Here is a 72,089-nt window from a genome sequence, read left to right on the forward strand (position 1 = left end):
AACATAAATCTTCAATAATTTTCCAACCGGAGAATTCCTTTGTCTGGAGAATTGCAATGGAACTCAAGCTAACTCTTACGTGAACGCGCGTGGTCAGCTCATGCCTCTCTGGCAGACCTCTGACTCATTCCCCTCTCATTCGCCCCCACTTCACAGTAGAAGCATCAAACAAGGTTCTAAAGACTGGTGACATCTAGTGGAAGCCATGGGAAGTGCAATTTGACCCCATAGACACTGTGTATTCGATAGGCAAAGAGTTGAACATCTACAAACCTCAGATTTCCCACTTCCTGGTTGGATTTTTTCTCAGGTTTTTGCCTGCCAAATGAGTTCTGTTATACTCACAGACATCATTCAAACAGTTTTAGAAACGTCAGTGTGTTTTCTATCCAAATCGACTAATAATATGCATATATTAGCAACTGGGAATGAGCAGCAGACAGTTTACTCTGGGCACCTTATTCATCCAAGCTACTCAATATTGCCCCCAGCCATTACAAGTTAGTAGCAACCACCTAGCAGACCGGGTATGATAACTGCTGGTGGTGTAGGAGACCAGACTACAGAGAATAAGAGGGAGTTTACCCAAAAAGGCTTTGTATATGAACACATAAAAATGTATCTTTCTGCACATATAAAGTGAGGTCCAACCTACCATTTAGTACAATGTGCAATGGTGAGTGAGTGACTTGTCATTTGTAATAAAGCGCAAGGATGCATAATAAACAAAGTCCAGTCTCTGTAAGACGAAGGAGGTTGCATGCATATACACCAAGTCACCATAATCAATTACAGAGAGAAAAGTGGCCTGAACAAGCTTATTTCTAGCCATAAGCTGGAAGAAAGCCTTATTACAAAAATAAACACCACATTTCAATTTAAGCTTTGTCACAAAATAATCCACATGAACTTTAAAGGACAACTTGTCATCCAACCAAATACCTAGGTATTTGTAGGATGACACTTTTTCAATGGATAAGCCACCAGATGTGACAATGCTAACGTTCTCTGGCAGAGTTCTAGCTCTGGTAAAGATCATGAATTAATTTTTTTGTATATTAAAGACTAGTTTGAGACCATAAAGGGAGGCCTTTATGAATGTAAATTGTCCGGTGGCGATTTTTTTATGAATTGTTCAGCAGTCTAATGGCTTGGGGGTAGAAGCTGTAGAGGAGCCTTTTGGTCCTAGACTTGGCGCTCCGGTACCGCTTGCCGTGTGGTAGCAGAGAAAACAGTCTATAACTTGGGTGACTGGAGTCTCTGACAATGTTGCTTTTTATCAAGTCCATTAATGATGTAGTTTGCCACTGCCATAGCTGCAGTTGTGGTGCTGTGCCCTGATCTAAAGCCAGACTGAACCCCGCTCAATATGTTATTTTCGATTAAGAAGTTGTTTAACTGCGAGTTCACTAGGGATTCATAGACTTTCGCCAGGATAGGGAGTTTAAAGATAGGATAATAGTTATTAGCATCTGAGGGATCTCCACCCTTTAGCAGTGGAAGGACATAAGCTGATTTCCAAATGCTTGGTACTGAATTGGTCAAGAGATTCATGTTGAAAATGTGAGCCACAGGTTCAGTAATAATACCAGCTGCTATCTTTAAGAGGTAGGGATCCAGGTTGTCTGGACCTGTAGACTTTTTGGTGTCTATTGCCTTTAGTGCTTTATAGACCTCAGTATAAGAAACAGGCTCAAGGTTAAAATGGTTCACATGAGGGCCTGTATCATAGTTGACTGTAACAGAGCTTACATTAGAGGCCTGGGCCCCACCATTATCAAAAAATGAACCAGCAGATATGAAGTGCTTGTTAAAAAACCCTACAATATGGGCTTTATCCTTCACTTCATTAGAATCAATTACATGTTCAGGAAGGCCAGAGGATACATTAGAACCTGACTTGATTGGCTTCCAGAACTTGGTTGGGTTGTTTAGGTTCTCTGTGACTGCATTTAAATAGTAATCTGATTTGGACTTTCTGATCAATCCTGTGCATTTGTTTCTTAGTCCTCTGAAGGAGGCCCAGTCGACAGCAGCATTTGTATGTCTCGCTTGAGCCCAAGAGATATTTCTCTTTCTAATTAATTCTGCCAAGTTATCTGAACACCAGGGATTGCCCCTTCCACTGATTCAACATTTCTTCATAGGGGCATTCATATCCCAAATCGACACAAATTCCATATGAAAATAGTCCCAGGCAGTGTCAACATTGGGAATAAGACATACTCTGTCAATATTATGGTACAGATCATGTAAAAACGCTTGCGCATCAAACTGTCTAAAATCTCTTTTAAAAATATAACGGGGTTTGGCTTTGGTCACTTTTGTATTTCTAACACAAGCAATTGCACAGTGATCACTGACATCATTACAGAATATCTAGGTCGATGTGTATTTGTGAGGGGTATTCGTTAGAATAATGTCCAGTAGCGTTGATTTGTTAGGTGCTGTGGGATTTGGTCTTGTAGGCGCATTAATTAATTGAGCGAGATTCAGAGAGTCACACAGTTCTTTAAAAGAGTCCGATTCAGATGTAAGCATGTCCCAGTTCAAATCTCCTAAAATAATGAATTCGGGGTCATTTAGCTTGTGCAGGATATCAGAAAGAGAGTTAAGTGCGTCTCCGAAGCCGAGGGCTGAAGTCTTAGCTGACTACAGTGATGTGAGAGTCCTTATACATGTTCAACAAGCCACACCTGTTAATTGAAAGGGACTACCTCATGAAGCTGGTTGAGAAAATGCCAAGAGTGTGCAAAGCTGTCATCAAGGCAAATACTTATAGAGTTAGTGTTAAACAAATACATTTTCATTTGTTCAACACTTTTTTGGTTAGTACATGAGTCCATGTGTGTTTTGATGAATGTGTCCAAACTTTTGACTGGTACTGTAGCTCTTGACTATAGTCATCAGAGGGGAGTAAATGATGAATGGAAAGTGTCTGAGGTAGTCAGTTTCCAACAGAAGGAGTTTCAGAGCAGGGAGAGAGCACTACAAATGACAAGATCATGCAACCAACAGAAAAAGAGCAAACCATGGAACAGATCATGCTCCTCCAATGAAATGAAAACAAATATACCCAACATGCCATCTGCTGCGGCACTGCACACAGCCAGCCAGAAGGAACAAAACGGTCTATTCTGTGATAGTGCAGACCACAAATCAGAAAGCTGCCCTGACCAAAATATTGCTACACGCAAAGAGAAACTAATGAAAATGGGAAGATGCTTTGTTTGTTTAGGACAGAAACGCATAGCAAAAATCTGTAAAGTTTGTAGATAGAGGAAGTCAGAGAAGCTTCATACATGAAAACCTTATGAAGGGCCTGAAACTACCAGTAATCAGACAAGAGGGACTCACTCTTCACACGTTTGGTTCCTTTTCTCCAGTAACATCACAACACAGTGAAAGTAATCTTGGAGAATGTCTGGGACAAACAGCAGAGAATTTAATTAGAGGCAATTGAAACACCACAATGGGGCACAGCTATGACAGAGACGCCGGTTGCTTTAGAGAGCACCCTTTGGATGGTCGGTGCAGGGATCAGTGTACATGTCAAGTGTCGCCGAGTCAATATGCATGTTCTTCCCACTTGATGAAGACACACTAGTCTCCAAACAACTGCATGCATTATGGGAGTCTCTGGGTATCATAAGCGAGAAAACACTGAACCCAGAGGAAGACGAGGCTCTACAGAGGTTAGAGAGAACAACAACCTTCAAAGGTGGACGATACCATGTGGAGTTGCCATGGAAACAAGAAATGTCAGAACTATAGAATCGGACAACTATAGAATCGCCAAGAGACGGTTTGAAGGTCTGAAGAACAGACTGAAGAAGGATGTGACATTGTACAGCAGATACAATGAAGTAATAGAGGACTAATTACAACAGGATATGGCAGAGGATGTGTCCAAGGACAAAGCATCATGCGCAGACGACGTGAAATACTACTTACCTAACTATGCAGTACTCCGAGAGGTCAAGGTGACGACAAAACTGAAGTGGTGTATGATGAAGATGACTGTTCAACGCTCAATGACTGTCTACTCACAGGACCCAACCTGAATCGGCATCTTGTCAGCGTTCTGATAAAGTTCAGACTACATGAGATCACATTCATGGTAGACATCAAGAAGGCTTTCCTGCAGTTATCCCTAGCAGAGAGACAGAGACATGACACTATGAGATTCTTGTGGCTCACAGGCCCTCGAAGGGGAGAAAATGAAGAGGAGCTGCTCGTGCTGAGGATGAACAGAGTGGTATTTGGAGCTTCCCCAAGTCTAGTCTTGCATCGCAGCTACAATCAGGAAGCACCTGAAACAATATGAAAGGGAACAACCAGAAGTTGTAGAGACAGTGAGAGAGTCACTCTATGTAGATAACTTCATTGCAAGTTCACGCAATGTTGAAGAAGCTTACCCTGTGACAAACAACTGCAAAGTGAATGGTGTCTACTGCAGCCATGGACCTCTGCAAGTGGATGACCAACTCTCCTGAACTGAAAACAAAATGGGAGGAGAGTACGACAACTAACCACCCATTGGCGCTAGAAACACAAGGTGTCGTGCGGAAAGTTTTAAGTTTAGTGTGGAGACCGGGAACAGATGACTTTGTGTTTGACCTCAGGCCGCTACTGAGCATTCTAAGGCAAAAGGAAAACACAAAGAGAAGTGTTCTGCAGTTATCTGCACGCATCTTCGACCCTCTGGGCTTCCTGACTCCTTCACCATCAGGATCATGTGCATGTTCCAGGACATGTGGGAGAGGGGACTCAGCTGGGACGAAGAGTTGCCACCTGATCTGACTCGAGAATGGCAACAGTGGTAACCCAGTTACACCAGCTCGCCATACCAAGGTGGTACAGAACAGACATGCAGCCACAGAACAGCCACAAACTGAAACTACACATGTTCTGTGACGCAAGTGAAAGGGTTTATGATGCAGTAGCTTACCTGCAAGGTGAATCACAAGGTGGGTAAACAACAACAAGTCTAGTCGCATCCAAGTCCAGTGCAGCCCCACTCAAGAAAATGACGCTGCCACGCCTGGAGCTCATGGGAGCTGTGATTGGAACTACACTAGCAAACAGCCTACTGACCACACTGAAAATGGAACAAAAACAGATCAAAATGTGAACAGACGTATGCAGCTCAGCTCAGAAATTGAAACAGTTTGTCGCAAACAGATTGACAGAGATCCAATCCCTGACCAATCCAGAGTCATGGTCACATAATGAAGGGAAAACAAATCTAGCCAACCGCCCTACAAGAGTACAAACTGTTCGAAACTTGACACAGAGCCATCTACGGTGGAACGGACCCAGCATTCTGACATCACCCAATCAGTCGGAGGAGACTGATGACAACAAGGTTCCAGAAGAGGTGAATAGAGAACTCAAGAACTACTCAGTGTGGAAGGAAGACTGCAACAGTCCAACTTCACATTCAGAGAGCAGCACCCATGGGTTCTGCTCCGCAAGCACAGATACTCAGAAATGCTGATACAGTATCATCATGAGAAGATTATGTATTCTGGAGTAAGAGACACTGGCTCCTGGATCTTGCATGCTAGGCAGCTTGTCAAGAGCACAGCGGCAAGATCTACAGTCTGCAAGAGATTCAAGGCAAGAGCCAGAAAGCAGATCACTGCACCTTTACTAAAAGACAGAATAACTGAATCCCCACCGTTCAAAGTCAAAGGTGGGGATTTTGCAGGACTGCTCTACGTGAAAGAAAATAGTTCTGTGAAGGAGTCATACGTTGCGCAATTCACTTGTGCTGTAACCAGAGCAGTGCATTTGGAACTGGTCTCAGAACAGTCAACCGAGGCATTCCTGTTAGCTCTGAAAATATTAACCTCAAGGAGAGGATTATGCATGGTAATCTATTTGGACAATGTAAAAACGTTCAAATAGAGCTGATCAGGACTTTGAAGAGCTGTGGAAGGCAATCAAATAGCCCCAACCTGGAGGTTCATCGCTGAGCGAGCAGCCTGGTGGGGTGGATTCTGGTAAAGACTCATCAGGTCAGTTAAAACATGCCTGAGAAAGGTTTTTGGGAAAGATTTGCTCAACTTTGAAGAGATGTGCACAGTCCTGACAGAAGTTGAAGCTATCCTAAATTCTAGGCTTCTGACCTTCTTGCGCAATGAAGTGGATGAACCACAACCCCTGACAGCAGCACACTTCCTGGTGGGTAAAAGACTAAGCTCACTCAGCACCCAACGCTCAACAAGGAGGAAATGACACGAAGATGGAAATACAGGCAGAGACTTGTGACCAGCTTCTGGAACAGCTTGCAAAGAGACTACTTTCTGGATCTATTGTCAGCACACCGCTGTGACACAACACAGCCCACCCCACTGAATGTGGGTGATGTTGCACTCATTGGAGAAGATAGCACACCCAGACCAGCCTGGAAACTAGGGAAGATTGAGGAACTGTTTCCAGGCCGAGATGGCCTAGTTAGGTCATGTTCAGTTTGTACTACCTCAAGGACTTTGTTGAGAAGACCTATTCTGCTGATTTACTGCTTGGAGATTTAGATGAACATGGTTGGAGGATGTTGTAACTTTAATGGGTAACAGAGTTAATGTTTACAGTTCATTCATTGAGCTGTATCTAAAGATATTTAATTTTACAGTTATTTACATATGTAAGAGTAATTGTATTAGAATTCATGTGAGGGAGATTGAGAGAACTACGTGCATATTTCTATTGTAATGGTTAGTATTGGATTATGCTATTGACTGCAAGAACACGAATGCCTTGCGACAGGAAGTAAGCAAAACGAGAACGCGCCAGTTATGTACAAGGGACAAGTGATTATCCTGGCTTTCGCTAGCAACTTTCTTTTATTGTTTAATAGAATCTAATGTGGTCAAATGTAATGTGAACAAATATCATTACTAAAAAGAAGCTTTCATCCTACAACCGACATCCCGAGTCATTACATTGAAGATAGTTCTAATTCTATACTTTTGCCTGTTTGATTGCCTTACGGAGTGCATAACTGCACTGTTTGTATTCAACCATCTTCCCAGTCATCTTTTCGTGGTTAAATGTAGTGGTTTGCGCTTTCAGTTTTTCATCCGCTCATCAACTCACCTATCAGTCAGTTCATACCCAAGCTAGGGATGTACTCCCTCCGAACCATCTTGACACCTTCCTTACGCCCTAAAGTTTTTCATCCGCTCATCAACTCACCTATTAGTCAGTTCATACCCAAGCTAGGGATGTACTCCCTCCGAACCATCTTGACACCTTCCTTACGCCCTAAAGTTTTTCATCCGCTCATCAACTCACCTATTAGTCAGTTCATACCCAAGCTAGGGATGTACTCCCTCCGAACCATCTTGACACCTTCCTTACGCCCTAAAGTGTTTTAGGGGGAACCACTAATGGAGCCCCTTGGATGTTTTGATGCAGTTACACCTTGAATACCTCCAATCCGCTATGCGGATGTCAGCCAATGCGGGTTAACTCTTGATCTGATTGAATCCAGGCCTAAATTGTGGTTTGGTAATTAACACCAATGACCAATAGTTCTCATGCAAGTTGAACCCAGTTAAAAGAGAATGTTCTAGATTTAAAGTATCATGTTCTCTTGCTTAACTATTTTAACATGGTACTGTACTTTACAACCAACGATGTTTTGGCATGCAATAGCAACCAGTAGGGTACAAACTATTGCCAAGCCTCACAAAGATGCAGGAAAGTCTTCTGATATTTTCCCAGGGAGGACACTCCTATGATATGTAAATAATAGCTGATCAATCTGTTTAGAAATCGTGTTGGTCACTTCAACAAGACAGTTACTGTACCTGATATTCATTTTATTTATAGGGAGAAGTCTGAGAGAAAGAATCGTCCTTTCGACATGGTTGGATTTTAGATAATCAAATCTATGGAGGAGCTTGACTAATTCTTATACTGTACAGTCGAGCTAGTCTCTTATCACTTCTGAGACACCAACAAAGACATGCTATCAATGGGGCAATTTTAAGAATCCTGTCAATATTTGTTTAGGAACGTCTCTGTGTATTGACATACAGGACAGGGATCTGAGAATGTATCATAGTGACTAGATGAGACAATCACCTAACACCTCATCTGTCTGTCTTATCTCTCCTCTGCTTATACTTATGGTGTGGTGCTATCTGTTTGACACACTGTAAATACACTGAGTATACCAAATATTTAAGAATATCTTCCTAATATTGAGTTGCACCCCCACTTTGCCCTCAGAACAGCCTCAATTCGTTGGGGCATGGATTCTACAAGATGTCAAAAGGGTTCCACAGGGATGCTGGCCCATGTTGACTCTGATGCTTCCCACAGTTGTGTCAAGTTGACTGGAAGTCTTTTGGGTGGTGGACCATTATTAATACACACGGGTAAACTTTTGAGTGTGAATACCCAGCAGCATTGCAGTTCTTGACACAAACCAGAGCTCCTGGCAGCTACTACCATACCCTGTTCAAAAGCACTTAAATGTGTTGTCTTGCCCATTCACCCTCTGAATGGCACACATACACAATCCATGTCTCAATTTTTTCAAGGCTTAAAAGTACCTCTTTAACCAGTCTACTCCCCTTTTATCTACACTGATTGAAGTGTATTTAAGGGGACATCAATAAGGGATCATAGCTTTCCCCTGGATTCCCCTGGTCAGTCTATGTCATTGAAATGTTTTGTATACTCAGCGGTATGCTTTAGCAGGCACGGCATCGGAGCCTGGTTGAAGCTAGAAAGTATCAGGCCAGAATTTACACAATCCTGCTTGTAAACGTCTCAAGAGGACATTATAGATTGCACTTGCCTTCTGCCGTAAGGTTTTGGGTGCCAGCAGTGTTCCATTGGAATGAGCCATCTGAAGAGGCTGTCATTGTTGACACATGGAGTAGACTTAAAGACGTTATGGTTCAGCATGATGGAGTGTTTGTACAGGTTATTTTCAAAGGGAGAATAAAAAAAATGATTAAAAATTACACTAAGTAGGCTTTTGTAGTATGACAGGTGCAAACACTTGGTAAGACTGTTCATTGTGCATTGAATATTCATATGGACCTACATGTGAGCAAAATATATAAATATATCTAGAAATGTAATGAGACATAATGTGACCATAATGTTACATTGTTTACTGTAATTTTGTCCACATAAAATTCATGATTTCCAACAGTAACCTGCTTTTATTGCTTTCAACTTTTCAACCTGACCTGTTTCTGCTGTGGGCATATCGTCAACAGGGTTTTATTGATAATCCATTATTACATGTATATGGGAACGTATTATCAATCAGATACTAGTGCCATTATGGATTTCATATGACATATTTCTATAATTACAATTTCTATAATTGTTTATAACTGTTGGATCGTTGTAAGGTTATTCTGCTTCCCTTACGTTTGTAACAGGTACATTGTAATCTGTCTAATAGCAGGTCGGCATGATTTTAAAGGGCAGTGCCACCCTCTTTAAATAGATAAGAATACATAAATCAATAGATTAGTGTGGCATCATTGCTCACACACCATTCAGTGTGTGCGAAATAATATTTGCTTACATGCACTAATGTGATGAGGAGCATTTTAGTGCATGCCATGAACGCTCTCACATAATATTATCCCTCCTTGAGGTTACTTTACTTACTCTTACTTGACTTTACTTTGGTGAATGCACAAGGGTCATTCTTGAAATGCAGTGTAATTTAATCAGAAAACATGCAGAAGTCTTACACAGCAACACATCTAGTCGTATACATTGTAGAAGCTACTTGGGGCGAGCAAATTGGCTTGTCCCACTGTAGTGTTTAGAGGTGTAGTGACATGTTTTGGGGATTCAGAGATATCTATCAATTATTTTGATACTTGTTTTAAGCTTGACAGTGAGCAAAAGTATTTCATATATTGTATAGTCCAATATTAAAGATTTACTAATATAATGTGTGTACCTCAGTATTATGTGATTGGTGTTACCACCTAGAAAATTAATGATTACAAAGATATACAACGACCTTGAGCATTCTGTCCGGTGGCAAACTGTTATCTGGGAAGGGTTCTACATTAAAGAAGATTATTAGCTAGTATGTCATAAATTTGAGGATTTCATTGGTGTGTCTAAATCCACAGTGTCACTTGGTGTTAGTCAGTTTAAATAAAGGGAAATGGCAGTGTGGGCAAAATGATTCATCAAATCACTTTAGTAAAACATTTTTAAAGGATTGACCTTATATTTGAGCATTTGGGGCCTCCATTTCATAAAATCTTAATTGACCTGAAACGTGTCATTGGTGTTACTACTGCTACTGGTGGTACAATGCTATCATAATGGTCAAAATGATTTAAAGTCATTAAAATAGCAGTAGCCCCTGGATTACAGATTATCCAATTTAACGCCATCAGTCATAATAGTGACTTTTCCATATACACAAAATGGTTATTTCTCTCAACTTTTGTGCACAAATTGGTTTACATCTCTGTTAGTAAGCATTTGTCCTTTGCCAAGATAATCCATCCACCTGACAGGTGTGGCATATCAAAAAGATGATTAAACAGCATGATCATTACACAGGTGCACCTTGTGCTGGGGACAATAATTTGGCAGTTCGTCCAAACAGCCACAAAACTGCAAACCACGTGTAACCACGACAGGCCAGGACCTCCACATCGGGCTTCTTCACCTGCGGGATTGTCTGAGACCATCCACCGGACAGCTGATGAAACTGTGTGTTTGCACAACCAAAGAATTTCTGCTGCCAGAAACTGTCTCAGGGAAGCCCATCTCCGTTCTTGTTGTCCTACCCAGGATCTTGACTTGACTGCACTTCGCCATCGTAACCAACTTCTGTGAGCCAATGCTCACATTCGATGGCCACTGGCACGCTGTAGAAGTGTGCTCTACACGGGTGAATCCCAGTTTCAACTGTACCGGGCAGATGGCAGATGGCGTGTATGGAGTTGTGTGTGTGTGAGTGGTCTGCTGATGTCAACGTCGTGAACAAAGTGCCCCATGGTGGCGGTGAGGTTATGGCATGGGCAGGTATAAGCTACGGACAACGAACACAATTGCCTATTAATCGATGGCAATTTGAATGCCAGGAGATACCGCGAAGAGATCCTGAGGCCCATTGTTGTGCCATTCATCCGGAGCCATCACCTCATGTTTCAGCATGATAATGCATGGCCCCATGTCGCAAAGATCTGTACACAATTCCTGGAAGCTGAAAATATCCATGTTCTTCCATGGCCTACATACTCACCAGACATGTCATCCACAGCCGTATCAACTCTATGCGAAGGAGATGTGTTGCACTGCATGAGGCAAATGGTGGTCACACCAGATACTGACTGGTTTTCTGATCCAGTCCCCTACCTTTTTTAAGGTGTCTGTGACCAGTGAAATAGATTAGGGCCTAATGAATGTAGGTATGTACCTTCATTTTCAATACATTAACTCCATGATGCTGGTGGTAGTAACCATTGAGTAAATAACTATTAATTTCTATGACCGATGTGCTACGAAAGGTGGTTCTATGTTCTGCATGATATTCTTTTGCAATTATTGATTTAAATTACCCAGAAACCAGATTAATATTGATTGTAGAGGAAAAGGGAAAGTTCTCATTTCAAACAAAACTACCAAACTTGCTTGTCATTGAAAGTCAAAACACAGAATAGGTTTCTCAAAAATGTATCTGACTATTTTACTCTCTCTCTCTCTCTCTCTCTCTCTCTTTCTCTCTCTCTATCTCTCAGGGACCTGCACTGTCCACAGCGACTACCACAACAGCACCTTTGTCTGGGCAAACTTTCCCTGTACCTACATCCTGGCCCGGATGTGCTCGCCCTCTGAGACCCCCTGTCCTACTTCAGTGTGGATGTGAAGAACAAGCTGCGAGGGAACTCCTCCATGTCTGCTGTTCTGCAGGCCAACGTGGAGGTGGAGAACATCAGGGTCTCCCTACACAAGCGACAGAACCACCAGGTAATAGTGAGAACCACCGGGTCATAGTGAGTACAATATAGCTTGTTATTATAAAGTTTATTCACCATACAATGGGTTATAATAGTTTATAATAATCACCTTCACATATGATTTAGGCCTTTTACATTCCAACTGATCACATTGATGTTAGGTAATGTATCTAAACCCAGGCGGCAGGTAGCTTAGCGTTTAAGAGCATTGGGCCGGTAACCGAAAAGTTGCTTGTTTGAATCCCAAGTCTACTAGGTGAAAGTCTATCGCCTTGAGCAAGGCTCTTCATCCTAATTTCTCCTGTTTATCACTCTGGATGAGAGCGTCTGCTAAAGACTAAAAAGTAAAGCTCAATTTTACTGCCGGAAATTCACTCCCAGATCCTGGATTCACCCGATTTCTACCCTGTGTTGTCACTGAATAACAGAATAACTTTTTAACCAAGGAGGAAGTGTTATGCAGTGATACCAAGTTCAATAGAGTACATGCATTGTCTGTTCCTTTGCCTTATGATTCTTAGATGGGTCTAGCTAGCTCCTAAGAAGTGAAAAACAGTCTGGTTTCCTCATAATAAAACTGCTTTGTTTGATTATCAGCTATCTTTAATTAAAACACTAATCTTGTTACTGGGTTCTGACACCCTTTACAGTAACTATGTCTTAATCAATGTTGTCAACTCAATGTCTTTTTGACACCATACACTTGACCCCTCCCTTTCCTGTTTGCCCCTCCCCCTTTCCCTGCCCACTGCTCTGGGCCACCAGGACCCTTATAAAAGTCTGCACTCTTTCCCCTCCCTAGTCAGAATCAGAGTGACTCCAGTACTCCCCACTCTCTCTATATAGTGAGTGTAAAGAGTATTTTATCTTAGCCTCCATAAGGGAACACAACTAGAAGAACACCCATGCTAGGAGGCACCTACATTGGGTTGCTGGCTACAGCAGCCCTCCTCTCTCTGCTACAGGACGGGACTTACGGAAGGTGAGTCTCACTGTCATACTGTTGGTCTATTGATTAGCATCTAACGTACTCTTAGTTACTCTCTCTCTCTATGGCTGTGTCTTACTCTTTCAATTAAATGATTTACTGTCTTAACTATTATCATGTCAACATTAGTATAAATACTAAAAATGCTGAACTTTAGTTTGCAACTTGTTGTCGGATGCACCATGACATAGAGATTACAATGTCGATATGTCGATGTGTAGCCTAACAATAAAGTGTTTTACTTTGATATCAATTTCTCTCCCACTGTTTTGATTTGATCCGAATGTCTTCTTTCAGTGTTGAGGGTGACAGATCATCAGTTACAATGAGAGATGCAGGTATGAAACAGTATCAAATACAAATAATGCTAAGCATTGTTATGGGTTTTTTAAATTCTCAAACAACACAATGATTGCTGAAGGAGAAGTGGGATTTGTCAGAAGAACTAGCAACCTATTCATCAGTCTGACTTATAGGCTACACCTTTGTCTGGTTTTTATTAAGTGCAGTGTCATCACACCCCCAATTGCTACATTAACTTTGAACAAAAACTCACCTTTATTAAAGACCTAAACACAGAATAGTTTTTTTTTTAAACGACTACTTTAATTGACTATTCTCTCTCTTGTTCTCACTCTCGCTCTCTCGCAGGGACCTGCACTGTCCACAGCAACTTCCACTACAGCACCTTTGACTGGGCCAACTTCCGCTTCGTTGTCCCCTGTACCTACGTCCTGGCCCGGCTGTGCTCGTCCTCTGAGACCCCCCTGTCCCACTTCAGTGTGGAGGTGAAGAACGAGCAACGAGGGAACTCCTCTGTATCTCCTGTTCTGCAGGTCAATGTGGAGGTGGAGAACCTCAGGGTCTCCCTGCACAAGAGACAGAACCACCGGGTCATGGTGAGTACAACAGGTTATTATTATAAAGTTTATTCACTATAGCAAATCAAGTCAAATCAAATGTATTTATATAGCCTTTCGTACATCAGCTGATATCTCAAAGTGCTGTACAGAAACCCAGCCTAAAACCCCAAACAGCAAGCAATGCAGGTGTAGAAGCACGGTGGCTAGGAAAAACTCCCTAGAAAGGCCAAAACCTAGGAAGAAACCTAGAGAGGAACCAGGTTATGTGGGGTGTCCAGTCCTCTTCTGGCTGTGCCGGGTGGAGATTATAACAGAACATGGCCAAGATGTTCAAATGTTCATAAATGACCAGCATGGTCAAATAATAATAATCACAGGCAGAACAGTTGAAACTGGAGCAGCAGCACAGCCAGGTGGACTGGGGACAGCAAGGAGTCATCATGTCAGGTAGTCCTGAGGCATGGTCCTAGGGCTCAGGTCCTCCGAGAGAGAGAAAGAAAGAGAGAGAGAGAATTAGAGAGAGCATACTTAAATTCACACAGGACACCGGATAGGACAGGAGAAGTACTCCAGATATAACAAACTGACCCTAGCCCCCCGACACATAAACTACTGCAGCATAAATCCTGGAGGCTGAGACAGGGCCAAACAGGAAATATATAACCCCACCCACTTTGCCAAAGCACAGCCCCCACACCACTAGAGGGATATCTTCAACCACCGACTTAACATCCTGAGACAAGGCCGAGTATAGCCCACAAAGATCTCTGCCACGGCACAACCCAAGGGGGGGCGCCAACCCAGACAGGAAGATCACATCAGTGACTCAACCCACTTAAGTGAAGCATCCCTCCTAGGGACGGTATGAAAGAGCCCTAGTAAGCCAGTGACTCAGCCCCTGTAATAGGGTTAGAGGCAGAGAATCCCGGTGGAAAGAGGGGAACCGGCCAGGCAGAGACAACAAGGGCGGTTCGTTGCTCCAGAGCCTTTCCGTTCACCTTCACACTCTTGGGCCAGACTACACTCAATCATATGACCCACTGAAGAGATGCGTCTTCAGTAAAGACTTAAAGGTTGAGACCGAGTTTGTGTCTCTCACATGGGTAGGCAGACCATTCCATAAAAATGGAGCTCTATAGGAGAAAGCCCTGCCTCTAGCTGTTTGCTTAGAAATTCTAGGGACAATTAGGAGGCCTGCGTCTTGTGACCGTAGCGTACGTGTAGGTATGTACGGCAGGACCAAATCAGAGAGATAGGTAGGACCAAGCCCATGTAATGCTTTGTAGGTTAGCAGTAAAACCTTGAAATCAGCCCTTGCCTTGACAGGAAGCCAATAAAGGGAGGCTAGCACTGGAAAATATGATCACATTTTTTGGTTTGAGTCAGGATTCTAGCAGCCGTATTTAGCACTAACTGAAGTTTATTTAGTGCTTATCCGGGTAGCCGGGAAGGTAGAGCATTGCAGTAGTCTAACCTAGAAGTGACAAAAGCATGGATACATTTTTTTGCATCATTTTTGGACAGAAAGTTTCTGATTTTTGCAATGTTACGGAGATGGAAAAAAGCTGTCCTTGAGACAGTCTTGATATGTTCTTCAAAAGAGAGATCAGGGTCCAGAGTAACGCCGAGGTCCTTCACAGTTTTATTTGAGACGACTGTACAACCATTAAGATTAACTGTCAGCTTCAACAGAAGATCTCTTTGTTTCTTGGGACCAAGAACAAGCATCTCTGTTTTGTCCGAGTTTAAAAGTAGAAAGTTTGCAGCCATCCACTTCCTTATGTCTGAAACACATGCTTCTAGCGAGGGCAATTTTGGGGCTTCACCATGTTTCATTGAAATGTACAGCTGTGTGTCATCCGCATAGCAGTGAAAGTTAACATTATGTTTTCGAATGACATCCCCAAGAGGTAAAATATATAGTGAAAACAATAGTGGTCCTAAAACGGAACCTTGAGAAACACCGAAATTTACAGTTGATTTGTCAGAGGACAAACCATTCACAGAGACAAACTGATATCTTTCCGACAGATAAGATCAAAACCAGGCCAGAAGTTGTCCGTGTAGACCAATTTGGGTTTCCAATCTCTCCAAAAGAATGTGGTGATCGATGGTATCAAAAGCAGCACTAAGGTCTAGGAGCACGAAGACAGATGCAGAGCCTCGGTCGGATGCCATTAAAAGGTCATTTACCACCTTCACAAGTGCAGTCTTAGGGCTATGATGGGGTCTAAAACCAGACTGAAGCATTTCGTATACATTGATTGTATACGGAAGGCAGTGAGTTGCTGCGCAACAGCCTTTTCTAAATTTTTTGAGAGGAATGGAAGATTCGATATAGGCCGATAGTTTTTTATATTTTCTGGGTCAAGGGTTGGCTTTTTCAAGAGAGGCTTTATTACTGCCACTTTTAGTGAGTTTGGTACACATCCGGTGGATAGAGAGCCATTTATTATGTTCAATATAGGAGGGCCAAGCACAGGAAGCAGCTCTTTCAGTAGTTTAGTTGGAATAGGGTCCAGTGTGCAGCTTGAAGGTTTAGAGGCCATGATTATTTTCAGCATTGTGTCAAGAGATATAGTACTAAAACACATGAGTGTCTCTCTTGATCCTAGGTCCTGGTAGAGTTATGCTGACTCAGGACAACTGAGCTTTGAAGGAATACGCAGATTTAAAGAGGAGTCTGTAATTTGCTTTCTAATAATCATGATCTTTTCCTCAAAGAAGTTCATGAATGTATTACTGCTGAAGTGAAAGCCATGCTGCTTTTTAGTTAGCTTTGCGACAGTATCAAAAAGGAATTTCGGATTGTTCTTATTTTCCTCAATTAAGTTGGAAAAATAGGATGATCGAGCAGCAGTAAGGGCTCTTCGGTACTGCATGGTACTGTCTTTCCAAGCTAGTCGGAAGCCTTCCAGTTTGGTGTGGCGCCATTTCCGTTCCAATTTTCTGGAAGCTTGCTTCAGAGCTCGGGTATTTTCTGTATACCAGGGAGCTAGTTTCTTATGAGAAATGTTTTTAGTTTTTAGGGGTGCAACTGCATTTAGGGTATTGCGCAAGGTTAAATTGAGTTCAGTTAGGTGGTTAACTGATTTTTGTCCTCTGGCGTCCTTGGGTAGACAGAGGGAGTCTGGAAGGACATCAAGGAATCTTTGTGTTGTCTGTGAATTTATAGCACGACTTTTGATGTTCCTTGGTTGAGGTCTGAGCAGATTATTTGTTGCAATTGCAAACGTAATAAAATGGTGGTCCGATAGTCCAGGATTATGAGGAAAAACATTAAGATCCACAACATTTATACCATGGGACAAAACTAGGTCCAGAGTATGACTGTGACAGTGATTAGGTCCAGAGACATGTTGGACAAAACCCACTGAGTCGAAGATGGCTCCGAAAGCCTTTTGGAGTGGGTCTGTGGACTTTTCCATGTGAATATTAAAGTCACCAAAGATTAGAATATTTTCTGCTATGACTACAAGGTCCGATAGGAATTCAGGGAACTCAATGAGGAACGCTGTATATGGCCCAGGAGGCATGTATACAGTAGCTATAAAAAAGTGATTGAGTAGGCTGCATAGATTTCATGACTAGAAGCACAAAAGACGAAAACGTAATTTTTTTTTGTAAATTGAAATTAGCTATCGTATATGTTAGCAACACCTCCACCTTTGGTCACTAGTGTAGCCAGGAGGTGAGGCCTCCTTTAACACAGTAAATTCATCAGGCTTAAGCCATGTTTCAGTCAGGCCAATCACATCAAGATTATGATCAGTTCATTGACTATAATTGCCTTTGAAGTAAGGGATCTAACATTAAGTAGCCCTATTTCGAGATGTGAGGTATCATGATCTCTTTCAATAATGACAGGAATGGAGGAGGTCTTTATCCTAGTGAGATTGCTAAGGCGAACACTGCCATGTTTAGTTTTGCCCAACCTAGGTTGAGGCACAGACACGATCTCAATGGGGATAGCTGAGCTGACTACACTGACTGTGCTCCTGGGTTATAATGGTTTATTGGTTCTACTCACTTTCACATATGATTTAGGCCTTTCACATTCCAACTGACCACATTGATGTTAGGTAATGTATCTAGACCCAGGAAAATGTGCTATTTGTAATTGAGTCATTGTAAATTCACTGCATAATAGTGCTGAACTTAGTTACTCACTGGGTCTAAAAGTTCATATACTGTATCTGCCATGAACTGATAAACTGAAAAAGTATTTACTACAGTACAACAAAGTTCAGAGTTGGTTATACAATGATGTACAAGAATATGAAACCTTATCAGATTTTTGAAAGTTATATGGGACATAAGAGGGTTAGTATTTTGTCCCCTATTCCAAAGTATCGAACACATTGATCCAGCAAATGTTTACTGCATGCTACAGTAAGAACGGCAAAGAAAGACCAGTCTTTCAAGTAAATCAATCTTTATCCTGTTTTCAGGTCAACGGCATTTGGAAGAAACTCCCCCTGAGCCTCAACGGTGGCACCATCAACATCCGAGGCAATGCGGCTTCCGTCGTTCTGGAGACTAACTTCAACCTTTTTGTATCCTATGATGACTCCTGTGCCGTCCATATCACCATCCCCGCCTCGTATTCCGGTAAAGTCTGCGGCATGTGCGGGAACTTCAACCACCTGAGAGACGATGATTACCACACGGCTGACGGTTCTGAGGCTTCAACCGCTGCCACGTTCGGCCAGAGCTGGCAGAGCCAGAAGGCCTGTCAGTCAACCGTTGTCCCCAATGAGTGTCCCCCTATGGAGGAGGCAGAGTACGCTAGCGAGCCCTACTGTGGGTCCCTGGTCTCCAGGCACGGGCCCTTCGCAGAATGCCAGTCTGTCCTGGGAGCCGAGAGCTACTTCCGGAGCTGTGTGGCGGGGATGTGTGGAGCAGGTGGTGGCCTCGAGGTGCTGTGTGAGGCCCTGCAGTCCTATGCTGATATGTGCCTCAAGGCCGGGGGGCCTGTACCTGCCTGGAGGAACTCGACTATGTGTCGTAAGTTGTTTTATGGTTTCCTATTTTGATTACTAACCTTCCTGCTGTAATTAACTATTGAAGTTGGAAACAACTTGATGATGGTGATAGCCTTCCAGACATTTGACTAAATTCTCTGTCCTTTCTTTCCCGCCCAAGCCCTGGAGTGTGGAGCGAACAGCCATTACAACGCCTGTGCCGAGGGCTGCCCTGAGGCCTGCTCCGTCATGGACACCCAAGGGGCGTGTGGAAGCTGTGAGGAAAGGTGTGAGTGCAACCCCGGCTTCAAGCTCAGTGGGGGGAGGTGTGTCTCTGCAGAGGACTGTGGCTGCTGGATGAATGGAGTGCACTATGAGGTAAGGAATAGATTTAGGTTGATAGCAAAATATCAACACAGACAGACATTAAGAAAAACACATACACATCTCTTTTCTTCACCCTTTTCCAGAAAGGAGCGACGTTCATGGACGGTGAATGTGATCGCGTGTGCCAGTGTATGGGCGGGGGCGGACTCCAGTGTTCTGCTTCCTCCTGCGCGGACGACGAGGTGTGCAAGGTCAAAGAGGGGGTCAAGGGTTGCTTCCCCTCCAGCCCGGCCATCTGCCGCATCTACGGAGACCCCCACTACATCACCTTTGATGGCAAGGCATACACCTTCCAGGGGGGCTGCAGCTACACCCTGGCCAAGACGTGCGGCGGACACACACCCATCCAGTTCTCAGTGACGGGCCAGAACTGGAACCCGGGGAGCGAGAGCAGTGCTAAGCTGGCCGCTGTGGTTCTGGAGACCAAGGGTCTGCATTTGAAGATAGATAACTACAGCGTTACTGTAAGAATGAAAACTACGACATTTTGAAATAATCTTTCTTTACTTGTGCAGAGACTTTTTCCTACTTTGCCAGTTTTGCCTTTTGCCTTCAGAACCTTCAATAATCAGCTCTGGGTGTGCGGTAGATCCTACCTATTATTTACTTGTGACATTAGCATGCATTGCTGACCCACTTGACCTTGCACTCCTATAAACCCCCTCCCCACTTCCCTGTATTGCTTTGGTACAACAGTTCAAAGGAACTATGTAGAGAATTAGAGAATCTAACTATGTCTATCCCTTATATGTTTCGATTTGTATTTGCAACTGTTCAGTGTACTTTAGTTTCTACAATTTGTCCAATGAGACAGTGGAGACATACTCTATTCCACACAAAAATTATATTTAATTTAGTTCAGTTCTACTTTCATCTATTTTACTTGGCTCCACTCTACCTTACTCTGCCCTACCCTTCCCTACTCTCCACTGCAGGTGAACCATGTTTGGCAGAGTCTTCCTATTGCAGTAAACGGCTCATACGGCGAGGTGAAGCTGTACAAGAAGAAGCAGTACACTGTCATGGAGACGACCTTTGGCCTCCAGATGCTGCTGGACGATCATCACAGGCTCTTCCTGCAGCTGGACGAGCGCTACAAGGGTGAGATGTGCGGCCTCTGTGGTACCTACTCCAACGACCAGGGGGATGACTTCCTGACCCCAAACGGCACCAAACCCGAGACCAATGAGGTCACGTTCGCCAACAGCTGGAGAGTGAAGAGTCCGGAGGACGATCGGTGAGTGGGTTGGATGTTTTGAACCATAACGGTAACATACTGTACGGTACATTATGTTACTGTTATGTTTGTAGTGGATGAGTGTATCCAGCCATTAACTGAAAAATGCAGAACTGTCATTGTATCCTCAACCCTAATCTTTGAATATATCAATAAATCCAATACATAACACCATTGATCTCCTCTCCGTTCCCCTCTTCTCTAGATGTGTTGCTTCCCCACCTGCCCCCCAACCATGTGACTCCCATTTGGACAACCAGGGCTACCAGGAGTGTTCCAAGCTGCTGCGTGACACTTTCAAGCCCTGCCACCCATTTGTCCACCCCACATCCTACATAGACAGCTGTATGTCTGACCACTGTGCTTCCGGCGGGGACATGCATGTGACATGCTACTCCCTGAAGTCCTACGTGACCGCCTGTCAGGTGGCCAGTGTTTCCTTGCCCCCCTGGTTTAATGACACCGCCTGTGGTGAGTGTGATATGGTATGGTTGTTCTCGTAATGATGATGATGCTGCTGCTGAACACAGTACTATGATTGTAGGGTGGTTGGCTCACCCCATCCATCATCAAACACTTTGGTTGTTTCTGTAGTCTTCAACTTGGATCCTTCATTCCTTCCTCCATTCATCTTTTCCTTCCACTCTTGCATCCCTTATTCCTGCCCTCTTTTTCCTCCCCTCCTCCCTCCTTCTCTTACTTTCCCCTTCCTACCATCCACCTGAGGCTTGTCTAATGTGTTCCTGTGAAAAACCCTGCTGTCTGTCTTATAATTGCAGATAGCCTACCTGGCCCTCCCACAAAACCACCAGTTACTACACCTGACAAAATATGTAAGAACGTTGACCACATGCTTTTCCAATGGCAGCATTTCCATTTCTTTGATACCAGCTGATTCATTTGGTGACTGAGTTTTCTATGGCATCCTACAGTTTGTCCTCTAGACTGCAACTTTGACAACAGCGAGTGTGGGTGGGAGCAAATTGTTCAGGACAGTTTTGATTGGAGAAGACAGAGAGGCCCAACCCCGTCTGACCTCACAGGGCCAACCCAGGACCATACCACAGGAGGTGAGAGGTTACGAGGTCACATGGTTGTGCCCCCCCCCAAAAAAATCTGAAATTACCAAATGCGCGTCATCCACTGTTTCTGAGATTTCAATGAACGAGACAATACATGGTTGTAGCCCATTGTCTTGTACAGACAGTGATATATAAATTACCTATCTACATAGTGGACACCATAGACATCATAGAGGCTAGCCATTTCAGAGCTAATGTGCTGGGAGTCGTGACGTTAAAGAGTGTATGTGTATGTTTGTTGATCAGGTGGCTCCTACATGTACATTGAGGGCAATGGTGTGTACTACGGAGACTCTGCCCGTATGATAAGCCCTAAGTGCCAAAAAGGGCCGACAAAATACTGCCTGCGCTTCTGGTACCACATGTACGGACAGGCCAAGGCCATGATTCTCAATGTCTACCAGCTTGACGAGCACAACAAACACAGGAAACTGTGGTCCAAAGCCAATAACCAGGGCTCCACATGGTATCTTGCCAAAGTGGATATCAATGTCGATGGGTCATTCCAGGTAGGAGAAGATATCAGAGGTTTTTGAGAGGGTTAAATAGTGTGAAATGATTGTGATATTGCACATTTTCACCCAACACAAAATGGCTCTGTTTCAGATCATCATGGAGGGAATCCGAGGCTCTGACCCTCAGTCTGACGTGGCATTTGACGACATCTCCATCCATTATGGATCATGTTCAGGTGAACGTTGTAACTATCACAGGGACGCATGCTACCTGTACATCTAAACACTGGATGTCAGATGAGGAAACATTTACCCTTTATGACCAATGCCATTCCTCTGCTTCCTCTGGCAGGTTCCTCAACAGGTGTTGTTGGTGGACCTTCAGTTCCTCCCCCAGTTGAAGAAGGATCATTTGTCCCACACCCAGGTATATTACATCTATAGACTACTTTTCTTTTGGAAATACAAAATCTAAGGTACTTCAGAATAATGGGCTAAAATGTTGGACTCATGTTGACTTTTACAAATGTTTCCCATGTTCCCTGCTCAGTCTGCAACTTCGATTGCACTTTCGAGGAGGACCTCTGCAGTTTTACCCAGCTGATGACGGATTCTTTTGATTGGACAAGGCACAGTGGCTCCACCCCCACTGCGATGACTGGGCCATCAGCTGACCACACTAAAGGAGGTAGGTGTTCTTAGGACTTTTACCCCAAACTGAACAACAAAATATGATCATTGGTGTCGATGATGGACATCGTAATGCCTTGTCTGAATGGTTGCAAAAACTCTAATGCTCAAACAGCAAACCTGAAAGTCAGAATTGCATTGAAGGACTTACCCTGTACTATTCTTTCTGCTCCATTAACTTCAATGGCTGTATTGCAAGACCTACATCCTTACATAAACAATCTGTCCCATTGCTGTATGAACTCCAGATAGAACCCCTAATAAAACCTACTGCTCTCTAAAGGAATTTCGTCTGTGACCCTATGTCTAATCTTATCTAATCTACTCTTGCCTATAAGATGTCGGTCACTACTTGTACATCGAAGCCAGCAATGTGTCTAACGAAGACACGGCTCGCCTCCTCAGCTCTGAGTGTTCTGACCCCGGTCTTCAGTGTCTGCAGTTCTGGTACCACATGTCCGGTTCAGCGGAAACTATGGGCCTGCACGTCTACATACTCCAGGACCGCAGCGCCGACAGGGTATGGTGGAAGAGGAACAACCAGAGAGACAGCTGGCAACTAGCCCAGGTGGATCTCAGGACCACTGGACCTTTCCAGGTGAGTGAGTTATGTGACACTGGTCTTGGTTTAGCCTCTGGCCTTCCCTCTGGAGGTTGGAAAAATGAAAGGTCCAATGCAGCCATTTTTATATCAATATTAAATAATTTCTGGGTAACAACGAAGTACCTTGCTGTGACAGATTTCCATTAATATTGGCAAAATAGCTTTTTAGGAAAAAAATATGCCTCAAGCTAGAATTTTGCTAGGACTGACTGGGAGTGGTCTGAGTGGAGAGGGGAAAACTGAAAACTCGCTGTTATTGGCAGAGAGGTTTGGAACTCTCTTTGTTATTGGTCACACGTCATCAGAGCATGACGCATGCTGAACACGGAACGAGAGAGAGCTCGGGTTTGTTGTTTTGAAAGTTTCAGAAAAAGTGTTTCCTTAAAAAAGAAAAGCCTTCCTGTTTAATTTGGATCACTTGCCGGGACCGGTACTATCTGTCCCAGGATACTACCAAACCCTAAATTCTGAAGAGCTGATGGTTGGTGAAGCAGCTAGCATAGATGTTGCTGTGTATGTTCAGAGCCATATTCCTGTAAAGCTTATGAGGATCTCATGGCAAATGTTGTTGAAGTGTCGTTGTTGCAGGTTCACCTGCCTCATCTAAAGCCTCTTCCTTCGGGATGCTGTTAAAGGCCACCAAGTGATAACAGTCAGAATTTGAGTGCAATACTTGATAGTGTGTGTGTGATGTTAATAGAGAGATCTGTTTTCTGGGTAACCTGAACATTGACTGGTTAGCAACTAGCTGTCCTCTCAAGAGTAAGCTTTTACCTGTGATTAATGTCTGTAATTTCACCCAGGTTATCACTCAACCAATTAGAGGGCATACCTGTAGTCTTGGATCTGTGACATCCACTGGTATTGATCATATCTTCACAAATACTGCAGAGCTTTGCTCTAAATAAATATTAGTTCCCATTGGCTGTAGTGAACATAACATTGTGGCAATAACAAGAATAGCCTAAGTGCCAAAGTTTGGTCCTGAAGTAATTCATAAGAGATCACACAAAATGTTTTCTCAGGACTCTTTTGTTGAAGATGTACAGAATGTATGTTCGTCTGATGTGTGTGAGGAAGTGAATGCAGATGCAGCACTGGAAGTATTTGTAAAACAATGAATGACAATTGTTGACAAGCATGCACCTGTTAAGAAATGTACTGTGAAAACTGTTAATTAAGAGCACCCTGGATTGACGATGAATTGAAAAAGGGTATGCTACAAAGAAATTATCCAAAAGAGGTGGTCAATTTGGTCAACTTAGTGTGGGAGAGGTGGAAAAACTATTATTATCCATCAATAATGATAAGCCACCAGGAATAGACAACTTTGATAGGAAACTATTGAGAATGGTAGCAGACTGTATTGCCACACCTATTTGCTCTATCTTTAACCTAAGCCTTAAGGAGTGTATGTGTGCACAGGTGTAGAAGGAAGCTAAAGTAATTCCTCTACCTAAAAATGGTAAAGCACCCATGACTTGCTTTAACAGTCGCCCAACCAGTTTGCTGCCTATTCTAGTTAACTGATGGAAAGAATTGTGTTTGACCAAATACATTGGTGATAATAAATGGATGATAAGATAATAGTTGGAACTGTATTGTCAGATTTGAGTGCACCCTTTAATCTTATTGATCATAAATTCTTATTTAAAAAACTAACTTGCAATGGTTTTACATCACGTGCCATCACGTGGTTGGAGAGTTATTTATCCAATAGAAACCAAAGAGTGTTCTTCAATGAAATCTTCTCTAACATTAGATATGTACAGTGTGGTGTCACTCATGGCAGTTGCCTTGGGCCGTTAATCTTCTCTATTTTTACGAATGATTTGCCACTGGTCTTACATAATGCTAAAATGACTATGTATGTGGATGATTCCACACTCTATATGTCAGCACCCAAAGCCAGTGAGTTCACTGAAATTCTAAATAGAGTTACAGTCAGTATCATAATGGGTGATTAATTAAAAACTGGTCTTAAACTAAAGGCATTGTATTTGGTCCAAAGCATTCTTTATTACCTAAACCTCAACTGGAGTTGTGCATAAATGGTGTGACCATTGAGCAAGTTGAGGAAGATAAACTCTTAGGTATAACATTGGATGGTCAATTATCATGTTCAAGTCATATTGAAAAGGTTGTTGGGGAGATATCTGTTAAAAAACATCATGAACATGCATGCCAGTCTATCCTGGTTGTGTTGATGAGAGATTAACTGCTTCTCTTCCAGTTTTTATGAGAAATAGTATTGTGATGAAAATTCAAGATTGTCTGCACAATCAAATAACTCAGCTCAAACACCCATACATACCCCACAAGACATTCCAACAGGGGGTCTCTTCACAGCCCCCAAGTCCAAAACAAATTCACAGCAACGCACAGAGACTTCCGGCGCCGACAGAGATGGCCGCCTCGCTTTGCGTTCTTAGGAAACTATACAGTATTTATTTTTTTACGTGTTATTTCTTACATTGGTACCACAGGTAATCTTAGGTTTTATTACATACAGTCGGGAGGAACTATTGGATATAAGAGCAACGTCAACTCACCAACATTACGACCAGGAACATGACTTTCCCGAAGCGGATCTTCTGTTTTGCCCACCACCCAGGACAATGGATCGGATCCCAGCCGGCGAACCAAAACAACGACGCCGTAAAAGGGGCAGACGAAGCGGTCTTCTGGTCAGACTCCGGAGACGGGCACATCGCGCATCGCTCCCGAGCATACTACTCATGTCCAGTCTCTTGACAACAAGGTAGATGAAATCCGAGCAAAGGTAGCATTCCAGAGAGACATAAGAGACTGTAACGTTCTTTGCTTCACGGAAACATGGCTCACTCGAGACACGCTATCGGAGTAGGTACAGCCAGCTGGTATCTTCACGCATTGCGCCGAGAGAAACAAGCATGTTTCTGGTAAGAAGAAGAGCGGCGGGGTATGCCTTATGATTAACGAGACGTGGTATGATCATAACAACATACAGGAACTCAAGTCCTTCTGTTCACCTGACTTAGAATTCCTCACAATCAAATGTCGACCGCATTATCTACCAAGAGAATTCTCTTCGATTATAATCGCCACATACAGTGCCTTGCGAAAGTATTCGGCCCCCTTGAACTTTGTGACCTTTTGCCACATTTCAGGCTTCAAACATAAAGATATAAAACTGTATTTGTTTTGTGAAGAATCAACAACAAGTGGGACACAATCATGAAGTGGAACGACATTTATTGGATATTTCAAACTTTTTTAACAAATCAAAAACTGAAAAATTGGGCGTGCAAAATTATTCAGCCCCTTTACTTTCAGTGCAGCAAACTCTCTCCAGAAGTTCAGTGAGGATCTCTGAATGATCCAAGGTTGACCTAAATGACTAATGATGATAAATACAATCCACCTGTGTGTAATCAAGTCTCCGTATAAATGCACCTGCACTGTGATAGTCTCAGAGGTCCGTTAAAAGCGCAGAGAGCATCATGAAGAACAAGGAACACACCAGGCAGGTCCGAGATACTGTTGTGAAGAAGTTTAAAGCCGGATTTGGATACAAAAAGATTTCCCAAGCTTTAAACATCCCAAGGAGCACTGTGCAAGCGATAATATTGAAATGGAAGGAGTATCAGACCACTGCAAATCTACCAAGACCTGGCCGTCCCTCTAAACTTTCAGCTCATACAAGGAGAAGACTGATCAGAGATGCAGCCAAGAGGCCCATGATCACTCTGGATGAACTGCAGAGATCTACAGCTGAGGTGGGAGACTCTGTCCATAGGACAACAATCAGTCGTATATTGCACAAATCTGGCCTTTATGGAAGAGTGGCAAGAAGAAAGCCATTTCTTAAAGATATCCATAAAAAGTGTCGGTTAAAGTTTGCCACAAGCCACCTGGGAGACACACCAAACATGTGGAAGAAGGTGCTCTGGTCAGATGAAACCAAAATTGAACTTTTTGGCAACAATGCAAAACGTTATGTTTGGCGTAAAAGCAACACAGCTCATCACCCTGAACACACCATCCCCACTGTCAAACATGGTGGTGGCAGCATCATGGTTTGGGCCTGCTTTTCTTAAGCAGGGACAGGGAAGATGGTTAAAATTGATGGGAAGATGGATGGAACCAAATACAGGACCATTCTGGAAGAAAACCTGATGGAGTCTGCAAAAGACCTGAGACTGGGACGGAGATTTGTCTTCCAACAAGACAATGATCCAAAACATAAAGCAAAATCTACAATGGAATGGTTCAAAAATAAACATATCCAGGTGTTAGAATGGCCAAGTCAAAGTCCAGACCTGAATCCAATCGAGAATCTGTGGAAAGAACTGAAAACTGCTGTTCACAAATGCTCTCCATCCAACCTCACTGAGCTCGAGCTGTTTTGCAAGGAGGAATGGGAAAAAATTTCAGTCTCTCGATGTGCAAAACTGATAGAGACATACCCCAAGCGACTTACAGCTGTAATCGCAGCAAAAGGTGGCGCTACAAAGTATTAACTTAAGGGGGCTGAATAATTTTGCACGCCCAATTTTTCAGTTTTTGATTTGTTAAAAAAGTTTGAAATATCCAATAAATGTCGTTCCACTTCATGATTGTGTCTCACTTGTTGTTGATTCTTCACAACAAAATACAGTTTTATATCTTTATGTTTGAAGCCTGAAATGTGGCAAAAGGTCGCAAAGTTCAAGGGGGCCGAATACTTTCGCAAGGCACTGTATATTCACCCCCAAGCAGACACATCGATGGCCCTGAACGAGCTTCATTTGACTCTGTATAAAATGGAAACCACATATCCCGAGGATACTTTTATTGTAGCTGGGGATTTTAACAAGGCTAATCTGAAAACAAGTTTCCCTAAATTATATCAGCCTATTGATTGTGCAACCAGGGCTGGTAAAACCCTGGATCATTGTTTTTCTATCTTCCTCGAGGCATATAAGGCCCTCCCCCATCCTCCTTTCGGAAAAGCTGACCACGACTCCATTTTGTTGCTTCCAGCCTATAGGCAGAAACTAAAACAGGAAGCTCCCGTGCGCGCTGAGGTCTGTTCAACGCTGGTCCGAACAATCTGATTCCACGCTTCAAGATTTCTTCAATCACGTGGACTGGAATATGTTCCGCATTGCATCAAAGAACAACATTGACGAATACGCTGATTCGGTGAGTGAGTTTCTTAGCAAGTGCATCGGCGATGTCGTACCCACTGCAACTATTAAAATATTCCCAAACTAGAAACCGTGGATTGATTGGTAGCATTCGCGCGAAACTAAAAGCGCAAACAACTGCTTTAAATCAGGGCAAGGTGACAGGAAACATGACCAAATACAAACAGTGTAGCTGTTCCCTCCGCAAGGCAATCAAACAAGCTAAGCGTCAGTATAGAGACAAAGTAGGGTCTCATTTCAAAGGCTCAGACACGAGAGGTATGTGGCAGGGTCTACAGTCAATCACGGATTACAAAAAGAAAACCAGCCCCATCCCTGACCAGGATGTCTTGCTCCCAGACAGACTAAACAACTTCTTTGCTCGCTTTGAGGACAATACAGTGCCACTGGCACGGCCCGCTACCAAAACCTGTGGACTCTCCTTCACTGCAGCCGGCGTGAGTAAAACATTTAAACGTGTTAACCCTCGCAGGGCTGAAGGACCCGACGGCATCCCCAGCCACGTCCTCAGAGCATGCGCAGACATGCTGGCTGTTGTGTTTACGGACATATTCAATCAATCATTATCCCAGTCTGCTGTTCCCACATGCTTCAAGAGGGCCACCATTGTTCCTGTTCCCAAGAAAGCTAAGGTAACTGAGCTAAACGACTACCGCCCCGTAGCGCTCACTTCCGTCATCATGAAGGGCTTTGAGAGACTAGTCAAGGACCATATCACCTCCACCCTACCTGACACCCTTGTCCCACTCCAATTTGCTTACCGCCCCCCAATAGGTCCACAGACGACGCAATCGCAACCACACTGCACACTGCCCTAACCCATCTGGACAAAGAGGAATACCTATGTGAGAATGCTATTCATCGACTACAGCTCAGCATTTAACACCATAGTAACCTCTGAACTCGTCACCAAGGTCAAGACCCTGGGTCTCGACCCTGCCCTGTGCAACTGGGTACTGGACTTCCTGACGGGCAGCCCCCAGTTGATGAGGGTAGGAAACAACATCTCCACCCCGCTTATCCTCAACACTGGGGCACCACAAGGGTGCGTTCTGAGCCCTCTCCTGTACTCCCTGTTCACACACGACTGCGTGGCCATGCACGCCTCCAACTCAATCATCAAGTTTGCAGACGACAATGCAGTGGTAGGCTTGATTACCAACAACGACGAGACGGCCTACAGGGAGGAGGTGAGGGCCCTCGGAGTGTGGTGTCAGGAAAATAACCCCACACTCAACGTCAACAAAACAAAAGAGATGATTGTGGACTTCAGGAAACAGCAGAGGGAGCGCCCCCCTATCCACATCGACGGGACAGTAGTGGAGAGGGTAGTAAGTTTTAAGTTCCTCGGCGTACACATCACTGGACAAACTGAATTAATCCACCCACACAGAGAGCATGGTGAAGAAGGCGCAGCAGTGTCTCTTCAACCTCAGGAGGCTGAAGAAATTCGACTTGTCACCAAAACCACTCACAAACTTTTACAGATGCACAATCGAGAGCATCCTGTCGGGCTGTATCACCGCCTGGTACGGCAACTGCTCCGCCCACAACGGTAAGGCTCTCCAGAGGGTAGTGAGGTCTGCACAACGCATCACCGGGGGCAAACTACCTGCCCTCCAGGACACCTACACCACCCGATGTTACAGGATGGCCAAAAAGATGATCAAGGACATCAACCGCTGCCTATTCACCCTGCTGTCATCCAGAAGGCGAGGTCAGTACAGGTGCATCAAAGCTGGGACCGAGAGACTGAAAAACAGCTTCTATCTCAAGACTGTTAATAAAAAGCCATCACTAACAGTGAGTGGCTGCTGCCAACATACTGACTCAAATCTCTAGCCACTTTAATAATTAAAAATTGGATGTAATAAATGTTTCACAAGTCACTTTATATAATGTTTACACACCCTGCATTACTCATCTCATATGTACTGTATATACTGTACTCTGTACCATCTACTGCATCTTGCCTATGCCGTTCAGCCATTGCTCATCCTTACCTTTATATGTACATATTCTTATTCATTCCTTTGTTGTTGTGAAATTGTTAGATTACTTGTTCGATTTTACTGCATGGTCACAACTAGAAGCATAAGCATTTCGCTACACTCGCATTAACATCTGCTAACCATGTGTATGTGACCAATAAAATGTGATTTGATTTGGTGATTTGATTTGTAAGATTCTCTTCTTTATGAAGTCCAAACATAATTTCATAATTTTCTACTTCAAAATATGCTTCCCTCGTTATCAATCAGTGAGGACAAAAATGTCAGTTCCTTTTGCTTTTTCCGAATCGTTTGATGTTCATTTATTTGTACTTTTGGCTGTTCTGAAATATTATTTAAGGGCATAATTGTGACTGGCAGCGGCTGTAGAAAACGGCAGCAACAGTTGTATTAATTGTCACTGGATGGACCTTCACCCTGCTATCATCCAGAAGGCGAGGTCAGTACAGGTGCATCAAAGCATCCGAGACTGACAAACAGCTTCTATCTCAAAGCCATCAGACTGTTAAACAGCCACCACTAACATTGAGTGGCTGCTGCCAACATACTGACTCAACTCCAGCCACTTTAATAATGTAATAAATTGATGTAAAAAATGTATCACTAGCCATCTTGATTTAATACATGTATCACTAGCCACTTTAAACAATGCGACTTTTATATGTTTACATACCCTACATTACTCATCTCATATGTATATACTGTACTCGATACCATCTACTGCATCTTGCCTATGCTGTTCTGTACCATCACTCTTTCATATATTTTTATGTACATATTCTTTCATTCCTTTACACTTGTGTGTATAAGGTAGTTGTTGTGAATAGGTTAGATTACTCATTGGTTATTGCTGCATTGTCGGAACTAGAAGCACAAGCATTTCGCTACACTCGCATTAACATCTGCTAACCATGTGTATGTGACAAATAAACTTTTATTTGATTTATTATACAGAGACATGATCACATGGAACTCCCTTCCATCTCCAATTACGCAAGCAAACAGCAAAATTACCTTCAAGAAATGGATAAAACAACATCTCATGGCACAATGGGGACTGTGAAATGACACACACACAAACACACGCACCCATAGACACACTATCACACTCTCAACACAATCAACGCAATCAATTTACACACATTATTCTTTAGTAGTATTGTTTGTATATTGTTGTATTTTATATTAGTGTGACTGTTCTTGTCTACAGTGTTTTGTTACTTGTCGTGTTTGGTGTTTTTTTGGTGGACCCCAGGAAGAATAGCTGCTGCTTCGGCAAAAGCTAATGGGGATCCGAATAAACCAAATAATATTATCCAATTTACTGCATGGTGATGTCACTGTGGAAAGCCGAAAACTCCTGCCCATGCAAACCTGCTGATTAGAAGGTCCTGTAGATTGTATTTTCAACCAGAAACTATCGGGAAAAAACACGGATCAAATTCCTTCACACTTTTACAGTGTTCATTTCATCATCTGTTGTGCAATATGATACAGAATACAGGCAAGACACAATGCTGACTTCACTGTTCCTTTAAGCAACAAGGTGAATAGGGTAGAGTGGAATGTGAGGTGTGGATATTCCTCACTGCACCATTAACCCTGTGTTGTAATCTTAAAATGTCAGGCGATTTTGGACTCGGACATGTGTACCATTATTCATCCAGAAAGGTCCCTTTGACAAAATGTGCTTAGTGTACCTTTTTGCTATACATGCTCTGTTATAAATGTTTCTCCCTGGCTATTACTTTGATCTCAGATCATCTTCGAGGGCCGAAGAGGCACCACTGATCAATCTGATGTGGCTATAGATGATGTTTCTGTGCATCGTGGACACTGTGAAGGTAAGGGTCACTCCCTCCACAGTGAACAACACAACCAAATTTGGGGTAATTGTTATAACGTTGATTTTCTTTTAACTCCTAGATCTGATTAAGCCAACAACACCAACCGAGAATCCTGTGCCAGCAGACAAGTCTACCATTGCACCAACACCAGGTCCAATTACCATGAGACCAGTAACACTAAGACCAACAACTGCTGCACCAGCTCCAACCAACTCAACCATGCCATCTAAACCCTCAACAACTGCTAGGCCACAACCACCAACAACTATGAGACCAGAAACACCAGCACCACCCACAACTGAAATACCAAGTCCACCAAGAACGACAACTGAAAGACCACAACCCCCAAGACCAACAACTGCAAGACCACAACCGCCCACCACAGCGAGACCAAGTAAGTCTTTATGTGCCCTTGATAACACAAAGTTACAATCTTCATTCATTACAGGCCTCTCCTAACACAAGTGTTATACAATCGGTGTTTTACAAATGGAAAGACACTAAGTACAAAGAAAATGTAATCTGTACCTATTCTTGCAGTCAGTGTGCTACATATTCTATACACTCAACCTTATATTTGAAGAGTTTTATTCCAAAACCTTATATATCCATTTTCAGAAATATTTGTAAATTAGCTTTTATTGTAAAAAAAAAAATATGAAAGAGATTGGTGTGTTTTTTAACTATCTAATCATGGCATGGCATGTATTTGTTTCAAATGTGTCATTTGGTTTAATTTCAGAGACAAATAATCATGTTTTTTTGCTAAATGCTATACATATCCGCCTCACTCACTGCTAGGTTTTACACAGTGAAATGTAACAAATGACTACATTTTTTAAAATGAAATGTACAAATGATACATTTGTGACATCGATATTTCATGTTTTTAAAACATATTTAAAACAGTAATATGAGATCTGTATGTAAAACATTTACATTTGAGTAATATAGCAGATGCTCTTACCCAGAGTGAATTACAGTAAATACATTTGTCTTAAGATAGCTGGGTGAGAGCCACATATGTCAGTCAAATATACAGGATACAAACATTCCATTCCAGCTAAGCAAATGGATATATAGCACTTTGCCACAATTTCTTGTGTACATTTTCATACACATCTAAAAACCTTAAGAATGAAACATCTGAGAACAATAATATTTTACAAACATGAATCTACCCGTAATAAGCTATCTTTTCTGGTGACGAATTGGTGGATATTGCGTTATTGGAAATAAACTCTTCAATTGCTCTTTTCTCTTTAGCACCATTGTGCCCAAACAACAGCCACTTCGCCCCCTGCATCTCCGACTGCCAGCCCACCTGTTTGCACCTCCACGGCCCACCCGACTGCCACTCTGATGAGCACTGCATACAGGGCTGTGTGTGTGACGATGGCTTTGTGCTCAGACAGAGGGTGTGTGTGCCCACCCAGCAGTGCGGCTGTGTGGACAGCAATGGCAACAGCCATCACGTAAGTAACCTAGCACCCAATGAGAACTGCTTCAGAAGTATGTTTGGTGTAGACCCAGTGCCCATAGTTACATGTGTGAATTCTGCAGTGTAATGACTTTAAAGATGGACTTTCATTTCAGTTTAAAGAGAGCTGGTACACTGAGCACTGCCATCAGAAGTGTGAATGTGTTGAAGATGATGGTGTGGGGGAGATTGACTGCAATAATGAATATGAGTGTGATGGGGATGCCATCTGTCTTCAGAATGAAGCCGGACTGTATTTCTGCAAGTCAACAGGTAGGCCACACTTCTCAGAAACGTCACTCTCTTAAGAACTGTCTCTCATACACTCAACAGACATTCAATTGCATTCAATGCCAGTCCCTTACAGACCTCTGTCAAGGCCTAAAGTTCTCCTGTTTTCTAAAACAATGTTCAATACCAAATCCAGAACAGTTAAGTCTCAAAGACCTTCACTGTTTCATATCATAATTCCTATCTATGTCTTTTCTCACCATGTCCTCATGAACTTGTTGTTTCTTTGGTATTAATCTTGTTTCTATTTTTGCGTTCAAGGCTTCAGTGAGTGCTCTATCAATGGAGACTCAGAGTACAGAACCTTTAACAACAAGAAGCATGACTTTGAGGGCACAAACTCTCATGTTCTGGTCCAGACCACAGACCTGTCCAAGAACCAGCCAGACATCTACATCAAGACCATCAATGAGATCGTCAACCAGGATGGTGATGACAGTCATGGTGAAAGTAGCCAAGGTGACAGTAGCCAAGGTGACAGTAGCCAAGGTGACAGTAGTAATGTTGACAGCAGTGATGAGGATGACAAGCATAAAGACAGCATGAGAAGGGAGAACAGTGAAGACAGGCATGATCGCAGCGATGAGGACAGTGATGAAGATAAAAGTGAGAACAACAACCATCTGCGACTCAGAGGGCTGAAAATCAGAGTCTACAACCACATAGTGGAGTTCAGGAAGAACAGGAAACTTGTTGTAAGTATTTAGGACTTATACATGATTTAATATGACAATTATAAGGTTATTCATAACTTCTACTTACAGTTGAAGTCGGAAGTGTACATACACCTTAGCTTTAATCTTGAGTGTAGGGGGCAGTATTTTGATGTTTGGATAAAAACATACCCAAATGAAACTGCCTATTTCTCAGGCCCAGAATCTAGAATATGCATATAATTATCAGATTAGGATAGAAAACACTCTAACGTTTCCAAAACTGTCAAAATATTGTCTGTGAGTATAACAGAACTGATATTGCAGGCGAAAACCTGAGGAAAATCCAACCCGGAGGTGGTGTTTTTCCTGAAAGCTCTCTGTTCCATTGCCTGCCTTCGCTCCATTTAAAGGGATATCAACCAGATTCCTTTTCCTATGGCTTCCACATGTTGTTAACAGTCTTTAGACATAGTTTCAGGCTTTTATGTTGAAAAATAAAATCACATTGCGTCATTGTATGGCTGCGTTTTGCATACGCAACAGTTTGGAGCAGACATTTTCTCTCTCTCTCCTATTGAAGAAGGTACAGTCCTGAGGATTGATTATAAAAAACTTTGACATGTTTCTACGAACTTTACGGATACTATTTGGAATTTTCGTCTGCCCGTTCGTGACTGCTCGAGCCTGTGGATTTCTGAACATAACGCGCCAAACAAATGGAGGCATTTTGGATATAAAACAAATCTTTATGGAACAAAAGGAACATTTATTGTGTAACTGGGAGTCTCGTAAGTGCAAACATCCAAAGATCATCAAAGGTAAAAGATTCATTTTATTGCTTTTCTGACTTTCGTGACCAATCAACTTGGCTGCTAGCTGTTTGTAATGTTTTGTCTGCTGAGAGAGATTTTCAGACACAGCTGGTGGATTAACAACAAGCTAAACTGTGTTTTGCTATATTGCACTTGTGATTTCATTAAAATTAAATAGTTTTAGTAATTTAATTTGAATTTGGCGCTCTACAATTCCGGGGATGTTGACGAAAATGATCCCGCTGGTGCATCAAGAAGTTATCTTCCTGTCTGATGTCTTGAGATGTTGCTTCAATATATCCACATCATTTTTCTTCCTCATGATGCCATTTATTTTGTGACGTGCACCAGTCCCTCCTGCAGCAAAGCACCCCCACAACATGATGGTGCCACTCCCATGCTTCACAGTTGGGGTGGTGTTCTTTGGCTGGCAAGCCTCACCCATTTTCCTCCAAAGATAACAATGGTCATTATGGCCAAACATTTATATTTTTGTTTCATCAGACCAGAGGACATTTCTCCAAGAAGTACGATCTTTGTCCCCATGTGCAGTTGCAAACCGTAGTCTGGCTTTTTTAAGGCGGTTTTGGAGCAGTGGCTTCTTCCTTGCTGAGCGGCATTTCAGGGGATGTCGATATAGGACTCGATACTTTTGTACCTGTTTTCTCCAGAATCTTCACAAGGTCCTTCGCTGTTGTTCTGGGATTGATTTGCACTTTTCGCACCAAAATACGTTCATCTCTAGGAGACAGAACGCGTCTCCTTCCTGAGCGGTATGACGGCTGCGTGGTCCCATGGTATTTATACTTACGTACTATTGTTTGTACAGATGAACGTGGTACATTCAAGCATTTGGAAATGGTTCCCAAGGATGAACCAGACTTGTGGAGGTCTTTTTTTCTGAGAACTTAGCTGATTTCTTTTGATTTTCCCATGATGTCAAGCAAAGAGGCACTAAGTTTGAAGGTAGGCCTTGAAATACATCCACAGGTACACCTCCAATTGACTCAAAAGATGTCTATCAGAAGCTTTTAAAGCCATGACATCGTTTTTGTGAATTTTCCAAGCTGTTATAAAGGCACAGTCAACTTAGTGTATGTAAACTTCTGACCAAATGGAGTGGAATAATCTGTCTGTAAACAATTGTTGGAAATATTACTTGTGTCATGCACAAAGTAGTTGTCCTGACTGACTTGCCAAAACTATAGTTTGTTAACAAGAAATTTGTGGAGTGGTTGAAAAATGAGTTTTAATGACTCCAACCTAAGTGTATGTGAACTTCTGACTTCAACTGTATCTTTACGCATTATTTATCATGTGCTTTCTGATTTGTTACCCCATGTCTTATTGTATCCTGTAGCCAAAGGTTTGCCATATTGCTGGCAGAATTGAATTATCTCATTATCTACAGGATGGAATTGGATGGAACCTAGTTTCCTTTTTGGCACCCGTATTTTTCAGTTTATGTGTGTGTGTCTGTGTGTGTCTTTGTGTCTCACCCTGACCCTCATAGACACTGGCTAGGTGCAATAAGAAAAATGGTTCATGACAGGGTTGTAGTCCACTCTAAACTTCAGATGAATGCAGAACTAGCCATATATTATCTTTTCACTTCTTCCCTACTCCTCTCCTGACCTTAAAACACACTAGCTAGGCTTACTTACTTGGTTGCCTTTAAAGGTCGACTTTGAGCAAAAATGCAAAAATAACTGATCAATGCACCATCATACTAGGTCATTTAATGGTTAAAAAAAATAAAAAATAAAAAATAAGATATTTGGCTTCTGAAGTGCCATTTCTTACCGATATTCACAGCTTTCATTCAAAAACAATTTGTGTGAATTACATGAACACATGCTGGAGGAGTTACTGCCCAGCAAACCAACATTGGTTCTGTAACGGTTCCCAGAACATTCATCTAGGTCGCTGACAATGTTCTCATAACACAAAAACAGTCCAATCGGAGTGATACAATGTTTGTATAAAACATTCACCTGATGTTGCAAGAACATTGAACATTCCTAGAACATAAAAATGGACTTATTTTATTCTTACAACATTAACGGAATGTCCTGTGCAACCTAACTTAAACATTGTATGAATGTCATCACAACTGAGAATATTTTGTATTTTGGGAACCTATCCCATGTAATGTATGTAATGTACCCACAGTGTTTCCACAACCTAATTACATGTTCTGGGAACCTTTAAAGAACTCAAAGGCTGTATTGTCAACATTCTTGAAACATCAAAGGAATGTTTTGTGCACCCTGATACCAACATGATCTGGAAAAAAAAAAACTTTGGAGCATATCTCTTGTCATATATCCACAATGTTACCACAACCTAATGAAACATTCTGTAAACCTTGAAAGAACAGATGAAATGTGTTCTGAGAACGTTCTTGTAACATCAGGTGAATGTTTTTTGCACTCTAAAAGAAGCATTGTAGAATCATCTGCACAACCAGACAGTTTTGTGTTTTGGGAACATGTCTTTTGTGGTGTCCCCACAATGTTCCCACCATTTAAACAACAGATTTAATGTGTTATAGGAACGTTTTTGCAACATCAACCAAATGTTTTAAACAAGCATGTAAATGTTCAGGGAATGGTTTGTGGTGGTTGTTACAGATGTTGTGTACAACATTTTAGTGAATGTTAGAAGAACATTCCAAGGAAATTTAATCTAAAACACTTTTGATAAATAAATAGATTTTATCCCAAAAATTATCTTAATGTTTTGGGGGTTTTATCATCCTAATGTTAGATAAAACCCTAACTATAACTTAATGAGAATCTTAGCTAATGTTCTGTGAATGTTCCCAGCTAGCTAGCCTCTGCATAGTCCCCAACAACCGGATGCTCCAGTTTGCAGGGGAAATGGAAAGAGAGCCTGTGACGGGACTTCCTCTTTTGGACGTTAACAAGGCAACACTCCAACACTCCTCCACATTTACCAGATTGGTTAAACAGTGTAGAACAGAACCTGCCCCCAACAGTTGTTTTCTTCTTGTCAAGACCAGTATGTAGGGGATCTAGTTTCAGGCAATTATTTTACATCTGCTACGTTAGGTTACTTGCTAACTAAATTAGCTAGCTTAGCTAACAGACTAGCTACGTCGGTCGCAGTCTGCATGAACAGAATGACATATCAATGAACCACTAAAGGCACACCCCATTTCTGTTTGAGAAATCATAGCAATATTCCTACAGTGAAATAATTGTTTTCCCAAGAAATAGGTGTGTGTTTAGTAGACTGCTAGCACATTTTGACTTGTTGCCATTGGGTCAGTAACAGTCTTTCAAGTCTTTCAACAGAACAATAATTAACTATGAGCCCAATTATTTGTTTCCTCATTGGTTGATGCCCTCTGTTGTTGACAGATAAGCAAAATTACATTGAACATATGATCTCTTGCCCCATCTTTCTCTCTCTCTCTCTCTCTCTCTCTCTCTCTCTCTCTCTATATATATATATATATATATATATATATATATATATATATATATATATATATATATATATATATATAGCTGGATGGTAGGAGCACGCATGCCCCTGTCTCCCCAGCAAGGGGTCTGAGGATTCTGGAGAGCTCCTCTCGTATCTACCTGAAGACAGACTTTGGCCTCTCCGTGGAGTTTGATGGACACAGCAGAGCAGGTAACACCACTGTTACATCACAGCCAAAGGAAAGTTTAAATTATTGGCATCTCACCAGTCTCTCTGATAACAGGACAGTAAGATAGCTGTACAGACAGTGTTTACTGCCCAATATGTCTCTTATCTGTGGACAGATAATATTAGCATAATAGTATAATTAACATTTACACATTTTGTCATATCTTGCAGAAATATGGTAGCAAGGCAACATACTGTATCAATCCAAACACATATGTGTATGATGTGCTACAGATGTGTGATGTATGCTTTGTGATATACAGTAAACTGCTTTATGATATAAAGTGAACTGTTACAGAACATAGATGTACTGACAGAAGGAACTCACTTCCATGTCTTTATTTTGCATAGTAATCATCCTGCCCCACACCTACAAGAGGAGATTGGGAGGCCTGTGTGGCAACTTTGAAGGCAAGAAGAAGAATTACATGATGAAGCTGAACGGTAAACAGGCCAAGATCGTCAAATAAATTGGAGAGAGCTGAAGAGTGACGGAGGACGGACTGAGCATAACATGGAGGTACGGAGTCACAGAGACAGTACTAGCTACCACTACCACATTAATGTCTGCAATATCATGTGTATAGAGTGTACAGTATGGCATCCATATTATGAACTCCCTCACTTTTGTCAAATCTCAACTTTTAACCATCTCTTAACCAAGCAGCTACAGTGGGGAGAACAAGTATTTGATACACTGCCGATTTTGTAGGTTTTCCTACTTACAAAGTCTGTAATTTTTATCATAGGTACACTTCAACTGTGAGAGACAGAATCTAAAACAAAAATCTAGAAAATCACATTGTATGATTTTTAAATAATTAATTTGCATTTTATTGCATGACATAAGTATTTGATCACCTACCAACCAGTAAGAATTCCGGCTCTCACAGACCTGTTAGTTTTTCTTTAAGAAGCCTCCTGTTCTCCACTCATTACCTGTATTAACTGCTTGAATGGCAACAATGGCCAAGATCAAAGAGCTGTGTAAGGACATCAGGGATAAAATTGTAGACCTGCACAAGGCTGAGATGGGCTACAGGACAATAGGCAAGCAGCTTTGTGAGAAGGCAACAACTGTTGGAGCAATTATTAGAAAATGCAAGAAGTTCAAAATGACGGTCAATCACCCTTGGTCTGGGGCTCCATGCAAGATCTCACCTCGTGGGGCATCAATGATCATGAGGAAGGTGAGGGATCAGCCCAGAACTACACGGCAGGACCTGGTCAATGACCTGAAGAGAGCTGGGACCACAGTCTCAAAGAAAACCATTAGTAACACACTACGTCGTCATGGATTAAAATCCTGCAGCGCACGCAAGGTCCCCCTGCTCAAGCCAGCGCATGTCTAGACCCGTCTAAAGTTTGCCAATGACCATCTGGATGATCCAGGGGAGGAATGGGAGAAGGTCATGTGGTCTGATGAGACAACAATAGAGCGTTTTGGTCTAAACTCCACTCGCCGTGTTTGGAGGATGAAGAAGGATGAGTACAACCCCAAGAACACCATCCCAACCGTGAAGCATGGAGGTGAAAACATCATTCTTTGGGGATGCTTTTCTGCAAAGGGGATAGGACGACTGCACCGTATTGAGGGGAGGATAGATGGGGCCCTGTATCGCGAGATCTTGGCCAACAACCTCCTTCCCTCAGTAAGAGCATTGAAGATGCGTCGTGGCTGAGTCTTCCAGCATGACAACAACCCGAAACACACAGCCAGGGCAACTAAGGAGTGGCTCCGTAAGAAGCATCTCAAGGTCCTGGAGTGGCCTAGCCAGTCTCCAGACCTGAACGCAATAGAAAATCTTTGGAGGGAGCTGAAAGTCCGTATTGCCCAGCGACAGCCCTGAAACCTGAAGGATCTGGAGAAGGTCTGTATGGAGGAGTGGGCCAAAATCCCTGCTGCAGTGTGTGCAAACCTGGTCAAGAACTACAGGAAACGGATGATCTCTGTAATTGCAAACAAAGGTTTCTGTACCAAATATTAAGTTCTGCTTTTCTGATGTATCAAATACCTACAGTATGTCATGCAATAAAATGCAAATGAATTACTTAAAAATCAATGTGATTTTCTGAATTCTGTCTCTCACAGTTGAAGAGTACCTATGATAAAAATTACAGACCTCTACATGCTTTGTAAGTAGGAAAACCTGCAAAATCAGCAGTGTTACAAATACTTGTTCTCCCCACTGTACTATATTTGACTTTTATTTAACTAGGCAAGTCAGTTAAGAACAAATTCTTATTTACAATGACAGCCTAGGAACAGTGGGTTAACTGCCTTCTTCAGGGGCAGAACAACATATTTTTACCTTGTCAGCTCAGCGATTCAATCCAGCAACCTTTCGGTTACTGGCCCAACGCTCTATCCACTAGGCTACCTGCCGCCCCAGGGGAATATTTTTTATTATAAGGAAATTTTATATCTTTAAAGAGCACCAACACCAAAACTGACTCATTCTTCTTTTATGTTTTCAGAGGATCATCTTCCCTTCGTAACTTTGCTTATGGCCAGCGACCTGACCTCAATGCATCAAGACCATTGAATTTGTTTTTTTATTTTCTTCTCATAGACAGACACATTCCTTCCTACAATGGACACAGTGCATTTGAAAGCACTTGGGTTAAAAAAAAGGGGTTTTGTGGACTATGGATCAATAAAGTATTCTACTTCTTCCATATGACTGTTGGTTTAAATCCTGTTGCTTCTGCAGCTTATGACCCACCTGTGTGCCTTAGGTTATTTACACAGTTAACCTAGTGTAAGAATCAATGTACACACATGACACTTCCCACTTGAAAAAATACTACAGTTTACTATAGAATACTACAGTTCAGACCCCAGTCCTACCTACCTGGTAATGGAAAATGTGCTCTTTTAGTATTTCTACAATAGGTGGAGAAAGTGGAGAAAGCCTCCACTTCTATGTCAAAGATAATAAAACAAAAACACAACAGTAAATAGTACAGTAATGTCAGCAAAAACGCTACAGTAAATACTACATTCCACAAAAACACTACAGTAAATAATACTGTATACTACAATCCGCAAAAACACTACATGAATTGCTATAGTATACACTACAGTTTTATTTTACTACAGTATTTGTACTATAGTTAACTGTGCATACTGCAGTATATTACAGTAAACACTACAGTGAATACTACAGTAAAGTCCGCAAAAACACTACAGTGAATACTATAGTATTAATACCATAGTATAATATATAGTTTTTTTCATGAGGGTTATACTTGTATATTACTGCTAACGTGTAATATTTATTCAAAGGCCCACATTCCCTTAGCTTTAGACTGATGTCCAATACCAGACAGTGACACGTGGACAGACAGGGACACATTCAGTACCACCTTGCACAGTCTTGCCTGCATCTAGCTGATCTAGGTTGTAATCATTAGTACAACAGTTGCAAACAAGAGTTTCTATTGGACAAATCCAGGTATGTTTATCCCGGTTTTGTTCAGTTTGCTTCAGCGGAATAAATACAACCCTGATCATGCACAGTTCACTTTCATAGCAGCCACATTGTATCAATCAAATGTATTTCTTAAGACCTTTTTACATCAGCCGATGTCTCAAAGTTCTATACAGAAACCCAGCCTAAAACCACAAACAGCAAGAATGCAGATGTAGAAGCACAGTAGCTAGGAAAAACTCCCTAGAAAGGCAGGAACCTAGGAAGAAACATCGAGAAGAACCAGGCTCTGAGGGGTGGCCAGTCCTCTTCTGGCTGTGCCGGGTGAAGATTATAACAGTACATGGCCAAGATGTTCAAACGTTCATAGATGACCATCAGGATTAAATAATAATAACTGTAATCCTTCTCGCATTTATGCACTCTCCTCCTCTCACTTTTTCCCTTTGCTTGTGGACTTCAAAGCACAACACCTCAGCTACCACAGCCTACATCATTGTCACCATATTAGCTAAAGTAACATCATAGTCAACATAGCTAACTAATGTGTTAGTAAACCCCCAACAATCCTACAGTAACGTTAGAGTGTACAAGTCAGTAAGCCGTTGCCCCAGTGGCAATAAATTAGTAAAACCAAAAGCTTACCTAGACTTGGAAGAATAGCAGTTTTGTGTTGGATAGTCATAGCCAGCTAGCTAACATAGCATCCCTCTGTTTAAGCAGGGTGTTTAAGTAGGCTAAGATAGCTATCTGCATTTGCTAGCTAAGTAATGAAACTGAAAGTTTCTCTCTCTCTTGCTTCTTCATTTTGGAAGAAATTAATTTGTATAAAACTGTTCAACTAATGTCTTTCTCTCTCTTTGAGTCAACTACTCACCACAATTATGCACTGCAGCATCCATAGCTGATGCTTTAAGTACTAGATTCATTCCCTGGTCCTTTGATTGGGTGGACAACATGTCAGTTCATGCTGCAAGAGCTCTGATAGGTTGGAGGACATTCTCCAGAAGTTGTCATAATGACTGTGTAAGTCTATGGAAGGGGGTGAGAACCATGATTCTCTTAGGTTTTGAAATGAAGTCAATGTACCCAGAGGAGCACGGAAGCTAACTGTCCTCTGGTTACACCATTGTGCTACCCTACAGAGCGCTGTTGAGGCTACTGTAGACCTTAATTGAAAAACAGTGTGTTTTAATCAATTATTTAGTGGCATGTGAATATATTTAGTGTAGTTTTATCTAAAAAATTATAACTTTTTTAATGTTTTACTATTGTTATTTTTATGAAATTCATTGAGAAGGATGGTCCTCCCCTTCCTCCTCTGAGGAGTCTCCACTAGTCTAGTCAGTGGACATACACACCATTCCTTACATGTCAAACATGAACCAATAATGAAGAGAATGTTGTTGTTAGTAAATCATTAGACGCCACTTTGACTTTTAGGGAAACGGGTACAACCAGTGATGTCTATAAAGCCTGGATGACTGACGGGGCACTGTATTGAAGCCATTGCGATGCCATCTTGGTACTCCTCAGCCATTGTAAAAAAGATTTTGTAAGCTATAGAAATGCATTTATTTATGTCTACATTCGTTTTTGACATGTTTATTATATTACAGACACCAAAATATATATATATACACATATATATATATATATATATATATATAAACATTTTCTTTCAAGTATTTTCTTTAGTACTAATGTTACTGTCTCCACTACAATAACAAAATACTTAAATATATGTCATTTTATCCTTTAAACATTTAATTGAAATACTGTAGAATTCCATTCATTCCTATGGAGGACTGCTCCTACTGGGGAGTACCAATATGGCCGACCGGTGGCTTCAAATCCTCTCAATGGCCAATACATAGCATCAGCAATCCAGGGTTTATATACATGGCTGGGTACGACTGTGGTGTCTGAGGTAATAGGATATTACCAACTTCTCTAAGCACAATAGGTGTTTGTGCACCAAGCACACAATTGTATTGTTTGTCTGCATATGTGTGCCACCGTGCATATGATGAATATTGTATTCATTCATACCCACCTACATTAATGTTTACCACATTTGGCTGTAAAACAGCAGGATGGATGGGTCTACAGTACACATAGTGCTTCTGATGCTGTTGCTGCTTCGCCATCCACAGGGTCACCTTGCCAACAGGTAGGGAAAAGAGGGAAAGGAAAGTTATTGACATACAATTGATGAAGTTTATTTCCACAACGCTATATCCATTTTAAAATGATAAACGTGGATTAGCTAACACAACGTGCCGTTGGAACACAGGAGGGATTGTTGCTGATAATGGGCCTTTGTACGCCCTGGTAGATATTCCATAACAAATCTGCCATTTCCAGCTACAATAGTGATTTACAACATTAACAATGTCTACCCTGTATGTCTGATCAACTTGATGTTATTTTAATGGGTATAAAATGTTATTTTCTTTCAAGAACAAGGACATTTCCAAGTGACAAAAAATATTGAACGGTAGTGTAAATGTTCAGACCGTTTACTCAGTACTTTGTTGAAGCATCTTTGGCAGCGATTACAGCCTTGGGTATGATGCTACAAGCTTGGCACACCTGTATTTGGGGAGTTTCTCCCATTCTTCTCTGCAGATCCTATCAAGCTCTGTCAGATTAAATGGGGAGCGTCACTGCACAGCTATTTTCAGGTCTCTCCAGAGATGTTTGATCAGGTTCAAGTACAGGCTCTGGCTGGGCCACTCAAGGACATTCATAGACTTGTCCCAAAGTCACTCCTGGGTTGTCATGGCTGCGTGCTTAGGGTCGTTGTCCTGTTGGAAGGTGAAACTTTGCCCCAGTCTGAGGTCCTGAGCGCTCTGGAGCAGCTTTTCATCGAGGTTCTCACTGTACTTTGCTCCGTTCATCTTTTCCTCGATCCTGACTAGTCTCCCACTCCCTGCCACTGAGAAACATTGCCACAGCATGATGCTACCACCCTTATGCTTCAATGTAGGGATGCTGCTAGGTTTCCTCCAGACGTGACGTGTTCAATCTTGGTTTCATCAGACCAGAGAATCTTGCTTCTCATGATCTGGGAGTCTTTAGGTGCCTTTTGGCAAACTCCAACAGGGCTGTCATGTGGCTTTTACTGAGGAGTGGCTTCCTTCTGGCCACTCTACCATAAAAGCCTGATTGGTTGAGTGTTGCAGAGATGGTTGTCCTTATGGAAGATTATCTCATCTCCTCAGAGGAACTTTGGAACTCCTTGAGCGTGATCATCGGGTTCTTGGTCACTTCCCTGACCAAGGCCCTTCTCCCCCAATAGCTCTGTTCGGCCAGGCGGCCAGCTCAGGGAATAGTCTTGATGGTTCCAAAAATGTTCCATTTAAGAATGACGGAGGCCACTGTGTTCTTGTGGACCTTCAATGCTGCAGACATTTTTTGATGTCCTATCCCAGATCTGTGCCTCAACACAATCCTGTCTCTGAGTTCTACGGACAATTCATTCAACCTCATGGCTTGGTTTTTGCTCTAATATGCATTGTCAACTGTGGGACCTTATGTGGGCCTTTCCAAATCATGTCCAATCCATTGAATTTACCACAGGTGGACTCCAATCAAGTTGTAGAAACATCTCAAGGATGATCAATGGAAACAGGAAGTACCGGAGCACAATTTCTCATCTCATAGCAAAGGGTCTGAATACTTTTGTAAATAATGTATTTCTGTTTCTTGTTTTTAATATATTTGCAAACATTTCTAAAACCCTGTTTTTGCTTTTTCATTATGGGGTATTGTGTGTAGATTGATGAGGAAAATGATTTATTCAATCCATTTTAGAATAAGGCTGTAACGTAACAAAATGTGGAAAAAAGTAAAAGGGTGTGAATACTTTACGAATGCACTGTACCTATAACTAAAGGAAGAAAGGGTGACCTTACAAGGTATCACAAGCAGTTGTTCCTCTTAAAAAAAAATGTCAACCTTTATTTCTGAGAGTGTACATACAAAAGCAACCCGTTGAAGTCATTCTTATTTCATAACATATTACATGTTTTGTCAACAGTCTGTTGTTTGAATCGTGACTTTTAACTGCTGCCATTATTCCTTGTTTTCTAAAGGGTTCACCCCTCCAGAGCCAGTCACACAAGAGCCAACCACGGGAGAAAGCATTAATACACGTTCATCATGTAACACAGTAGACAGCAGTACTACACATTCACCCTCTAATGCAGTAGACAGTAGTACTACATCTTCACCATGTAACACAGTAGACAGCAGTACTACACGTTCACCATCTAATACAGTAGACAGTAGTACTACACCTTCACCATGTAACACAGTAGACAGCAGTACTACACCTTCACCATCTAATACAGTAGACAGTAGTACTACACCTTCACCATGTAACACAGTAGACAGTAGTACTACACCTTCAACGTGTAACACAGTAGACAGCAGTACTACACATTCACCATCTAATACAGTAGACAGTAGTACTACACCTTCACCATCAGTAGACAATGGTACTACAGTTTCACCATCTAATACAGTAGACAGCAGTATTACACATTCACCATCTAATACAGTAGACAGCAGTACTACACCTTCACCATCAGTAGACAGCAGTACTACACCTTTACCATCTAACACAGCAGGCAGGACTGCTAAACCTTCAGAATCTAAAACAGTAGACAGCAATACTCCACCTTCACCAGAAGAAGGTAGCACAATAACAGCAGTCACAACGTCCACTCCTCTTGGTGAGTGTATGATGATATCCAGGTATTCTATCCTGCAGAAAGAAACAATGTGTACTGAACAAAAAAATAAGCACATTATGTAAAGCATTGGTCTCATGTTTCATGAGCTGAAATAAAAGATCCCAGAAAATGTCCTTATGCACAAAAAGCTTATTTCTCTCAAATGTTGTGCACAAATGTATTTACATCCCTTTAAGTGAGAATTTCTCCTTGGCCAAAATGATCCATTCACTTGACATATGATTAAACAGCACAGTCATTACACAGGTGCACCTTGTGTTGGGGACAATAAAAGGCCACTCTAAAATGTGAAGTCTTGTCACACAACACCATGCCACAGATGTCTCAAGTTTTGAGGCAGCGTGCAATTGGCATGCTGACTGCAGGAATGTCCACCAGAACTATTGCTGGAGAACTGAGTGTTAATTTCTCTACCATAAGCCACCTCCAACGTCATTTTAGAGAACTTGGCAGTACGTCCAACCGGCCTCACAACCGCAGACCATGTGTAACCATGCCAGCCCAGGACCTCCACATCCGGCTTCTTCACCTGCGGGATCGTCTAAGACCAGCTACCAGCTGATGAAACTTTGGGTTTGCATAACCGAAGAATTTCTGCACCAACTGTCAGAAACCGTCTCAGGGAAACTTGTCTGCCTGCTCGTTGTCCTCATGAGACAAACGGTGGTCACACAACATACTGACTGGTTTTCTGATCCACGCCCAAACTTCTTTTTGAAGGTATCTCATGTTGCGTTTATATTTTTGTTCAGTGTAGTTTACCATTTCATCCAGGATAAGCACCTGTTTCGACAAAGAATGGCACATCAGTAAATAGTGCTCACTTATTAATATCCCTTTACACTTTTCTTTTTAAAACAGACAACAGAGTCAAACACAGGAGGAAGCAATACTACACCTTCACCGCTAGAGGACAGCACAGTCGCAAAAGTCACAGCCTCCACCACTCTGGGTGAGTATCTGAACTGTCAATCCCACCTCTAATCACACCTATCCCCTAGTTGTATGGACCAAGAATGAATGCAGCAAATTACAAATTGTTTATCATATACATGGATTATTTCAGAACTTCAGAACCCTGCTGTGTCTAACCCGGTACATACCATTACCAGTCCAGCAGTCAAGTCATTTTGATCACGCAACTGACACAACACCACCAGTCATAACCCTGTTCTACAATTTGCACACCACAACCATTGTCTCCAAGGACACAACTGAGATGGACCATGAGAGCATCATAACCTCTTACAAAGGCAGGCTTACAGTCCCCACTGCCAAGTTGCTCAAGAAGGAAATTATTGATTTTGTATAGGCCATACTTTACAGTATAGGTAGGATCATCATCTTAATCATATGAAATTGTGATTTTTTTCTCACAGATACCAAAACTCTGATCGCCCATTTGAGGGTCTCTATTGTTTCAGCTGGGGAGAGAATTGAGGAAGAGATCATTGAGGCGTTGCACAATGTAAGGGAAGCTTACAATCATCAACTCTGACAAGGCTTCATTATTCAATAAAACGTTAGAAAGCCCTACATAACCAGCATGAACCATAAATAGGCTATATTAAATCAACCTGCTGAGACACCAGGAAGGAGAGTCTTTATTTGCTCTTCCTCTCCTCCTAGCTTGCAGCCCAGGTCCGAGCCTTTCTACAGAGGGAGTACTGTAAAGACTGCACACTCAGGATCAGAAACATCAGATGGATGTGAGACCAACATTTGATCCAAACCATTAACCCAAACAATCTTATGAGGTCCATGGTACTATCCCTCATCGTATAACCCTAATATACACTAGGGTTCCAGGAGGGTTCTTTAACTGTCCACATAGGTTCCAGGTAGAACCCTTTTTGGTTCCAGGTAGAACTCCTTTGGGTTCCATGTAGAACCCTCTGTGGAAAGTGTTCTACATGGAACCCAAAAGAGCTCTCTCTACCTGTAATCAAATAGGTTCTACCTGGAACCAAAAATCGTTCTTCAAATGGTTCTCCGATGGGGACAGCCGAAGAACACTTTTAGGTTCTAGATAGCACCCTTTTTCTAAGAGTGTAGCCTGGGCCCCACAGATATACCTCTGAATATCCACAATGCCAGGTCACACTTTTCAGCCATTTTAATTTTGGTTCCGGCTATATCTTTTTCAGACTAATGAAATATATGGCCTATTCATTTTTAATATTTGTATTTTACGTTATTTAACCAGGTTGGCCAGACATATGCGATTGTCAGCGTATGATGCTGCTTGGGCATTTGTCACAAGGAGGCAGTAGAACCTTTTCTTCTTTCTAACAGAAGCACAGTAAAATAAGCGTTCCTCTTTTGTTTCAACACTGTTTCATGAGTGGCTACCAAAAAAGTTATTTAGTGCAAATTGTGCAACAATTAAACAATTTGTGCAGTTTTTAACGAATTCATATTTGTATACGCAGAAAGAAAGAACATCAGCCAGAGCAGCGTGATATTATCCTTCCGCAGCACATCATTTTCTCGGAGGCGTAGCCCACATTTTTTAAGCTTTTACACGTGTTCCAAACTTCAGATAGGACAACAGGCGCTGATGTGAGAAAGCATGAGCAGTAGGAGCACAGCGCAAAAATCTAATTATGAGAGAAGAGGAAGGAGATTCCATCGCCCCAGGGACCGCGTCTTTTATAGCTACACCCGCTCTATCCAATTAGGGCTGTGCAGGCTCGATCTGACCCAGGATGCTGCTCCCTCTGACCCGGGAAATTCGGTTGTCCTCAAGGCCTACTCTCACCGCCTTTGACCAAGCTGTTAAAAGGTATCGACAGTCATGGGTTAGGTATACCCAGCTATTCTCAGCCACAATAGCCTTGGTTACCCCACTGAAGACACCGAACTAGGCTACAAACACTCTGCTGATTATATTGTAAAACACATAGCTTACATTTGCGTCTTCATAAACTGGAATTTGTTTACTTTCTCTGTGTACCAATGCATGCCCAAATATCTGACCATGCTTAATGGGGAGAAAATAATACGAGTGGAAGTGGAATCTGCACGAGCGCATTTAGGGATCGTGGACCTTTCCAGTCCGTTACTTAGACGCGCTGGCTCGATGCGCGGCCACTATCACAAGCGGGCAGAGCGCGCGCGTTTGGTTTGCCTCAAACGCCACGGTGATATGAGCCTCGTCTCGTGGCACGGATTCGGGGGGGGTGTTAAATGTAGAACAGAACAATACGTTGTTCGTCGTCGTAGTCGTCCCTCTCAATCCAGGTTGTTTATTTCAAAGCATCGCTGTAGCAGTGCGTGGTGAAAATGTTAAGCGTATGTTCTCATTGCGCACATCTCCACAATCCTGCTAGATGTAATTTATGTTAGTTCTCTTGACTGATAAATTCTAAGGGTTCGCCTTTCGCCATCTCGGTTTGTAAACTCAGCTCATATAGGGTCACTGAGGGGTTGAAATCAGACCAACCCTTTAGCTCTGAACATACAGTATTAGCTTGCTGCTCCCAAGGGACAACTTCCCAAGGCAATGGCATAGGAATGCCACTCAGACCATGGCTCTGAGTAGGAGCATATAACTGTGGGCTTGATTATGGTTAACTTTTTTTTCTTTTTAAAAAAAATGTAGACCAGTCAATGCTTAGACCAAGGTCTCTTTTCCAGATGAGCCCTGTGTAGCACCGCAATACACATTAAAATAGAATAAGCACATTAAACTACACATTCGAATACATATTAAAATATACGTTATCATACACAACAATACACGTAAAGCAAAACACAATCGTAAAAAACAGACACATTCTTCAGTAAAAAGGTCCCCTAACAATCATCTGATATGCCCTAGAGGCACCAATTCCTCAATTTTTAAAGTGCATTGTAGATCATTCAACACATAAAGTGCAAAAAATAAGAATCAGATCTTCCCAACTCAGTGGAGATCAAACAGATCTCCAGAGTTAGTCATCCCTGAGCCCTGGTCCAGTAGGCCTTACAGTAGGTTATAAGGTAAGGTATGGCGAAAGTTTATGCAAGATGGTTTTATAGACAAACGAGTGCAATGCATCGATCTACAAGACTTCAAGGAGGGCCAGCCCACATCTTGATACAAAAAGCAATCATGTGCACTGAAACTATCTCACGTACTGCAATGTGCTATGATTAACTGCACCCAATGACTTCAATACAGTCCCTTCTGCATTCATATAGACGATATCGCCATATTCAATAAGCAGAATGAATGTTGACTGAATGAATCGTTTTCTGCTCTTTAACAACAGACAGAACCAGTTCCTATAGAAGAAGCCTATTTTAATTCTTAATTTATTACCTAATTAATCAACATGCTTTTTTTGCTTTTCAACAATCCAGATGATATTTATAGGGGCACCGTCCAAAGTACATATGCATAAATCATTAGATATGTGATGTGGAAATTAACATACACTTGTTTTTAACTGTATTAAGTTCCAATTTCAGTTCAACAAATGCTTGGCAGATTGAAGCTCTGATGGAGCCTGGTCAGCTGTGGGGGCAATAGCACACCACAGTGTCATCTGCATACAAGTGATTATATTTTTTATTTTTTACAGATAAACCAATATTGTTACTGTAAATAGTTTTTTTTTTTAACGGACCAAGAATCGATCCCTGTGGGACACCCTTTTTTATGTCCAGAAAACCTGATTTAACGCCATCAGTAAATACACACAGTGTTCTGTCCTTTAAATAATTTTCAAATCAGCTGCATGCAGCCTGGTCCAGGTCAATTGATGAAAGCCTCTAAATTAGTAATGAGGGATCCACAGTGTCGAAGGCTTTAGACAGGTCAGTAAATAGGTCTGCACAATGTTTATTTTTATCCAAACAATTAATAACTTTTTTTTTTAAGTAGCAGAGATAGTACTATGACCTGGTCTGAAACCTGACTGGTGTACATTTAGAATACATTTAGTAGTTAAAAGGATCTAAGTTGAGTATTTACCAAGGATTCTAGGAGTTTTGTTGGCAAGAGAGTTAGGAAATGGGGTGATAGTTATTTGGGCCACAAGGGTCACCACCTTTGTAAAGGGGGAGTATATTGGCCGCCTTCCAGACCCTGGGGATGGTACCAGAAATAATTGTAAGGTAAACATTTGTGTTAAAGATTCTGCAATCCGAGGAGGATCAAGCTGCAGCAAGAAAGGACCAAGCAAATCAGTCAAAGTGGATCTTGGACAAGGCATCTAGCACATGACAAGAAGAAAGTTGTTGAAATTAAAAAATGTTTCACTGATGTTGACGGAACTTCCATTGAGCCAACTATAGGCTGGGAGAGTGGGTCAGTTAAACCACAATTTTTTTCAAAGAAAACAAAGAAATCCCTACAATGGATAAATGTGTACAGTATTTTGGCTTATGGCTTATGGCTTATCCATAACCAAAAGCAACATTTTGGGGTGATAGTGATATTTAGAGAACATGAGTTGATTTTGCATACTGTATGTAGCCACCATTCCCCCTTTTTTCACTCTGTCACACTTGAAGATATTGTAATCAGCAATGTCAATGTCCTTATCCGGGAATCAAGCCATTCACCCAAGTCTCTGTGAGAACCAAAATATCCGGGCTCGTGTCATGCAAGAAGTTCCATCTTTGACATCAAACTTTGTACGTTGATATGTAACAACCCAAGTCCTCTGTGTGATTTGTAAACAACATGGGTATCCATATTATTTATGGTAGTTGATATAATAGCACTGGACAAGCTTACCACAGTGGCCTCCTCAATTGGGCTAACAGTAACAGAGCTAACTGTGGAATTCAACTTGATGGTCACAAGATTATTAATGACAATACCCCTGGAAATCTGTAGCAATATGATGATAACACTGTGCAATAGTAGGAACGGGAAAAGTTAACTGAGCAGGGGTTGGGCTGTTTTTGAGTCAATGCTATGACAAGCCTATGACATACACTACATGACCAGAAGTATGTAGATACCTTCTTGTTCGAACATCTCATTCCAAAATGAATGGGCATTAATGTGGAGTTGGTCCCCTCTTTGCTGCTATAACAGCCTACACTCTTCTGGGAAAGCTTTCCACTAGATGTTGGAACATTGCTGCGGGGACTTGCTTTCATTCAGCCACAAGAGCATTAGTGAGGTCGAGCACTGATGTTGTGCGATTAGGCCTGGCTCGCAGTCTGCGTTCCAACTCATTCAAAAGGTGTTTGATGGGGTTGAGGTTAGGGCTCTGTGCAGGCCAGTCATGTTCTTCCACACCGATCTCGACAAACCATTTCTGTATGGACCTCGCTTTGTGAATGGTGGCATTGTCATGCTGAAACAGGAAAGGGCCTTCCCCAAACTTTTGCCACAAAGTTGGAAGCACAGAATTGTCTAGAATGTCATTGTATGCTGTGGCATTAAGATTTCCCTTCACTGGAACTAAGGGGCCTAGCCTGAACCATGAAGAACAACTCCAGACCATTATTTCTCCTCCACCAAACATTACAGTTGGCACTATGCTGTCATGGCAGGTAGCGTCCTCCTAGGAAGCGTGATTCAGGAAGCGTGATTCATCACTCCAGAGGACTCGTTTCCACTACTCCAGAGTCCAATGGCGGCAAGTTTTACACCACTCCAGCCGATGCTTAGCATTGCGCATGGTGATCTTAGGCTGATGTGCAGCTACTCGGCCATGGAAACCCTTTTTATGAAGCTCCTTTCGAACAGTTATTCTGCTAACGTTGCTTCCAGAGGCATTGGAACTCAGTAGTGAGTGTTGCAACAGAGGACAGACCATTTTTACATGCTTCAGCACTCAGCGGTACCGTTCTGTGAGCTTGTGTGGCCTACCACTTCGCAGCTGAGCCGTTGTTGCTCCTAGACATTTCCTCTTCACAATAACAGCACTTACAGTTGACGGGGCAGCTCTAGCAGGGCACAAATCTGACTAAGTGACTTGTTGGAAAGGTGGCATCCTATGACGGTGCCACGTTGAAAGTCACTGAGCACTTCAGCAAGGCCCTTCTACTGCCAATGTTTGTCTATGGAGATTGCATGGCTGTGTGCTCATTCATTCATATTTGTATATACAGTACAGTTGAATTAGATCTTTAGAAAAAGGAAAGGCACTGTGATACAATATATTTTTGTATCTGTGTTTAAAATATTAACTTTCTTTAAAACCTCTAGGGCTCTATTTTAGCAAACTAAGCGCAGTCGGTAACATAAATCTAAGCGCAGTCGGTAGAGCTATAGGTTCAGCAGTGTGTCAGAAATATCTTTGCTATTTTCACTATCACAATTATTGGCGCACTTGCTTGTGTTGGCACGAAAAGGCTAGGTTTTGATGAATTAATAAGTTGTGGGTGTGTGGAGGCCAATCAGAACGTGCTCCATGGTGAAATATATGGTTGCTTCAAGTTGTGTATTTACGGTCTTTTATGTATTGCCTTGGAATCAATTCCAATGCCATTGTTAGTCCGTTTTAGTTTGTTAAATGGCTTACAGAAATGAAATACCAAAATGTAGACCTATCTTTGCTAAACACGTTAACGTGAACCAATTTGCTGTCCACATTGTTCTAAGTAGTTGAATGACTTCAATAGCATTCACACTGATATAGGGGCTAGGCCTACTGTAAATTACATTCACACTGATATAGGGGCTAGGCCTACTGTAAATTACATTCACACTGATATAGGGGCTAGGCCTACTGTAAATTACATTCACACTGATATAGGGGCTAGGCCTACTGTAAATTACATTCACACTGATATAGGGGCTAGGCCTACTGTAAATTACATTCACACTGATATAGGGGCTAGGCCTACTGTAAATTACATTCACACTGATATAGGGGCTAGTCCTACTGTAAATTACATTCACACTGATATAGGGTCTAGGCCTACTGTAAATTACATTCACACTGATATAGGGGCTAGGCCTACTGTAAATTACATTCACACTGATATAGGGGCTAGGCCTACTGTAAATTACATTCACACTGATATAGGGGCTAGGCCTACTGTAAATTGCATTATGGCTGAGCATGTACATGCAAAACATTGTCAATAAGCAAGATTCAATTAATTATTGATAAGGCCTAAAATGAGAAGGAATAATTCTAATACGCTTGGTTGTAATACAATTCAACGGAAAACAATACATTTTTACAGGTTACAGATAACTTCTAAATACGAGATTCACAGGTATTCGCCAACGTAGCCAACATCATGGAGGGGGTTTGAGGAGGGGGAGGGGGTTTTACGCAGGTCCAAATCTGAATTTGCAAGGCTAAAATAATGTGGGCCTGCCTACAATGCAAAGATTAAAAGGGAATGTCGGCTCACTGTTTTACTCCTGTCAAACTTAATATTTTAATGTAGCTTTGGTGATTAAGATTCATTTCCAAGCAGTCTCAGGAGCCAACCCCTTTATCGGCTGTATTGACTACTTCACAATTGCATTTTTTTTGAGAGGAGGGGGCGCTACGCTTGTTTTTTAATCAAATAATATTTAATGGGGGAAAAACATTTTTTTATGTTTCTAAATACGAAATGGGTAGGCACATTAGGCTACCCTTGTTCCACGCGCATATGGGCGGTCTGCGTCACAGCTGGATCGGCTGCGTTTCAACTGTCAAAATTCATGCCATAATCAACTGTGACACTGCTAAAACTAGCTTTTAGTTGGTCTTAAATATCCCTATCAGCGCTGCCTGAAATTAGCACTTTAGATCATGTTTTTAATGGCACACCTACAATATTTCCAACCCGCCCTTCTGACCGCAATCAAGCTGATATAAGACAGGTAAATTGCCGAACCTGGTGTTAGGTCTGGAAATACTAGTGCGCCAGTTTTGGCAAGACGAAATGGAAAACTAACGTGGGTTTGATACTGACGCTGCCTTAACGCCAGCCGAAAATAGAACCCTTAGAGGCAGAGCATTCTACAATGACATGGCTCTATACATAACTGAGAAACGCATTGAATCTGTTTTTGGTTTGGGTACGGTTAAGAAACCCGGGGTGGGGTGTCTGGTGGGGTATGTACAGTGGGGCAAAAAAGTATTTAGTCAGCCACCAATTGTGTAAGTTCTCCCACTTGAAACAATGAGAGAGGCCTGTAATTTTCATCATAGGTACACTTCAACTATGACAGACAAAATGAGAAAAAAAAATCCAGAAAATCACATTGTAGGATAAAAAATAAATAAATGTATTTCACCTTTATTTAACCAGTTAGGCTAGTTGAGAACAAGTTCTCATTCACAACTGGCCAAGATAAAGCATAGCAGTGTGAACAGACAACACAAAGTTACACATGGAGTAAACAATAAACAAGTCAATAACACAGTAGAAAAAATAAAAAAAATAGTCTATATACATTGTGTGCAAAAGGCATGAGGAGGTAGGCAAATAATTACAATTTAGCAGATTAACACTGGAGTGATAAATGATCAAATGGTCATGTGCAGGTAGAGATACTGGTGTGCAAAAGAGCAGAAAAGTAAATAAATAAAAACAGTATGGGGATAAGGTAGGTCAATTGGGTGGGCTATTTACCGATGGACTATGTACAGCTGCAGCGATCGGTTAGCTGCTCAGATAGCAGATGTTTAAAGTTGGTGAGGGAGATAAAAGTCTCCAACTTCAGCGATTTTTGCAATTTGTTCCAGTCACAGGCAGCAGAGAACTGGAAGGAAATACGGCCAAATGAGGTGTTGGCTTTAGGGATGGTCAGTGAGATACACCTGCTGGAGCGCGTACTACGGGTAGGTGTTGCCATCGTGACCAGTGAACTGAGATAAGGCGGAGCTTTACCTAGCATGGACTTGTAGATGACCTGGAGCCAGTGGGTCTGGCGACGAATATGTAGCGAGGACCAGCCGACTAGAGCATACAGGTCGCAGTGGTGGGTGGTATAAGGTGCTTTAGTAACAAAACGGATGGCACTGTGATAAACTGCATCCAGTTTGCTGAGTAGAGTATTGGAAGCTATTTTGTTGATGACATTGCCGAAGTCGAGGATCGGTAGGATAGTCAGTTTTACTAGGGTAAGTTTGCGGCGTGAGTGAAGGAGGCTTTGTTGTGGAATAGAAAGCCGACTCTAGATTTGATTTTAGATTGGAGATGTTTGATATGAGTCTGGAAGGAGAGTTTACAGTCTAGCCAGACACCTAGGTACTTATAGATGTCCACATATTCTAGGTCGGAACCATCCAGGGTGGTGATGCTAGTCGGGCGTGCGGGTGCAGGCAGCGAACGGTTGAAAAGCATGCATTTGGTTTTACTGGCGTTTAAGAGCAGTTGGAGGCCACGGAAGGAGTGTTGTATGACATTGAAGCTCGTTTGGAGGTTAGATAGCACAGTGTCCAAGGAAGGGCCAGAAGTATACAGAATGGTGTCGTCTGCGTAGAGGTGGATCAGGGAATCGCCCGCAGCAAGAGCAACATCATTGATATATACAGAGAAAAGAGTCGGCCCGAGAATTGAACCCTGTGGCACCCCCATAGAGACTGCCAGAGGACCGGACAACATGCCCTTTGATTTGACACACTGAACTCTGTCTGCAAAGTAGTTGGTGAACCAGGCAAGGCAGTCATTAGAAAAACCGAGGCTACTGAGTCTGCCGATAAGAATATGGTGATTGACAGTGTCGAAAGCCTTGGCCAGGTCGATGAAGACGGCTGCACAGTACTTGTCTTTTATCGATGGCGGTTATGATATCGTTTAGTACCTTGAGCGTGGCTGAGGTGCACCCGTGACCGGCTCGGAAACTAGATTGCACAGCGGAGAAGGTACGGTGGGATTCGAGATGGTCAGTGATCTGTTTGTTGACTAGGCTTTCGAAGACCTTAGATAGGCAGGGCAGGATGGATATAGGTCTGTTGCAGTTTGGGTCCAGGGTGTCTCCCCCTTTGCAGAGGGGGATGACTGCGGCAGCTTTCCAATCCTTGGGGATCTCAGACGATATGAAAGAGAGGTTGAACAGGCTAGTAATAGGGGTTGCGACAATGGCGGCGGATAGTTTCAGAAATAGAGGGTCCAGATTGTCAAGACCAGCTGATTTGTACGGGTCCAGGTTTTGCAGCTCTTTCAGAACATCTGCTATCTGGATTTGGGTAATGGAGAAGCTGGGGAGGCTTGGGCGAGTAGCTGCGGGGGGGGGGGGGGGGGGGGGGGGGGGGGGAGCTGTTGGCTGAGGTAGGAGTAGCCAGGCATGACCAGCCATTGAGAAATGCTTGTTGAAGTTATCGATTATCATGGATTTATCAGTGGTGACCGTGTTACCTAGCCTCAGTGCAGTGGGCAGCTGGGAGGAGATGCTCTTGTTCTCCATGGACTTTACAGTGTCCCAGAACTTTTTTGAGTTAGAGCTACAGGATGCAAATTTCTGCTTGAAAAAGCTGGCCTTTGCTTTCCTGACTGACTGCGTTTATTGGTTCCTGACTTCTCTGAACAGTTGCTATTCGATGCTATTGCAGTCCGCCGCAGGATGTTTTTATGCTGGTCGAGGGCAGTCAGGTCTGGAGTGAACCAAGGGCTATATCTGTTCTTAGTTCTGCATTTTTTGAACGGAGCTTGCTTATCTAAGATGGTGAGGAAGTTACTTTTAAAGAATGACCAGGCATCCTCAACTGACGGGATGAGGTCAATATCCTTCCAGGATACCCGGGCCAGGTCGATTAGAAAGGCCTGCTCGCAGAAGTGTTTTAGGGAGCGTTTGACAGTGATGAGGGGTGGTCGTTTGACTGCGGACCCGTAGCGGTTGCAGGCAATGAGGCAGTGATCGCTGAGATCCTGATTGAAGACAGCGAAGGTATATTTGGGGGGTAGTTGGTCAGGATAACGTCTATGAGGGTGCCATTGTTTACAGATTTGCAACTCCGCCCCCTTTGCCAGTTCTATCTTGACAGAAAATGTTATAGTTGGGTATGGAAATCTCAGAATCCTAAGCCAGGATTCAGACACGGCAAGGACATCAGGGTTGGCAGAGTGTGCTAAAGCAGTGAGTAAAACAAACTTAGGGAGGAGGCTTCTGATGTTGACATGCATGAAACCAAGGCTTTTTCGATCACAGAAGTCAACAAATGAGGGTGCCTGGGGACATGCAGGGCCTGGGTTTACCTCCACATCACAGGCACTGGGTGATGATAAGAGAGGTTGTATCTCTGGACATGCTGGTTGAAATGGGTGAGGTCACCGCATGTGTGGGAGGTGGGACAAAGGAGGTATCAGAGGTATGAAGAGTGGAACTAGGGGGTCCATTGTAAACTAAAACAATGATAACTAACCTGAACAACAGTATACAAGGCATATTGACATTTGAGAGAGACATACAACGATTAATTTATTTGCAAATTATGGTGGAAAATAAGTATTTGGTCAATAACAAAAGTTTATCTCAATACTTTGTTATATACCCTTTGTTGGCAATGACAGAGGTCAAACGTTTTCTGTAAGTCTTCACAAGGTTTTCACACACTATTGCTGGTATTTTGGCCCATTCCTCCATGCAGATCTCCTCTAGAGCAGTAATGTTTTGGGGCTGTTGCTGGGCAACACAGACTTTCAACTCCCTCCACAGATTTTCTATGGGGTTGAGATCTGGAGACTGGCTAGGCCACTCCAGGACCTTGAAATGCTTCTTACGAAGCCAATCCTTCGTTGCCCGGGCGGTGTATTTGGCATCATTGTCATGCTGAAAGACCCAGCCACGTTTCACCTTCAATGCCCTTGCTGTTGGAAGGAGGTTTTCACTCAAAATCTCACGATACATGGCCCCATTCATTCTTTCCTTTACACGGACCAGTCGTCCTGGTTCCTTTGCAGAAAAACAGCCCCAAAGCATGTTTCCCCATGCTTCACAGTAGGTATGGTGTTCTTTGGATGCAACTCAGCATTCTTTGTCCTCCAAACACGACAAGTTGAGTTTTTACCAAAAAGTTATATTTTGGTTTCATCTGACCATATGACATTCTCCCAATCCTCTTCTGGGTCATCCAAATGCTCTCTAGCAAACTTCAGACGGGCCTGGACATGTACTGGCTTAAGCAGGGGACACATCTGGCACTGCAGGATTTGAGTCCCTGGCGGCGTAGTGTGTTACTGATGGTTGTTATTTGGTCCCAGCTCTCTGCAGGTCATTCACTAGGTCCCCCCGTGTGGTTCTGGGATTTTTGCTCACCGTTCTTGTGATCATTTTGAGCCCACAGGGTGAGATCTTGCGTGGAGCCCCAGATCGAGGGAGATTATCAGAGGTCTTGTATGTCTTCCATTTCCTAATAATTGCTCCCACAGTTGATTTCTTCAAACCAAGCTGCTTACCTATTGCAGATCCAGCCTGGTGCAGGTCTACAATTTTGTTTCTGGTGTCCTTTGACAGCTCTTTGGTCTTGGCCATAGTGGAGTTTGGAGTGTGACTGTTTGAGGTTGTGGACAGGTGTCTTTTATACTGATAACAAGTTCAAACAGGTGCCATTAATACAGGTAACGAGTGGAGGACAGAGGAGCCTCTTAAAGAAGAAGTTACAGGTCTGTGAGAGCCAGAAATCTTGCTTGTTTGTAGGTGACCAAATACTTATTTTCCACCATAATTTGCAAATAAATTCATTAAAAATCCTACAATGTGATTTTCTGGATTTTTTTTCTAATTTTGTCTGTCATAGTTGAAGTGTACCTATGATGAAAATTACAGGCCCTCTCATCTTTTTTAAGTGGGAGAACTTGCACAATTGGTGACTGACTAAATACTTTTTTGCCCCACTGTATGTTGGTTTGGAGTGTATGCAAATAGATTACACAAGTGCTTAGCCATTTTCAACACACAACTGTTTCTTAAAAGGGCTAGAAGAGAAGTAGTCAATTTCTCCATAAACGTAAACCATGAAAGACTATCATGCATGTTTATGATGTTAGTTCTGTGTGTGTAGTTCAGGGCAAGGTGTGCTGCTTTGTTTTGATCCAGCTGCAGCTTTGCTAGCTCTTCTTTGCGACACCTGACCATATTACCGGACATGAATCAAGATGGGATGATATCAGAGCCTGAACAACTAGTACAGTTGATCTTTGTGTCAAGAACATCTTTTTATAACTTTTGTGGTGGCAGGTAGCCTAGTGGTTAGAGCGTTTGGCTGGCAATTGAAAGGTTGCTGGATCGAAATCCTCGAGCTGACAAGGTATAAATCTGTCCAGAACGCTAGGCCGTCATTCTAAATACGAATTTGTTCTTAACTGACTTGCCTAGTTACATTTTTTTTTTTTATAACACACATATATTTGGAGATTCTAACTTTAACCCTTTCCTGGGTGGTTTATATAAAACTGAACTCATAATGATAATGGGTTGTATTTCTAATAACTATATTTCTGATAATAACAAAGAAGGAATTAATGGGTTTTTGACCAGATCAGCAGATGCCTTATCTGGTTCAGCTCGGCTGCAGCAGGGTGCTCTATTCTTTGTGCCACTTCTGCATAGCTGTCTTGATGGACTTTTGTCACCTATTTAAATGCAATCACTCTCTATGTAAAATGTCTGTTCTTTAGTTCATACGTACATATTAACTGCCATGAGAATAAAGGTGGAATTAAGAATTATGGCTCTGTCATTATTGTGCAACAACACAAACAAACCTCTTGTTGACTAAAACACCCCACTCAGAACAGGTTCTCTGCCCATGCATGTTTTCATAATTGTTAAGTTTATATGTCAAATGTAATGATTTGTCTCTTTCTACATACACACATGTTATCAAAGACACAAACACACACACTATCCATTCCACCGGGCCTTTTAAGTGTCTCTTACGTTCTGTGGCATGTGGCGTGTGCCATGTAAAAGGACCTTCTGGAATTGATCCTGATTGGACCTCACAGGAGGAGATTCCGGCCTTCCGATGACCCACACTTTGAGATGTTTCCACCGAACCCACCCCACCCCCCATCACAGGCAGCCCTCTTCTGCATCCCCCACCCCTGATCCCCTCCTGCTTCCAGTGTCTCATTTTAAAATGTTGAGGAGGGGGAACAAAATTAAAGAAATTGTAGCTGAAGGTTTCACAAAATCACTAGCAGGTCCGCGAAAGGTCCATATTGAAGTTTTCCTGGATATTCCGACTGTCAAAACATCTCTCTGCAGCATTGCCTCACGGCCAGCCAGCCCGCCAGACAACCCAACCCCAGGGCTCAGAGTTTCCTCTCCTTTACTCTACTCTTCAAAGTTAAATCTACTCTTTGTCGTTCAAATTCAAGTCCAAATCGTCTGTGTTCAATTTCTCCTTCCCTCCTCCTCCTCCTTCGCCCATGAACTCCATGTAAGGGTCCTCCTTTTGTGCACTGTTGACAAAGCTCTTGAACAGGGGCATAGCCAGGAAGGAGTAGAAACCAATGACAAAGCGGATATAGAAGCGTTGTCGCAGGACGTCCTGGGGTCCTCAGCCATCGGGGTTGGGGTTGTGATGGGCATGGGGAAGGAGGATGATGGGGTGGTGGTGGTGTTGAGATTGTGGTGGACACGGTTACAACCATTGGATTCCAGTTCTTCTAGGATGATCTTCCTGCATTGGGAGAGTGGTGCAAGAAGCAGGGTTTGGCTCATGGCGAAAGAGATGAGAGGGAAATAGAGATGTAGGGAAATAGAGATGTAGGGAAATAGAGATGAGAGGGAAATAGAGATGTAGGGAAATAGAGATGAAGGGAAATAGAGATGTAGGGAAATAGAGATGAGGGGGAAATAGAGATGAGAGGGAAATAGAGATGTAGGGAAATAGAGATGAGAGGGAAATCGAGATGTAGGGAAATAGAGATGAGAGGGAAATAGAGATGTAGGGAAATAGAGATGAGAGGGAAATAGAGATGTAGGGAAATAGAGATAAGAGGGAAATAGAGATGTAGGGAAATAGAGATAAGAGGGAAATAGAGATGAGAGGGAAATAGAGATGAGAGGGAAATAGAGATGTAGGGAAATAGAGATGAGAGGGAAATAGAGATGTAGGGAAATAGAGATAAGAGGGAAATAGAGATGAGAGGGAAATAGAGATGAGAGCGAAATAGAGATGTAGGGAAATAGAGATGAGAGAGAAATAGAGATGTAGGGAAATAGAGATGTAGGGAAATAGAGATGAGAGGGAAATAGAGATGTAGGTAAATAGAGATGAGAGGGAAATAGAGATGTAGGGAAATAGAGATGAGAGGGAAATAGAGATGTAGGGAAATGGAGATAAGATAGAAATAGAGATGTAAGGAAATAGAGATGAGAGGGAAATAGAGATGTAGGGAAATAGAGATGTAGGGAAATAGAGATGAGAGGGAAATAGAGATGTAGGGAAATAGAGATATAGGGAAATAGAGATGTAGGGAAATAGAGATGAGAGGGAAATATAGATGTAGGGAAATAGAGATGAGAGGGAAATAGAGATGTAGGGAAATAGAGATGAGAGGGAAATAGAGATGTAGGGAAATAGAGATGTAGGGAAATAGAGATGAGAGGGAAATAGAGATGTAGGGAAATAGAGATAAGAGGGAAATAGAGATGTAAGGAAATAGAGATGAGAGGGAAATAGAGATGTAGGGAAATAGAGATAAGAGGGAAATAGAGATGTAGGGAAATAGAGATGAGAGGGAAATAGAGATGTAGGGAAATAGAGATGTAGGGAAATAGAGATGAGAGGGAAATAGAGATGTAGGGAAATAGAGATAAGAGGGAAATAGAGATGTAAGGAAATAGAGATGAGAGGGGAATAGAGATGTAGGGAAATAGAGATGAGAGGGAAATAGAGATGAGAGGGAAATAGAGATGTAGGGAAATAGAGATGAGAGGGAAATAGAGATGTAGGGAAATAGAGATAAGAGGGAAATAGAGATGAGAGGGAAATAGAGATGAGAGCGAAATAGAGATGTAGGGAAATAGAGATGAGAGAGAAATAGAGATGTAGGGAAATAGAGATGTAGGGAAATAGAGATGAGAGGGAAATAGAGATGAGAGGGAAATAGAGATGTAGGGAAATAGAGATGTAGGGAAATAGAGATAAGAGGGAAATAGAGATGAGAGGGAAATAGAGATGTAGGGAAATAGAGATGTAGGGAAATAGAGATGAGAGGGAAATAGAGATGTAGGGAAATCGAGATAAGAAGGAAATAGAGATGTAGGGAAATAGAGATGAGAGGGAAATAGAGATGTAGGGAAATAGAGATGAGAGGGAAATAGAGATGTAGGGAAATAGAGATGTAGGGAAATAGAGATGAGAGGGAAATAGAGATGTAGGGAAATAGAGATAAGAGGGAAATAGAGATGTAAGGAAATAGAGATGAGAGGGGAATAGAGATGTAGGGAAATAGAGATGAGAGGGAAATAGAGATGAGAGGGAAATAGAGATGTAGGGAAATAGAGATGAGAGGGAAATAGAGATGTAGGGAAATAGAGATAAGAGGGAAATAGAGATGAGAGGGAAATAGAGATGAGAGCGAAATAGAGATGTAGGGAAATAGAGATGAGAGAGAAATAGAGATGTAGGGAAATAGAGATGTAGGGAAATAGAGATGAGAGGGAAATAGAGATGAGAGGGAAATAGAGATGTAGGGAAATAGAGATGTAGGGAAATAGAGATAAGAGGGAAATAGAGATGAGAGGGAAATAGAGATGTAGGGAAATAGAGATGTAGGGAAATAGAGATGAGAGGGAAATAGAGATGTAGGGAAATCGAGATAAGAAGGAAATAGAGATGTAGGGAAATAGAGATGAGAGGGAAATATAGATGTAGGGAAATAGAGATGAGAGGGAAATAGAGATGTAGGGAAATAGAGATGAGAGGGAAATAGAGATGTAGGGAAATAGAGATGTAGGGAAATAGAGATGAGAGGGAAATAGAGATGTAGGGAAATAGAGATAAGAGGGAAATAGAGATGTAAGGAAATAGAGATGAGAGGGAAATAGAGATGTAGGGAAATAGAGATAAGAGGGAAATAGAGATGTAGGGAAATAGAGATGAGAGGGAAATAGAGATGTAGGGAAATAGAGATGAGAGGGAAATAGAGATGTAGGGAAATAGAGATAAGAGGGAAATAGAGATATAGGGAAATAGAGATGAGAGGGAAATAGAGATGTAGGGAAATAGAGATGAGAGGGAAATAGAGATGTAGGGAAATAGAGATGTAGGGAGAGGATAAAATAAAAATGGTATCAAAAGTATTCAATGGTGGAATGAGAGACGATGAAGAAAGAGTCCTAGAGAGAGGAAGACTTTGGAGAAAGACGTGCAGAGGGAAACTAAGAGAAGGGGTAAATGGAGAGATAGAGGGTGAAGTGACGACACAGCTGCATTGGGAAAGGAATGTTGTTCCTAACCTGGCAGCTCTCTGACACTGGATTAAGAGGCATTGCTGAGATTAATTCCATTTACCACTCTTACCAGTAAAAGACCATGGCAGCTACAGGGCAAAGTTCCTCCGGGCAAAATATCAGAGAGAGTTCAGTCTATCAATTATGATATAAACATGGTTGAAATGTCATACTGATAAATGTCACTAGGCTAAAATAGCATACACACACCATGCAGAAAAGTCATGCCAGATCAATGTATCCTTTTTAACTTTTTGCCTTCAATCATAGCTTTGCTTTACCCAAAACATTGATCAAAGCATATTTTTCTCTTTCTCCCTCTTCCCGCTCTATCTTTCTCTAAAATCAACGATTATTCACTCCTCCCTCCCTTTCTATCTCCCTCCCTCTCTTCTGAAACACCTCCTCCCCTTCCTTCACTTTCTATTGGAGGGCCGGGAGGCTGCAGGAGACTGGCGTTGTTGTCAGCTCCGGTCAAGTACTCTACACATTTCAAAGAGTGTTGGGGTCAGGGGTTAAGTTGTCTCCAGTGTGTGGCTGCTTGAGTGACACTCTGCTTCAGAGGAGGCCTTTGGCTCCTACTTCCATTGTGTTCAACAAGTTAAGCACTTGTAAAAAGAGTTTGCAGAAGGACTAAGAAAACAGTGAAATGGTATCTCGCCTTGATCGCTCAACGTTAACGTTCGAGCTTGGACACACAAGTAAACATTAACACGCAACCATACACACTATTGAAAATAAACACACAATGTAGGAAAACATGCACACACACAGGAAGATGTATGAACTTATACATGGACACACACACACACACACACACACACCCCATATAAAATGAGTGACACTGCCAGCTGCATACACCTGATCCCTGGATCCCCCCTTCAGAGAGAGAGAAAGAAAGAACGAAAGAAGATGAGAAGAATGAGAGTGATAAAAACACCGATATCCATAACTTGTGAAGTGTCAGACAACTGGCTGAGTGTTTTTCTTTCTGCCAGGGTGCTGGGATCGGAACGTTTTGCCCTCTGAACCCCATGTGTGCCCCAAATGGTACCCTATGTCCTAGATAGTGCACTACTTTTGACCAGAGCCCCTTTTAGTGCACAATCTAGGGAATAGGGTGCCATTTGGGACGTGAACGCAGTCTGAACCCCAGTCTGAATCCTATAGAGACAGTGGCAGTGACTAATGTCCCAGTGTGTCTGTGGTGTTGTGTTTAGATCGTTTACAGGGTGCTCTGTTTTACTCATTACGGGTGTGAAGGGTCCCCCGGGGAGGAGGAATTTGTCCGAAAGCAGTGTTTATGAAAGGTAATATATTTATGAATGAGTCAATGTGCCTTTAAAGTGTTAGGGAGCCACTGTGCTGCAGGGAGAGAGAACATGAGTGGATGAGAGGCACCGACCGACTCTCCGTCATCAGTCATGGAGAATGCTTGTTCTTAGACCACAATAAAAACATGTTCTATGCTCAATTCGCTTTTGTGTGTGTGTGTGTGTGTGTGTGTGTGTGTGTGTGTGTGTGTGTGTGTGTGTGTGTGTGTGTGTGTGTGTGTGTGTGTGTGTGTGTGTGTGTGTGTGTGTGTGTGTGTGTGTGTGTGTGTGTGTGTACAGGAATGGGGTGAGTGGATGGCAAATTGTCCCACTTATTTTTCTTGGAAAACAAAACATATCTTATTGCAGGAAAAACTGTAGTTTCCAATATGGATTCTTGAAATATGAATGAAAGAGTGGAAGTCCTGAATGAAAAACTAAATTCTGAATTTCGGTAAAGAAAGGCAGTGGATGGTCACTTGGGACATTGCCATCTTGTCTTGTCTGAGTCATTGCTCTGTTGGCTTGAGTTCCCTTTGTTTAATACAGTTACAGTATCTCAGTATTTCTTAACCTTGGTCCTGGGGACCTAAAGGGCTGATTGAAATGATCAACTCATCATCAAGCTTTGATGATTTGAATCAGGTGTGTAGTGCGAGGGCAAAAACAGAAATGTGAACCACTTTGGGTCCCTGGGACCAGGATTAAAGAACGCCACAGAGTATCTAAATCAGATGTACCTAAATGTAGAGGTCCTGAATGGGCAAGTAATCTGTTCTCAGTAATCTCATCAATGATATTTACCCAAATTCAGAACTAGTTCATATCTTATCATAACTCGTAGTTAGCTAATATCTGTACTAACATTTTTCAGTACATAATCAAAATTGTAAAGCCCATAGACGGTATGGTAAAGACAGACACACATTGGTTTGAAATAAATGAAAACACTTCAGCCTGTACACATTTTTATATATTTTATTATAAATAGTAAATAGTGCTGCATTTGACACGAGACATATTAAAACACAAATCATCTTATGCAGTCATAAATGAAAATGATATATGCATACAAAAGAAACAAGGCAGAAAAATAAAGGGTTGATTTCCACACAACTGAATGCTATGATCAGGGATACTAACAGAGAAGAGGTGGACTGAATAAATACTAAATGAATGAGAGTGGTATGTTTTACCAGGTCCAATTTACATTTGATTGGACTGTGACTGGTAGCCTGGGCCTGTATTCACAAAGTGTATCGGAGTAGGAATGCTGTTTTGCCATTTTGATCATAACTAATATGATTATATGGACAGGAGGGACCTGATCCTAGATCAGTACTCATGCTCAGAGATACTTTCTGAATATAGGCCATGGTCCTACTCCGATTTCTGCTCAAATCTCCCATTGAAATCAATGCAAGGTTTATGCAAAAGTCCAAGCTACCTGTACGTGCACAGATCTTGTGTTAGGATGATTCTCGCTTCAAAGTGATCCGTGCAACCCAGCTACCAGTGTTTTTGCTCAAAACAATATGGATTACAAAAAGGATGTAGTCAGTTAATTGAGGAGATTGTTATACAGGGATGTGTCAATTCATTTCATCTGAGGTTTGAATGTATTGCACTTCTTTGGGTTGCAGCAGCTTCCATCTACTACAGTATATTTCTCTCTCTATCATCCTAGTTGGGTGAAAGACTGTCCAGACCTTCACTGTCCAGACCTACAGTACATATGCTTAGAGTCATTTTTACAAATCAAATTGATGGCAGTTTTTCTTCTCCTGATAGAACACATTTAATTTCCCCAAATCATATAATACAAAGTCTCAGCACGCAGTATTTCCCAAAGACATTGTGAGTGCCTTTACATAGAGCATTGTGGCTGAGTGAGCGGTGTGCCTATTGCAGGTCCATACATCATCCTTATGCCTCGGGATTGTGCCCTAAAACCTTATTTTCCTCCCTTCATCACAATACACCCTGAAAGCACATCCATGGAAGGAAAACTGTTTACCCCAGTCCTCTCCCTCTCTCTGCCACTTATTACAAATCAAACGCAGAGTGTTGAATGAGTGAATGTGGTTTTTTGTTGGGGTTTAATTCACTCCTTTTTTTTGTTTATCCTCTTCTCCTTCTCTCCATTTATTTTTCTCGTCAAGCATGGAGAGCGAGGCGTGCTTGGTTTTCGGAGCATGAAGTGAAGCGCGAGCGGGGCGAGTGCCAGGTAACTAGAGAGGGCTTCCCCTTTGGTCCTGATTATCCCATTGAGTCAACCCTCCCCCTCACATCCCCGAATCCCCAAAACAACCCCCTTCCCTCCATCTCTCTGGGTTGTCCCTTCTCCTCAGGGGCTGGGTGGGGAGAAGGCAGAGGGGGGAAGAAGAGAGGAAAGGGGAGTGCTCCAGAGTTGACTGTCGGGTTGACCAGAGATCTCATCCACTCCTGGCCATGGTGGGGCTTCAGATAATGAAAGGCACCTGAGAGAAAAGGAGAAAGGGGAAGGGTTGGAACTGTTCTCCATTGGGTTTCATGTCACTCTCTACCTCCTGTGTCAGGGAAACATCATGCCTGATGAGTAAGGAGGTAAATAGTGGGTGAGAGGGATGAGAGCAGTGAGAGGTGGAAAGAAGGGAGGGGTTGAGGGAGTTAAAGAGAGGCAAGGAGTGTGAGGCAGATCTGTGGCTTTTCCCTGTGGCTGGGCTGTACTGTACTGTACTGCCTGCCCTTGCTGCGTTGGTCCTGGCTGTGGCTCTGCTCCAGTGATCAACAACAACTCAGACTGCATCTGACCTGCACAGAAACACATGGTTCTAATCCCCGCCTGCCAGAGGCCATTTCGCTCCCCGTTAAAAAGGCCCCCTCTCAAACCCACCTTCCACCCACCCCTCTCTTACCAACCCCCTACCCCTGCAAGCTGCCTGTACACAGGTCCCGAGCCAAATTAATGACATCAAGATGCCGCCACTGATGGGCCAGTATACACTACTCAACATGTGGCAGTGTACCTCACCAACCCCCCCCCCCTCCCCCCTGCCTGTCAAACATGCTTTGGGGAAGCCGTCCATTTGATTTGGAGAGGTATCTTTGTTACCCAGGGGTCATTACATGGCTAGGTGAGTGAGAGGAGGGTTTGGTGGTCCAGCTCATCACACGGGTCGTGGAAGGTCACAGGCTGATGGTTATGGGGGAGGCCCCACTGACATACCTCTGTATCGGGCCACGTGGATATATGGCGTGGGTAAGTGCTTGAAGGTAATAGTAATGTAAACCGAAGTGCCCTCTGGACTACTAGCAGTGCCTCTGACATACATGTAATGTCACAGCCTGATTTGAGAGCGTGATTCAAGAGTCTCCCTCATCATGTTGGCCTTTGCAATTAACGTGGGTTATGATTCTGAAAATCTAAACCTTGAGTATGGTCTTTAATCATAGGAGACTATATACCGGTATATAGAAATGAATGGAGTTAGTATACCTCTAATGCTAATCTAATGTGTCTTTTATACAGGCATTTAAGCAGATTTTTTTTAAAGAATAACTTACAATCAATGCATTCAAACAAAAAAGGGATAAATATAATTGCACATAAAACTCCCATGACCCACCTTGCTCTGTCCATACTGTCCATACTGGTATGAGGGGTGGTGGTCCATAGCGTAGGCTGGGGAACTGTAGGTGGGCGGGCAGTAGGACTGGGAGTTGGGCAGGGTGGGCATGCTGGTCAGGCCTGGCAGACCCTCCAGGCCCCGCTGGGAGCCGTGGCAGCTGGCCGCCATACCACCCCCGGGCTCCATCCCACCAGTCAGGGGAGAGAGGGCAAAGTCACTCTGGTGGCTAGGCTGGTGGGGCACTCCTCCCGGGTTCAACAGCCCCATCACCTGGAGAGACAGAGGAGAGAGGTTAGAATGGAATGGATTGTGGTGGGATACAGTGGAATAGAGTAGAGTATCGTAGAATGTGGGAGACACGAAGAATAGAGAAGGATAACATTTAACAGAATACTTTTTCTCATACAGGTTACGCAAGTTTCATTTGTTCACAAACAAATGAATAGATACAGTTGAAGTTGGAAGTTTACATACACCTTAGCCAAATACATTTAAACTCAGTTCTTCACAATTGCTGACATTTAATCTTAGTAAAAATTCCCTGTCTTAGGTCAGTTAGGATCACCACTTTATTTTAAGAATGTGAAATGTCAGAATAATTGTAGAGAGAATGATTTATTTCAGCTTTTGTTTCTTTCATCACATTCCCAGTGGGTCAGAAGTTAACATACACTCAATTAGCATTTGGTAGCATTGTCTTTAAATTGCTTAACTTGGGTCAAACGTTTCGGGTAGCCTTCCACAAGCTTCCCACAATAAGTTGGGTGAATTTTGGCCCATTCCTCCTGACAGAGCTGGTGTAACAGAGTCAGGTTTGTAGGCCTCCTTGCTCGCACAAGCTTTTTCAGTTCTGCCCACACATATTCTATAGGATGGAGGTCAGGGCTTTGTGATGGCTACTCCAATACCTTGACTTTGTTGTCCTTAAGCCATTTTGCCACAATTTTGGAAGTATGCTTGGGGTCTTTGTCCATTTGGAAGACCACTTGCAACCAAGCTTTAACTTCCTGACTGATGTCTTGAGATGTTGCTTCAATGTATCCACATAATTTTCCATCCTCCTGATGACATCTATTTTGTGAAGTGCACCAGTCCCTCCTGCAGCAAAGCACCCCCACAACATGATGCTGCCACCCCCGTGCTTCACGGTTGGGATGGTGATATATGGCTTGTAAGCCTCCCCCTTTTTCCTCCAAATATAACAATGGTCATTATGGCCAAACAGTTCTATTTTTGTTTCATCAGACCAGAGGACATTTCTCCAAAAAGTACGATCTTTGTCCCCATGCTCAGTTACAAACCGTAGTCTGGCTTTTTTATGGCGGTTTTGGAGCAGTGGCTTCTTCCTTGCTGAGCGGCCTTTCAGGTTATGTCGATATAGGACTCGTTTTACTGTGGATATAGATACTTTTGTACCTGTTTCCTCCAGCATCTTCACAAGGTCCTTTTCTGTTGTTCTGGAA

General features: G+C 42.4%; 2 protein-coding genes across 2 annotated transcripts in view; one reads left to right on the forward strand and one right to left on the reverse strand.

Annotated features, from left to right (window-relative positions):
* Nucleotides 1-12,775: 12,775 nt before the first annotated feature.
* Nucleotides 12,776-41,877, forward strand: LOC139386495 (zonadhesin-like). The gene is made up of 23 exons (XM_071132063.1): nucleotides 12,776-12,957; nucleotides 13,261-13,301; nucleotides 13,615-13,862; nucleotides 18,278-18,833; nucleotides 18,972-19,168; nucleotides 19,261-19,641; nucleotides 20,113-20,414; nucleotides 20,620-20,885; nucleotides 21,194-21,247; nucleotides 21,347-21,484; nucleotides 21,743-22,005; nucleotides 22,103-22,187; nucleotides 22,304-22,378; nucleotides 22,502-22,639; nucleotides 22,980-23,239; nucleotides 32,188-32,272; nucleotides 32,355-32,669; nucleotides 33,542-33,750; nucleotides 33,872-34,028; nucleotides 34,308-34,741; nucleotides 39,051-39,180; nucleotides 39,550-39,718; nucleotides 41,677-41,877. The coding sequence occupies exons 1-22, from the start codon at nucleotides 12,881-12,883 to the stop codon at nucleotides 39,666-39,668; spliced, it is 4,530 nt and encodes a 1,509-aa protein (XP_070988164.1). The 5' UTR covers nucleotides 12,776-12,880; the 3' UTR covers nucleotides 39,669-39,718; nucleotides 41,677-41,877.
* Nucleotides 41,878-69,351: 27,474 nt separating this feature from the next.
* LOC139386610 (paired box protein Pax-3-like) overlaps nucleotides 69,352-72,089 on the reverse strand; it is a 33,325-nt gene continuing 30,587 nt past the window's right edge. The window contains exons 8-9 of the mRNA XM_071132317.1: nucleotides 70,624-70,896; nucleotides 69,352-69,495 (exon numbers count right to left, since the gene is read on the reverse strand). Of these exons, the coding sequence (XP_070988418.1) occupies nucleotides 69,478-69,495; nucleotides 70,624-70,896 (291 nt within the window). The 3' untranslated portion in view covers nucleotides 69,352-69,477. The remainder of the gene's footprint in view (nucleotides 69,496-70,623; nucleotides 70,897-72,089) is intronic.

The sequence above is a fragment of the Oncorhynchus clarkii genome, chromosome 28 (genome assembly GCF_045791955.1).
Source record: "Oncorhynchus clarkii lewisi isolate Uvic-CL-2024 chromosome 28, UVic_Ocla_1.0, whole genome shotgun sequence".
NCBI lineage: Eukaryota > Metazoa > Chordata > Actinopteri > Salmoniformes > Salmonidae > Oncorhynchus > Oncorhynchus clarkii.

What these genes read in the sequence shown, in the direction of transcription:
- LOC139386495 (XM_071132063.1), top strand. Translation starts at nt 12,881, where the DNA reads ATGCTAGGAGGCACCTACATTGGGTTGCTGGCTACAGCAGCCCTCCTC. An exon ending in AGCTGACCACACTAAAGGAG is followed by an intron (nt 22,640 to 22,979) that starts GTAGGTGTTCTT and finishes CTTGCCTATAAG; the next exon opens with ATGTCGGTCACTACTTGTAC. An exon ending in GGAAGAACAGGAAACTTGTT is followed by an intron (nt 34,742 to 39,050) that starts GTAAGTATTTAG and finishes ATATATATATAG; the next exon opens with CTGGATGGTAGGAGCACGCA.